Consider the following 72089-nt stretch of genomic DNA (forward strand, 5'->3'; position numbering starts at 1 on the left):
CCACTAACAAGGTTGATCAGGTCTTGTTAACAAACTCATTCCGAATAACATGAAACCGGAGAAATTTCGAATAACACTATGTTACCTCAACGGGGATATGCACATCCCCAATAATAAGAATATCATATTTCTTCTTGACAGTAGGAAGAGGAAATTCAAAACCTCCAAATATAATCGATGGAATTTTTCCAATATAGTTGATACTATGAACTTGAGGTTGTTTCCTCGGAAAGTGCATCGTATGCTCATTACCATTAACATGAAAAGTGACATTGCCTTTGTTGCAATCAATAACAGCACATGCAGTATTCCAAAAAGGTCTTCCAAGAATAATAGACATACTATCGTCCTCGGGAATATCAAGAATAACAAAGTCCGTTAAAATAGTAACGTTTGCAACCACAATAGGCACATCCTCACAAATACCAATAGGTATAGCAGTTGATTTATCAGCCATTTGCAAAGATATTTCAGTAGGTGTCAACTTATTCAAATCAAGTCTACGATATAAAGAGAGAGGCATAACACTAACACCGGCCCCAAGATCACATAAAGCAGTTTTAACATAATTTCTTTTAATGGAGCATGGTATAGTAGGTACTCCTGGATCTCCAAGTTTCTTTGGTATTCCGCCCTTAAAAGTATAATTAGCAAGCATGGTGGAAATTTCAGCTTCCGGTATCTTTCTCTTATTAGTAACAATTTCTTTCATATACTTAGCATAGGGATTCATTTTGAGCATATCAGTTAATCGCATACGCAGAAAGATAGGTCTAATCATTTCGGCAAAGCGCTCAAAATCCTCATCATCCTTTTTCTTGGATGGTTTGGGAGGAAAAGGCATGGGTTTCTGAACCCATGGTTCTCTTTCTTTACCATGTTTCCTAGCAAAAAAGTCTCTCTTATCATAACGTTGATTCTTTGATTGTGGGTTATCAAGATCAACAGCAGGTCCAATCTCTACATCATTATCATTACTAGGTTGAGCATCATCATGAACATCATCATTAACATTTTCACTAGGTTCATGTTCATTACCAGATTGTGTTTTAGCATCAGACATAGAGATATCATTAGGATTCTCAGGTGGTTCAGCAATAGGTTCACTAGAAGTTTGCAAAGTCCTGTCATTTTTCTTTTTGTTCCTTTTAGAAGAACTAGGTGCATCAATATTATTTCTCTGAGAATCTTGCTCAATTCTCTTAGGGTGGCCTTCATGATACAAAGGTTCCTGAGTCATTCTAACAGTTCTAATAGCCACTCTAACAACATAATCATTTTTCTTACTATTCATTTCATTGAGCAAATCATTTTGAGCTTTAAGTACTTGTTCTACTTGAGTGGTAACCATAGAAGCATGTTTGCTAACGAGTTTAAGTTCACCTCTAACATTAGCCATATAATTGTTGGGGAACGTAGTAATTTCAAAAAAATTCCTACGCACACGCAAGATCATGGTGATGCATAGCAACGAGAGGGGAGAGTGTGATCTACGTACCCTTGTAGACCGACAGCGGAAGCGTTAGCACAACGCGGTTGATGTAGTCGTACGTCTCCACGGCCCGACCGATCAAGCACCGAAACTACGACACCTCCGAGTTCTAGCACACGTTCAGCTCGATGACGATCCCCGGACTCCGATCCAACAAAGTGTCGGGGAAAAGTTCCGTCAACACGACGGCGTGGTGACGATCTTGATGTACTACCGTCGCAGGGCTTCGCCTAAGCACCGCTACAATATTATCGAGGATTATGGTGGAAGGGGACACCGCACACGGCTAAGAACATGATCACGTGGATCAACTTGTGTCTAGGGGTGCCCCCTGCCCCCGTATATAAAGGATCAAGGGGAGGAGGCCGGCCGGCCCCTATGGCGCGCCAAGGAGGAGTCCTCCTCCTAGTAGGAGTAGGACTCCTACTAGGAGGGGGAAAGAAGTGGGGAGGGAGAAGGAAAGGGGGGCGCCGCCCCCCCTCTCCTAGTCCAATTCGGACCAGGGGGGAGGAGGCGCGCGGCCCACCCTGGCTGCCCCTCTCTCTCTCCACTAAGGCCCATATGGCCCATTACTTCTCCCGGGGGGTTCCGGTAACCCTCCGGCTCTCCGGTTTTCTCCGAAATCACCTGGAACACTTCCGGTGTCCGAATATAGCCGTCCAATATATCAATCTTTATGTCTCGACCATTTCGAGACTCCTCATCATGTCCGTGATCACATCCGGGACTCCTAACTAACTTCGGTACATGAAAACTCATAAACTCATAATATAACTGTCATCGAAACCTTAAGCGTGCGGACCCTACGGGTTCGAGAACAATGTAGACATGACCGAGACACGTCTCCGGTCAATAACCAATAGCGGAACCTGGATGCTCATATTGGCTCCTACATATTCTACGAAGATCTTTATTGGTCAGACCGCATAACAACATACGTTGTTCCCTTTGTCATCGGTATGTTACTTGCCCGAGATTCAATCGTCGGTATCTTAATACCTAGTTCAATCTCGTTACCGGCAAGTCTCTTTACTCGTTTCATAATACATCATCTTGCAACTAACTCATTAGTTGTAATGCTTGCAAGGCTTATGTGATGTGCATTACCAAGAGGGCCCAGAGATACCTCTTCGACAATCGGAGTGACAAATCCTAATCTCGAAATACGCCAACCCAACATTCACCTTTGGAGACACCTGTAGAGCTCCTTTATAATCACCCAGTTACGTTGTGACGTTTGGTAGCACACAAAGTGTTCCTCCGGTAAACAGGAGTTGCATAATCTCATAGTCATAGGAACATGTATAAGTCATGAAGAAAGCAATAGCAACATACTAAACGATCGGGTGCTAAGCTAATGGAATGGGTCATGTCAATCACATCATTCTCCTAATGATGTGATCCCATTAATCAAATGACAACACATGTCTATGGTTAGGAAACATAACCATCTTCGATTAATGAGCTAGTCAAGTAGAGGCATACTAGTGACGTTTGGTTTGTCTATGTATTCACACAAGTATTATGTTTCCGGATAATACAATTCTAGCATGAATAATAAACATTTATCATGATATAAGGAAATAAAATAATAACATTATTATTGCCTCTAGGGCATATTTCCTTCAATAATCACCCAAGTGTTTAATCATATAAGCATTTTGTTTTAATTGTCTACCAAAATAAGCATTGAAATTTTCTTGTTTGACAATAAAATTATCAAACTCCTCTAAGCATTGTCTAGCAGACTTATAGTGAGGAATATCACCTTCATCAAATCTATAGAGAGAATTTACCTTTACTACCTATGTCGGGTTATCAGGACCTGGAGGTTCTTCAATAGGTAATGGATTAGGATCATGTGTTTCTTCAACAGACGGTAAATTAAGACCATGTATTTCTTCAATAGGAGGTAAATTCTTAACATCTTCAGCTTTAATACCTTTTTCTTTCATAGATTTCTTTGCCTCTTGCATATCTTCAGGACTGAGAAATAGAACACCTCTCTTCTTCGGAGTTGGTTTAGGAACAGGCTCATGAATTGGCTCAGGAGCTGGCTCAGGAAGTGTCCAATTATTTTCATTTGCCAACATATTATTCAATAGAATTTTAGCTTGATCCAGTGTTCTTTCCCTGAAAACAGAACCAGCACAACTATCCAGGTAATCTCTGGAAGCATCGGTTAGTCCATTATAAAAGATATCAAGTATTTCATTTTTCTTAAGAGGATGATCAGGCAAAGCATTAAGTAACTTGAGAAGCCTCCCCCAAGCTTGTGGGAGACTCTCTTCTTCAATTTGCACAAAGTTGTATATTTCCCTCAAAGCAGCTTGTTTCTTATGAGCAGGGAAATATTTAGCAGAGAAGTAATAAATCATATCCTGGGGACTACGCACACAACCAGGATCAAGAGAATTAAACCATATCTTAGCATCACCCTTTAATGAGAACGGAAATATTTTAAGGATATAAAAATAGCGAGATCTCTCATCATTAGTGAACAGGGTAGCTATATCATTTAATTTAGTAAGATGTTCCACAACAGTTTCAGATTCATAGCCATGAAAAGGATCAGATTCAACCAAAGTAATTATATCAGGATCAACAGAGAATTCATAATCCTTATCGGCAACACAAATAGGTGAAGTAGCAAAAGCAGGGTCACGTTTCATTCTATCTTTAAGGGATTGCTTATTCCATTTAACTAATAACCTCTTGAGCTCAGATCTATCTTTGCAAGCTAAAATAGCTGCAGAAGCTTCCATATCAAAAACATAACCCTCAGGAATAACAGGCATATCTTCATCATCACTTTCATCAATATAATCAGTTTCAATAATTTCTTTCTCTCTAGCCCTAGCAATTTGTTCATCAAGAAATTCACTAAGGGGCACAGTAGTATCAATCATAGAAGTAGTTTCATCATAAGTATCATGCATAGCAAAAGTGGCATCATCAATAACATGCGACATATCAGAACGAATAGTAGAAGCAGGTTTAGGTGTCGCAAGCTTACTCAAAACAGAAGGTGAATCAAGTGCAGAGCTAGATGACAGTTCCTTACCTCCCCTCGTAGTTGAGGGATAAATTGTTGTCTTAGCATCTTTCAAGTTCTTCATAGTGACCAGCAGATATAAATCCCAAGTGACTCAAAGAATAGAGCTATGCTCCCCGGCAATGGCGCCCGAAATTAGTCTTGATAACCCACAAGTGTAGGGGGTCGCAACAGCTTTCGAGGGTAGAGTATTCAACCCAAATTTATTGATTCGACACAAGGGGAGCCAAAGAATATTCTCAAGTATTAGCAGTTGAGTTGTCAATTCAACCACACCTGGATAACTTAATATCTGCAGCAAAGGATTTAGTAGCAAAGTCATATGATAGTAGTGGTAATGGTAACAAAAGTAACGAAAGCAAAAGTAATATTTTTGGTGTTTTGTAGTGATTGTAACAATAGCAACGGGAAAGTAAATAAGCGAGAACCAGTATATGGAAAACTCGTAGGCATTGGATCGGTGATGGAGAATTATGCCGGATGCGGTTCATCATGTAACAGTCATAACATAGGGTGACACAGAACTAGCTCCAATTCATCAATGTAATGTAGGCATGTATTCCGCATGACATCTTTTTTCCTACCCTCCGTGGCAGCGGGGTCCTAATGGAAACTAAGGGATATTAAGGCCTCCTTTTGATAGAGAACCGGGACAAAGCATTAGCACATAGTGAATACATGAACTCCTCAAACTATGGTCATCACCGGGAGTGGTCCCGATTATTGTCAATTCGGGGTTGCCAGATCATAACACATAGTAGGTGACTATAGACTTGCAAGATAGGATCAAGAACTCACATATATTCATGAAAACATAATAGGTTCAGATCTGAAATCATGGCACTCGGGCCCTAGTGACAAGCATTAAGCATAGCAAAGTCATAGCAACATCAATCTCAGAACATAGTGGATACTAGGGATCAAACCCTAACAAAATTAACTCGATTACATGATAGATCTCATCCAAACCATCACCGTCCAGCAAGCCTACAATGGAATTACTCACGCACGGCGGTGAGCATCATGAAATTGGTGATGGAGGATGGTTGATGATGACGACGGCGACGAATCCCCCTCTCCGGAGCCCTGAACGGACTCCAGATCAGCCCTCCCGAGAAGTTTTAGGGCTTGGCGGCGGCTCCGTATCGTAAAACGCGATGATTTCTTCTCCTTGATTTTTTTCTCTCCGAAAGCAAATATATAGAGTTGGAGTTGGCGTCGGAGGAGCTCCAGGGGTGCCCACGAGGTAGGGGGGCGCGCCCTAGGGGGGAGGACGCGCCCCCACCGTCGTGGACAGGGTGTGGGCCCCTGGTCTTCATATTTTGCAACGATTTTTTATTATTTTCAACTAGACGTTCCGTGCAGTTTCAGGTCATTCCGAGAACTTTTGTTTCTGCACATAAATAACACATGGCAATTCTGCTGAAAACAACGTCAGTCTGGGTTAGTTTCATTCAAATCATGCAAGTTAGAGTCCAAAACAAGGGCAAAAGTGTTTGGAAAAGTAGATACGACGGAGACGTATCAGCAACCAGGCAAGCCCCCCCTTTGATCATCACGATATCGCCCATTCCATTCTCTCATGCTTGCATTAGATTTTCCTACTGTTATTGTTTGCTCCTATTCTGATGCATAGTCTGCTTTTGTAACCTGCTTATTATTACCTACCTGCTTATCCTAAACTGCTTAGTATAGGTTGGTTAGTGAACCATCAGTGACCCCACCTTGTCCTTGTTGCCCCTGCTTCATCATTAAAGACCCGATCAACGAGATCGAAGACCAGGCCCCGGCATCGCACATCACTTTTCCCTTAGTTGCTCGACACTACTGGGTTACTATCGAGTGCCGAGGGTGAGACCTCTACAGCACGTCTGATGTTAATCCTATAGTGTAGCTATTTGGTCGTGGCCATCGAGGGTGATTCCGCCTTAACCACTTCCGATACGACTCTGCCGTGCAACCCCTCAAGTGTGAACTTCGAGGGTGATTCCTCTTACGTTCACCTTGATGATTACATCGAGTGGAATCCATCAAGGGTGATTCCTCAGGTTTTCCCCTTGGTGTTAGACACACAGTTACTATGGTTACTATGACTTTACACTGAACCATTACTAAAGACGGGTCGGCCCTGAGGGGTACCCGCGCGATCTTAATTGCGAGTGATGTGGAGACGGGTTGACCTGGAGGGTGCCTGCGAGATAATTATGAGGCATGGCCGGGCATTCCTAGCCCTTGCCGCAAGTCCTCGAGACGGGGCAACGGGGTCACATCTTTCGTGAGTCTCTACTTGTTACCGCGCGTTCCTAATCCACTACGATTTAGATATTTGATCCGAGGGGCCTCTGGCCTGATAGCACTAACCATCACGTGAGCATAGTATGGGCGTTCTGTGTCGTATACATCAGCCGAAGCTTAATAGACGTCAGCGACTGAGCGGCGCGCGCCGGGTTGGACTGGTAAGCACCTACCTTTTTTTAAGGAGGTAGCTAGGTCTGCTCATCGGCCGCCCTCGGAACGTGCAGGAGTTCCCGGGAAGATGGCCCATGACCCCTGGGGGCATAGGTTTAGTCCGGCGTGCTGACCTCTCTATTAAGCCTAGGTCGGGTTGCGGCGTATTGTTTGGCCGAGGCTGGGCATGACCCAGGAAAGTGTGTCCGTCCGGAGTTAATCGAGCGTGGTGGGTAAGTTGGTGCACCCCTGCAGGGAAGAAAACATCTATCGATAGCCTGTCCTACAGTAACTGACACTTGGAGTTGTATCCCGATCGATACAACTAGAACTGGATACTTGTGATGAGAACTGGATGGTGATGAGAATTGAATTGTGATGATAGCTGGATAGTATGGCTCTGGGATTGCTTTCTCGTAGGGAGTCGAGAAAGGATCTCTGGCCGAGGTTGATAACACTACTACTACTTTACTTTATGCTACTCTACTCCCTCATGTTGCTGCAAGATGGTGATTTTCCAGAAGATGCTAGTCTTCGATAGGACTAGGCCTTCTCTCTATTCTGGCATTTCTGCAGCCCAGTCCACACATACAACCTTCCTTTGATAATGTTGCATATGTAGTGTAGATCCTTGCTTGCGAGTAATTTGGATGAGTACTCACGGTTGCTTTGCTCCCCCTTTCCCCCTTTCTTCTTCTTCTTTCCGGTTGATGCAACCAGATGTCGGAGCCCAGGAGCCAGATGCCACCGTCGATGCATACTACTACGTGGAGACCGCTGGCGACCAGGAGTAGTTAGGAGGCTCCCAGGCAGGAGGCCTTGCCTTTTCGATCGATGTTGATTTTGTGCTAGCCTTCTTAAGGCAAACTTGTTTAACTCATGTCTGTACTCAGATAATGTTGCTTCCGCTGACTCTTGTGTATTCAAGCTTATGTATTCGAGCCCTCGAGGCCCCTGGCTTGTAATATAAAGCTTGTATTATTTTAATTTGTGTCTAGAGTTGTGTTGTGATATCTTCCTGTGAGTCGTTGATCTTGATCATACACACTTGCAATATTTGCAACACGACCTCCGTTGCAAAATGATTTTGCAACATTACCTATGTTACAATGATGGGCAACAGAGAAAATGAAAAAAAAGGTTCAAAAAAGATTTGCAAGAAGGCTCTTGTTGCAGAAGCCCGAGCCAACAAGGCTCTTGTTGTAGAGATTGAAAGGGAAAAAAGGTTTATTGCAACAAGTTTGTTGCCGGAGAGAGATATGCGCAAGAACTTGTTGAAATTCAGTTGGCTCACGTGGGGGACATCAAATGGCTCTCTTTGTCTCAATCTAAAGATAGGGGAGGCGGTCGATCTTTTCCTCTCCTTCAACCTGCCAGGGCCTAGCACTGCCCTAATATTAAAGGGAGGATTGTTTCTGCCCGTTCGTCATCATAATTGCTTCCAAGTTGTCAAAATGTACCCCCAATGCTACTCGTAAGTGGAAAAAATGGTTCATTTTTTTCTCAACGCCAAGCAAATCCCGTCAGATACGCCCTCTAATAACGTAGAGACGCGTCGTCCCTCTCCCCCATCGACTCCCTGGCGCCGGCAACATCTCCCATCCCCTTCTACCCTCTTTCCCTTCTCTACCCAGCATACGTCTAGAGGATGGGGAGTTAACGTCTCCCTCCTCCCTTTACACCAACGGCGAGCTCCTCTACATAGAAGACGACGCCGTATCGCTGTGCACGCCCCTGATCTGGACGACGGAGCAGCAACCCCCCCCCCCCCCCCCCCCCCCACACACACACATTATCCCTAGGCTATCGGATCTGACCGAGATCGTGTCAAACATTCTTCAACCGCCGTATGTATAAGTCCGCCTCCTGAAATAAGATGCAACACATGTTGCCCATCATTGTAACTTCTAGATTAGCCGTATGAACAACTTCTAGATCAGCATGCGCACGTGCAACTAATCGATGATTTGTGGAGCATATGTATATACATGTATTAATTTTATGTTTGAATCATGTACTTGTAACTTCGAACTATTTATTGGTGAATAGTTGTGTGCTACATCATTGTATGCTATTTGTATCGCCCGAATGATCTACTGTGCATGAAAATGCGTTTCTTTAGGTGTGTGCATGAAAATGCGTAGAAATGAGATTCCCGACTGGACGTGCCCACGAATATATGTTTTTTTAGAGCCCAATCTTCATTTTTTAGATGAAAAAAAAAACATTAGCCCAATCTTCATTAATCAGGCCCTTGAGCGCACATCCAAAATACCCAAAAGAAGCCCACCACCCCCCAGGCCCGGACCAGGTCACACATCCCACAAGCCTCGAACACGACTGCGCCCCCGTGCCACATCCTCCCTGAGCGCCGCCGCGCGTGCTCCTCCCTGCCCGGACCCCTCCTGCACCCCGCATCGCCTCCAGTGCCCGGCGCGACCTCTTCTTCGAACGCCACCGCTCGGCGTGCTTCTCCCGGATCTTCCTCCAACCCCGCCGCACCGCAGTGTCCGGCGGGACCTCCTCCTCGAACGCCGCCGCGCGACCTCAAACGACGCGCCTGCAACGCCCCAGCTGCTGACACCATCGCGGGTTCTCCCTCGCGCCCATACTTCCCCGCCCACTCGCCGCGGGCGCCGCGACCTTTCTCCCAGCTCGGTTTCCGAACTCCACTCCACCATGGCCCCAGAAAGGTGCGTCTATTCTACATTTGCTGTATGCCTGTATATCATTCAAAGAAAAAGGATACCATGGGTGCATTCTGCCATCAAATTGGATAGTTCTCTCGTGGCCATTGTCATACTGAAGGAGTAAAGTAGGGGCATCATTTTGTGCCAGTTATCCCCGATGAAGAAATATTGAGATTTATAGTGGCCGAAGCAATCTTGATGATAAGAGTAGATGACACATCATGGTAGTGCATCTTTTTCTGTCAAATATAGCATGTTCTTGATTTGATGTCTGAACCTTACCATGGATCAGATTATGCATTTTGAAAAAGTGATGTGTGAGTGAGATAAAAATAATAATGTACTAGATTGCCCTTCTAGAAATTTACTTAGTTTACAGTTTATTTAGTGAGTAGCACATTTGCGAAAAGAAACGAATATAGGCTTGAAAGGAGGTGTTCATTGGTGTGAAACTGGACTGGTCTTAGATATCCAGAGATCTTCATATGCTCCTGTAAAGTTCTGTTGTACATCTCGTCCAGGCTGTGTCATCCTCTCTGCACTAGCCGAGACCGAAGCAAAGTTCGAAGGGTTCGAAATCAAAATATGTTTTAAGTCGGTGGTTTTCAGTTGTTCATTTGGTTGATTGAATTCAACAGTATTTGCTTTTTTGGAGGTGCCGAAGTTGCTGACTAGCCCTAGTGATAGCTGGAATAAGGCCCAAGTCGGCTAAGCTCACAAGCTCATGGAGTTACAATGCCAATACGCCGCCATCCTGCCGCTGCAGCCTGCAGGCCTGCATCGCGGATAGTCCCCCAATTCGCCAACCAAACGAACTCATAGAACTGCTCTATGAAAGAAAAACAGAACCGACAGCAGCAGCCACGCCGCGGTTAACTCGCGTACACTAGCCGCCGCCCACACTACCGTGTGTGATTTCTGATAAACCACTGCTGTGCCATGCCCGATTCCACGACCGCCAGTTGGTGGCACCGCCACAACAACGGCGGCATCGACTAAGCAGTCCTGCAATGTATGTTCTGTTTTTTCTCTTTGCCATGTCGAAACTAAATAGATTGTCAGCATGCTTGCCTCTGTGCCTCGTTCCCTTCATGCTTGCTGCCAACTTTGCCTTAGTCTGGCCTTGCACGCTCACTGCCGCCACGCACTGCAACCCCGACGGCCACCTCCCCGCCAGCCCCTTGCATCATGATTTCTGGGTTTCTATTGCTTAATGCATTTTGGTGGCAAAGAACCATGTATTACAAGTAGTGTAGCTATAATAAAGATTAGAAGTGTATTTGGTGATAACTGGTGACTAGAAAGATGAAGATTAGTAGCAGGATTTGGGAGCTATGGTTGCTGATCCAGTAGCATTTGCTGTGATGCGCTCATATACTGTTATTCATCTGAACCCTTTCTTGGAGTGGAATAATTTTGTCTTAAATTCTTGCAATTGTGTTGTGGATTTGATTGCTGTGTTCTCCTGAAGGCTCCTTATCATTGAATTTTTTAATGTTTGCAGGAGTGGGTCTAAGAAGCAGGAGCTCAACTCTCAGAAAAAGCTAGAGAAGAAGCTCAGCTTCTATACAAGTAAGTGCAACCTTCCTTTTGAGGGCCACAATTTTTCTTCCATGTGTTCCTGCTCGGTAGGGTTTTGTTGTATTGTTCTTGTGAACATGTACTTATTCTATATTATACTTCCTCCGTCCGAAATTACTTGTCGAAGAAATGGATAAAACTGGATGTATCTAGAACTAAAATACGTCTAGATACATCCATTTCCCTGACAAGTATTTCTGGATGGAGGGAGTACATTGTTGTGTGTCGAGCCATGCAGTTTAAAAATACTCAAGGTGATGGCAATTGTCTGTAGCCATATGACTTCCATGCTATTCTTAAAGAGAACGTTCTCATCGTTACAAAATTATTTTGTTATGGCAGATAACTGGTTAATATAATGAGGAATTGTTGCAAGAAATATTGGTTCTTTTGTTAGCCATGCAACTACAGGAGGTTATAATTTTGGTATATTTCAAAAAGCTCACTTCGATCATTCATGTGTGCAAGGTTAGAATTGTGAATCGATTTTTCATGTCACCAGATAGACCCATAGAAGATATTTTAAGCAATTAATAATTTGCTATATATTTCTCTGTAAAAGAATCAAACACCTAGCAATGCTAACCCTGATTCCTTGATCTATTGCTCATCTGCTTATGTGGGCAAGGTGGTCAGTGGATCCAAACAAGGAAAAGTTACTTCTAGTTTCCTTGATATCTGTGAATCATGTTCATCCACAAAATTAAAAAGACCCTCCTCGTTTGGTTTATGTGCTTGTTGTCTTACCGTAAGCCTGGTAATGCAAAAGCATGCACATGTGTAGTGTTCGGTGATACTATACTTATAATCGGATTTTATTACAGCAGTTGCAGTTGGGACCATGTATGTCTAAATGCAGGATATCACGTTTTCGCACCAGTAGGGGCCACATAGCATTGCACTTTGCCCCAGGTTATGATGGTTCACGGAAAACTGAACCTGATTCATTTTTCGAAAAAACGCGACACGAAGACTTTGCGTTTCTTTTCATTGAAAAGGGAAGCTAAAAGTTACATGCCTCCTAGGAGGTGGTTTATGGTTTGCGTTACAGTGATATTAATGAACCTGGTTCATTGACATGGAAGTATGAAACAGATTACAATTCGGAACCTCATGAGTCAGGAGGCAAAATGGTCAAATGTAAAGGACCACTCATCGGTGTAGAGAATCCATGGCATGTTGACATGGTACCTGACAGATGAGCCCAAGTCAGGGAACCGGGCCATTTTTTGTGAAGTGTCAAAACCTGGTGCAAAGTGCAAACATTATGTGACCCAACTGGATGTGTATAGTGCTACATTTGGGCATACATTGTGCAAATTACAACTACTGTAATAAAAGCTGGTCCAAAATGCAAGTTACTTATAGTATAATCTGTTTTGTACATATTGTTGTGTTTTCTTGTGTATTCATTTTTCGAACTGTATAATAAAATGGAAAGGAGATTAGAGATTTCATTATGAATTTATGATTGATGATTATTTTTATGTCATGCATGTATTGCATTTTGCTTGTTCTATGCATCCACCTTGACTAATATTACAGCATAATATGGCTTGTTTTGCTTGCCTCAACTTGCATTGTAACTCATTGGACTCTTTGCTCATCATTCCAGAAGTGAAAGATGCGGTTACCTCCCTACAGGCCAAAAAGGCTATCAGTAAGGTACAAAGATGCTTCTAATTCTGCCCTCCATTAGTATATCGTTCCTTTTGGTCGGCTTTTGCATAAATGTGCAACATTATGAATTTGTTTATTCCTTTGATGGTTCACTTCAAACAAAAATAAAACAAACCTCTCATCCTTGTCTGGCTCATAAGAACGTGAAATAGGGACCGCTCATGGAGTTAATTAAGAGTATTGAATCATAAATCAGGGTACCAGGTGGACATCATGTCAGGCTCGCAAATTAAATTAAATCTAGAAGTTGATTAAACTCTGGACAGAAAACTCTTGCATGGGGGAAATAGGCTCCACCTATGTCTTGTTAAGATAGGATATAATAAAGGATAGTTGCTCATATATGTGGAAACTGATAATAAACTACAATAGGCTCACTGCCCAAGTATAAAACTAACAACCATGCATGTTTGACAAACAAAATAGTTTTGTGAATGCCGTGATTCAGCATGATCAAAGGTAACTTGTCTGAGCTATCACCCTGACCTTTTTAATTAGGAGTGGAAGTCCTCCAAACCAGGGTAATTGGATCCACTACCATGTGTACCCACAATTTCATCCCAAGAGACTTCTTGCATGCCCTCTTTGACAAGCTAATACTGAGTTACACGTGCCAGCCAGTATGTGGAATGACAATTGAGCACATTTGGTATTGAGGGTCATTCACACATGGAATGTTAATTAGGCTAGTTTTCTCCAGTTTAGTCACATCATCGAGGAAGAGGCCAGTAAGGTTGCTTAATTTCATGCTATTTTAGCATAAGCCACTAACAGCTACATGGAGAGTGTGTCAGCAAGACAAACACTATCATGTGTGCCAGTCATGAAAAGCCAAGCCACAAGGCAAGCTATAAACATAGCGAAGCCACACGTTATGCCAAGCTGGGCCATTGGCAAAACAAAGAAAAGTTATCTACATTGATCTAGCTTGTCTAGGTACTCAGTTGTAACAAATTGAGTAATCAAGGCTAGATGGATAAGGATTACTTCTTGGTCGCTTATTAAGGTCTTTTTTCCACAGTTTCTGCTGATGGTGTTCTGGTACAAAAAAAAGAAATGCACGGTCATTACCTTAAAAATGTTCGAGTCTCAACTACTGATCTGCCTCTGAAATTTTGTCATTGGTAAAAAAAAAATCTGATGCCCTTGTGTCCTTAGCGTCATGAATATTGTGGCACATTTGATGCATTTAGCTAGTTACAGGTTGCAAATTGCCTGTCTATCAAACAATTGTGTTCATATGTGTTAAAGGGATGTGTTTTGCCTTTCCGAATTAGCCTCACACTACTGGTTGTTTATTTGTTTGTCTTGTTTTTATTATTTGCAATATACCCAACACAGAAGTTTACATTCAGTTCTCATCAAATGTATTTATGGGTGTTGGAAAGAGGCCTTTTGCTTGTCCAAAGCAGCTTGCCTCTAGCTGTCTACTGTCTTGTTTTTGTTACTGCTGGGCGATGACCACGCTATATGCTGCAACTGATCAGATACAAAGATATTCATATGCAGTTATTATGCTAGATGGTTCATTTGAGTTTCTTGTCTGTAGAAAAAGAAACAGAGGAGCCGTCAGAAGAAACTGAAAGCATATGATCTGTCAGCACTTTCTGAGTTCCTTCCACAAACAGCCAGCTCCCAGCAGCAGACGGAAGTAAAGCTTAACCGCAAATCGAAGCAGGCTTTAGTGTAATCCTCACATGAAATCTCTGCCCTCCAATCTTTCTCTTTGTTTTTATTTTTCCATCACAGTTTCAGTACCTTCTTTATTTTTCAGGCAACGAGAGTCTGCTCAACTGAATGCTGTACTGAACAATGCTCAGTTCCAGCTAGACCCATTGGCTGCAATTCATCAGCATCTGGTATCAACACAACCGCCTTCTTCCGTGAAAGACGACGAATCTGCAAAGAGCGGGAAGAAATCTAGGAAGGACAAGAAAAGGAAGAAGAAGAAGAAGAAGAAGAACAATGCTTTGTCAACCCCTCAGTCCATGGATATCTGATAGTGCAGACTGACTATCTAAAGAAATGAATGCAGTTATTTTTATCTTGGTTTGAAGGTGACCCTTGCCATGTGTGAACTTGGAAGTTGTAAGATTTTGCTACCAGTGCGAGTTTTCTGTGTCTGAACTTCCAGCTTGCTTTTCTCTCGAAAGAAGTAACTTCCAGATTGCTTGCAAAATCACCCCGAAGGTTTGGATTTAGTTCATTGTGCAGGTGCTGCCCATGCGATTCCATGTGTTTTGGGAGAAAAAAGTTTGCCTTGCGATTTTTGTTAGAGATTTGAGGAGTAGATCTTTTTTGTCTCAGTGACTCGTCTGTAGTTCTATTCTGGCAATCTTCTACTAATACCCAACGAAGTCTGGTTAGACGCATGCTAGAGAAAGAAGGCAAGGACTTCTTGATGACGAGGCAAATGTTAGCATTTCTCACACCCCTGCCAAAGTGCTAGTCCACCAAGGCCAAGTACTTTTATGATATTTACAGGAAGAGATAATGCATGTGAAAAAGGAATAATGAAAAACACAAGAATTTTGTAGAACTAGATGTTGTAACAATCCTAACAAACCCGATCAAACCAACACCAAGGCAGGAAAAACTTATATGCTGTTACCTTTTTGCCTTGTATAAATCACAATAGGAAATCTATCAAAAAATTCTTGTAATACGGATCCAACAATATCGAATGTATAACATGATTTACACATCATGACAAAATTAAAATTAATTGAAATCTTGAAAAACACGTGAAGATGAAAGAAGCGGATGGGAATAGGTAATACGACTTCCTAATGCATGTATAATTTTGTAAACCATATTAGTAAGTGGGTGAGCTCAGTATATTATGTTTCAGACAGTAACATTTCTACCCCTAACTCGGACCCACTACTCACATATGCCCTTAGGGCATGTACAACGGGGGCGCTTACGACGGATGCCAGGGTTCGATTCCCTCCCAATTTGGTCACCCCCCCCCCCCCCGATCCCAGGATTTGGGCTGGCATCGATGCCCAGGCTGTCGACAGGCGCTGCCCCCCCTCCCCCCTTTTTTTCTGCGCGATCCTTTTTCTCCGTACCAATTTGGCATCGGGCGCTCCTTGGAGCACTACAAATCTGCAACGGCTCAACTACCTCAGCTGATCTTTGCTGAACGGAGCCAGCTGATTGTGCTCAGCTTTGTTCATGTTATGTCAAATGACCTTATGGAAATACCCCTTTGTGTCGTCTGTCCAATCAAAATGCTTTGGCCGTAGGCGAGCTGTTTTCTAGACATTTTTACCCCTCTTACAGGTGGAGCCTCATTGAAACGTTCTCTTCCCTCTTTTCTATTACTTCCACTGGAACCCAAACAAAAAAGGAAAAGTGGAAAAACCCTCTCCGCACTCTCTCGCATGTGTGGACCCACCTGAAAAAAGATCTCTCTCTCTCTCTCTCTCTCTCTCTCTCCCCACCAACCCCACTCCGGCGGCAGCCCCACACGATCAGTCCTCCCCTCCCCCTAATGGCATGGTCCTCAGAAGCAACTCCGCTACCATCGATGAAGTCGTCACTCCCATGCCACTCGGACCACAAATTCATAAACATGGTGATTCCTTGTTTCTTTTGTGCCGTCCATTGCTTGTTTTCTTTGTCTGTAGCCTTATGTTGCCGAGCGCCACCTGCTGCCGCCACGAGAACTTGTCGCCGACGAGTTTCTTGGCCATCTAGAGCACTCACAAGCTTCCCGACGTTTCTCACACTTTACCTAAACTGCCAGTGGCCACACCATAGCATCAGCCTCTACCCACAGGACACTTCCCCTCAGCTGCTACGCACCATGGCACCAACCTTTTGAAGGAAATATGCCCTAGAGGCAATAATAAAGTTGTTATTTATATTTCCTTATATCATGATAAATGTTTATTATTCATGCTAGAATTATATTAACCAGAAACTTGATACATGTGTGAATACATAGACAAAACAAAGTGTCCCTAGTATGCCTCTACTAGACTAGCTCGTTAGTCAAAGATGGTTAAGTTTCCTGACCATAGACATGTGTTGTCATTTGATGAACAGGATCACATCATTAGGAGAATGATGTGATGGACAAGACCCATCCGTTAGCTTAGCATAATGATCGTTTAGTTTTATTGCTATTGCTTTCATCATGACTTATACATGTTCCTTTGACTATGAGATTATGCAACTCCCGAATACCGGAGGAACACCTTGTGTGCTATCAAACGTCACAACGTAACTGGATGATTATAAAGATGCTCTACAGGTGTCTCTGAAGGTGTTTGTTGGGTTGGCATAGACCGAGAGTAGGATTTGTCACTCCGTGTATTGGAGAGGTATCCCTCTCGGTAATGCACATCATTATAAGCCTTGCAAGCAATGTAACTAATGAGTTAGTTACGGGATGATGCATTATGGAACGAGTAAAGAGACTTGCCGGTAAAGAGATTGAACTAGGTATGATGATACCGATGATCGGATCTTGGGCAAGTAACATACCGATGACAAAGGGAACAACGTATGTTGTTATGCGGTTTGATCGATAAAGATCTTCGTAGAATATGTAGGAGCCAATATGAGCATCCAGGTTCCGCTATTGGTTATTGACCGGAGATGTGTCTCGGTCATGTCTACATAGTTCTCGAACCCGTAGGGTCCGCACGCTTAACGTTCGATGACGGTTTGAATTATGAGTTATGTGATTTGATGAATGAAGTTTGTTTGGAGTCCCGGATGAAATCACGAACATGACGAGGAGTCTCGAAATGGTCGAGAGATAAAGATTAATATATAGGACGATGGTATTTGGACACCGGAAGTGTTCCGGGTGCTACCGGGTCACTGGAAGGGGTTTCGGGCAAACCCCGGCAAAGATATGGGCTTAATGGGCCAAGTAATGTAACACACCAGCCCACAAGGGGCTGGTGCGCCCCCTATAGGGCCAGCCACGTGGGGAGAAAGGGAAAGGAGAGGAGGAAAAGGAAAGTATGAAGTAGGACTCCTACTTCCTTCCCCTCCCCCTGTTGGGGAACGTTGCAGAAAACAAAATTTTTCCTACGGCTTCACCAAGATCCATCTATGAGTTCATCTAGCAACGAGTGATCGGATGCATCTACATACCTTTGTATATCGTGAGCGGAAGCGTTCAAAGAACGGGGATGAGGTAGTCGAACACGACGTGATCCAAATCACCGGAGATCCTAGCACCGAACGGACGGTACCTCCGCGTTCAACACACGTACGGTCAGCGTAACGTCTCCTTCTTCTTGATCCAGCAAGGGGAGAGGAGAAGTTGATGAAGACCCAGCAGCACGACGGCGTTGTGGTGGATGCAGGGCGTCACAGTAGCAGGGCTTCGCCTATACTACGAGAGAGAGATGTAACAGGGGAGAGGGAGGCGCCAAAGGCTGAGGTGTGATGTCCTCCATCTCCCCCACTATATATAGGGGTTTCTAGGGGGGGGGGGGGAAGCCGGCCCTAGGAGATCCAATCTCCTAGGGGGGCGGCGGCCAAGGGGTGGGGGGCTTGCCCCCCAAGCAAGGGGGCGCCCCCCTTTAGGGTTTCCCCAAAACCCTAGGCGCATGGGCCCTTTTGGGGCTGGTGCCCTTGGCCCATATAGGCCAAGGCGCACCCCCTATAGCCCATGTGGCCCCCGGGGCAGGTGGCCCCACCCGGTGGACCCCCGGGACCCTTCCGGTGGTCCCGGTACAATACCGGTGACCCCGAAACTTGTCCCGATGGCCGAAATAGCACTTCCTATATATAATTCTTTACCTCCGGACCATTCCGGAACTCCTCGTGACGTCCGGGATCTCATCCGGGACTCCGAAAAACATTCGGGTTACTGCATATACATATCTTCACAACCCTAGCGTCACCGAACCTTAAGTGTGTAGACCCTACGGGTTCAGGAGACAGGCAGACATGACCGAGACGACTCTCCGGTCAATAACCAACAGCGGGATCTGGATACCCATGTTGGCTCCCACATGCTCCACGATGATCTCATCGGATGAACCACGATGTCGAGGATTCAAGCAACCCCGTATGCAATTCCCTTTGTCAATCGATATGTTACTTGCCCGAGATTCGATCGTCGGTATCCCAATACCTCGTTCAATCTCGTTACCGGAAAGTCACTTTACTCGTACCGTAATGCATGATCCCGTGACCAGACACTTGGTTACTTTGAGCTCATTACGATGATGCATTACTGAGTGGGCCCAGTGATACCTCTCCGTCATACGGAGTGACAAATCCCAGTCTTGATCCGTGTCAACCCAACAGATACTTTCGGAGATACCCGTAGTCTACCTTTATAGTCACCCAGTTACGTTGTGACGTTTGGTATACCCAAAGCACTCCTACGGTATCCGGGAGTTACACGATCTCATGGTCTAAGGAAAAGATACTTGACATTGGAAAAACTCTAGCAAACGAACTATACGATCTTTATGCTATGTTTAGGATTGGGTCTTGTCCATCACATCATTCTCCTAATGATGTGATCTCGTTATCAATGACATCCAATGTCCATAGTCAGGAAACCATGACTATCTGTTGATCAACGAGCTAGTCAACTAGAGGCTTACTAGGGACATGTTGGTGTCTGTTATTCACACATGTATTACGATTTCCGGATAACACAATTATAGCATGAATAAAGACAATTATCATGAACAAGGAAATATAATAATAATGCTTTTATTATTGCCTCTAGGGCATATTTCCAACACCCCCCTCCTTCATTCCTCCTTGTCCAAATATGGCGGGGGGGGGGGGGGGGGCACATTGGACTAGGGGCCCAAGTAGGATTCCTCCTACTTGGGCGCGCCCTAGGCTGCCTCCCTCCCTCTCCCTCCTTTATATACGTGGGGAGGGCACCCCTAGAGCACACATCAATTGTTTCTAGCCGTGTGCGGCGCCCCCCTCTACAGTTAACACCTCGGTCATATCGTCGTAGTGCTTAGGCGAAGCCCTGCGTCAGTAACTTCATCATCACTGTCGCCACGCCGTCGTGCTGACGGAACTCTCCCTCATCCTCAACTGGATCAAGAGCTCGAGGGGCGTCATCGTGCTGAACGTGTGCTGAACACGGAGGTGCCGTACGTTCGGTACTTGGATCGATTGGATCGTGAAGATGTTCGACTACATCAACCGCGTTACTAAACGCTTCCGCTTTCGGTCTATGAGGGTACGTGGACACGCTCTCCTCGCTCATTGCTACGCTTCTCCTAGATAGATCTTGCGTGATCGTATGATTTTTTTTTGAAATACTACGTTCCCTAACACCTTTAACCACCCGACGCGCAACGTCTAGAAAGAGGGAGGGGGAGAGCTTTTTTTAGGTGGGTCCCATCTGTAAGCCGCATGTTGTTTTCTCTCTTTTTTTTTGTTTCTGTTGGGTCTCACATGTAAGGATGGTCAAAACTATCCTGGAAATATCACCATGATGGTCAAAGGACTTTGACTAGACGGAAGCACATTTGTACACCACCATCAAATGGAACAGAGGCAAACTGAGCACGACTAAAATTAGGAGCAAATTTAAGTAATTGATTTAAGTTAGGGGTAGAAATGTAAATATCCTTTATTTTTCTGACCATACTGTGGTTCCAAATAAAGAGGATAAACTAACACTACTAGCACTGGGAGCATCATTGGAAGACATTAGTACTACTAAGAGCATCTTCAACAGGCGCACAAAAGTTTCGCGCGGTAAAATACTTTTAGTGCGCCATTGTAGCACTTTTAGCGCGCCGAATCCAACATTGGTTTAGCAGATGCCCAAAAACGCGCGTCCAAAAAACATATAGTGTAAATTATGAAGTGCGCGCAATCCGACGCTCCAAATTTGCAGCTTCTGATAGCGCCTTTTAACGCGTGCCCAAACCTTTTTTGCGTGTGCACTATTTTATAGCTTCTATTGAAGCTGTTCCGCGTCCAAAAAACCTAAATTTTTGCGTCGCGGAGCAGTTTTTGTGACCCTGTTAGAGATGCTCTGACACAAATGAACATCTGACGGTGAAGCCAAATCCAACGAAGAATACCCAAACAATCCTTCCGCTTCCCAGCACCCAGCTCGGAAAGGCACCACCGAGTCACCGACCTACCGAAAGCCCAGAGTACAAATACGCCTTCCCCCCAGCAACAACGGTCAACAAATCCACAACCGTTGGCCTGATCTCACAATCACCCGTCCGCCATGGCGAATCAGCGGGAGCAGCAGCAGGCCTCGCCCTCGCTGCCTCGGCCGCCGATGCCGTCGAAGCCGCGGCACATGTCGGAGCTCTACGGAGGCATGCGCTTCGACCCCAACGGTCGCTGCCTCGTCCGGACCTACCTCGCCCCCAAGGCGATCCGCGGCCGCCTCCCAAACCTCGAGATCATGGACGTCATCCCCGACGACGTCGACGTGTACGGCACCCGCCCGGAGGCGCTCCCCTTCCACCGCTGCAACCGGGGCGCCAGCGGCAAGGTCTGGGGCCACTTCTTCACGACGCGGCCCGCGGCCGCGGCATCGGGCGGCCCGGGCAGCTACGTCCGGGTCGTGCCGGGAGGGCTGTGGGTGCGCTACGACGAGGAGAAGGCGTACGCCGACGCGGACGGGGACGTGCTCGGGTACCGGTGCCGCTTCGCGTTCCACGGCGAGGACGGCAAGCTGACGGCGTGGCGGATGAAGGAGTTCCGCCTCAACGAGGGCGCCGCGGCCTACCGCGGCGTCGCGTTCCACCCCGTCGCCAAGAACCTGGTGGCCTGGAAGGTGTACAACGACGTGGAGGAGCCGCTGAGCGACGACGAGGGCGACGACGAGGACGAGGACGAGGATGACGAAGCGGAGGAGATGGAGGTGGACGATCCGGTTGCCGCCGCTGCGTGCACGGAGGACGACCTGACACAGCGGCAGGACAAGAAGAAGAAACAGAAGCTGCGGTAGTAGCACCGTAGCACGGGAGGCGCTAGTAGATGCTGCGAATTTGGGTTCGCATGATCTGAAGCCTGAACATTATCTGAAGCCTGAATTTGGGTTAGCATGATCTGAAGCCTGAATTTGGGTCAACATGATGCTGCGAATTTGGATTAGCATTATCTGAAGCGTGAATTTGGGTTAACATGATGCTGCGAATTTGGGTTAGCATTATCTGAAACCTGAATTTGGGTTAACATGATGCCGCGGATTTGGGTTAGCATGATCTGAGGCCTGAACATTATCTGAAGCCTGAATTTGGGTTAACATGATGCTGCGAATTTGGGTTAGTACAAACAGAAGCTGCAGTAGTAACTCGTATGTCTGGATTTACGCATGATCTGAAGCCTGAACATTAGCGTCAGCCGTGCGTTCCATTGATAAATGGAAATTGGATTGGCGAGCCAAACTGGTGTTAATCTCTACAGCATTGTGCTCTGCTTCTACAACCTCTCCTGCCATGACGCGATCCCATGTCTATAAATACAGCCCCCGGATCCTGAATCTCCCGTCGCATCATTCCAACCGGTCGAAACCTTCTTCTCCCCCCAAATCCAACTAACCTCCCTCCCCCTCTACTTCTAAGCAGATTCCGTGGGCAGCCCGTCATGGCAATGGCGCCTCCGCCCGTGCCGAGCCTGCCGCTGGGCTACGTGTTCAGACCCAAGGCCCGGGAGCTCATTCAGCACTACCTCGCCCCCAAGGCACTGGGCGGCTACGTCACCCCGGGCTTGGTGGCGGAGGGCGTGGACGTCTTCTCCGCGGCCCCGGATGAGCTCCCCTTCAGCCGCAGCCACCGGCGGGAGAGCGGCGAGGTGTGGGGCTACTTCTTCGCGGCGCACCCCGCCGGGGAGAGGGCCCCGGCGCCGGGCGGGTGCTGGATCCCTTACGGTCCCGAGAAGGCGTACCGCGGCGGGACCGGTGGGGAGGCGGTCGCCTTCAGGCGCAGGCTCGCGTACTACGTCGCGTGGCGGGGCGGCGACGGGGTATGGGCGCGGACGCCGTGGCTGATGGCGGAGTACCGGCTCAACAAGGGCGGCGCCGCCTTCCGCTGCGCGCGGCCCGGCCCCGAGGCGAACATGGACTGCGTGGTCCGCAAGGTCTTCACGAAGCCGGCGGTCCCTCCGCCGTCTGCCCGCTCCAGCGATGACGGGAGCGCGGGCTCCAGCTCCAGGTACCGCAGCGCGGACGAGGAAGCCGGCTACCCCGGCGAGGAGCAGGCGAGGAAGCGCGCTCGATGGGTCTAGTTGAGACTTGGGACGGCCGTGAGACGCGGCCACGGGTTTTGTGACTGATTGATTGGGTTCCAGAATTGCAGAAACCAGTAGAATCATACGAATTGAGCCACAAGTAATATGAATCGAAAAGAGTAGTATAAGTAGTAATTAGGTTCCCATTGTAATTAGTTTTGCAGCCACGGTATTTTTCTTTGAACTAGATAAATGCCGCAATGGGGCATACATAATCTAGTGATTCAATACCAAATGTGTCCAACATAACTGTAAATATGCTCATGGACATTGGACGGTTTGTCAAATTCTTTGCGATTAAATCACTCTTCTTCGGTGGTTGTTGTTGTGATTGTGATGAGAAAGAAAGGTAGATGCATGACATCAGAAAAGGGGTTGGCAGTTGCATGTCCCTATCGCTTCCATGATTGCACTACATGTTTTTGTACTTCTATACTTATATGAACAAGCTATAAGGCATGAAGGCTAACAAGACAATATAAAAAAAACTAACAAGAAAATCCGAAGGATGCCTAATCATTATAATTCAGATTTGGTACAATTTGCCTTACTTTGCTTTGGCATGAGAAACCCGAATCATTTGCAAATAATAAGATAAAGAGCACAAGAAAAGGAGAGTTTATGTCATGATACCAAAAATAAATAGCAAGATTCTGAAAGAAAAGATGATCTCCCAGAAGTGTGAGAGGCATCCCTACCGGGCGGGCTTTGATTCACCCCTTACTATAACCATCCCACTCAATCTTTTACACCGATGTTTCGTACTCTCTCGACCAGGTCATCATAAGAAAATACTGATAAGACATTCCATTCATTTTTTTGTTGATATTTGGATTTCGTTTTCAAATAAAGTCATCTTGTAGTTAGAAATCACCTTTAGAATCATCAGCCACTGTCCCTACACCGACTCGCTTATCCGGAATTGATCCTCACTACGGTCCTTTATTTCGAAACGAGGGCTACATACCGAATACAAAATTCTTTATTCAACATTTTTAAGCCCAACCAATAATGTGTCTAAATACTTTTCTGAGATCATAAATGCTTTCAAGCTTTCAGCAGCTTCCCTTTTCAATTACTACTAACCATCTTTTAGCTCCTCACTTTTACCATCTTCTAGGTCTCTCTCCACTTGATCTTCTTGTTACATGCCACCGTCACACCAAACCTTACCTCCACAACCATGGTTACTCATGTGTAGCAGTTTCACACAAGCAAGCCATTGTTGAGAAGATGGAACATGATTTCATTCAATTGAGCAGATGCATATATGATCAAGTGGAAGAAGAATTAAGAACTCGTATTTATTTCATTGAGGTATAAGACAAATAATAATAAACTCACCGAGGAGGAGAAAAATAATATCATCCTAACGTTCACAAACAAAAATTACACACTACTAAAAAGTAAAAATAAACCAAGCATCACGGGCAACTAAAACTGACAGAAGACAAATATTGGAGATGTCATGAAGTGGGACTCGTAATTTAATATAAGTGGAGCTACACATACCCAACACAAGGGACTCATTTTAGTTCTTGCTCCGGCTACTTTCCCAAGAAGCATTTTGGTCCTCCATACTACATTCCTAGTTAAAGAAATAGGCATCAAAATAGGAAGAGTCGAGTAAATCACACATAAAAAAATTAGCAATATGGAAATCTTGCATTGTAAGAGGACACAACTTCCCATTAAGAGAAAAGAGAGGACACAACCTGAAATCTGTCCATACTTGCATGAAAATTTGAGGCATCACCAAGATGATATTTCATGTTGACAAACATCAACAATACCAGTTACGAGGAATTGAAATCACTAAAAAACAATCAGAAATGTTAACGCCCACACGTGTGGGCGTTGACCATCTCGACCACACGCATCCATCACCGTCCAGTATTATATGCACGAATCTTGGCACAATCTGGCCGATTTTCTGTGCCACGTAGGACAAGGCGCCTGTATGGTGTGTGACATAGTTCGCCCGCACGTTGGTTGCCCCCCCCCCCCCCGCGATCAGCGGTTGCCACTCGGGGCCGTGCGGTGGAACTGCTATGCGCCCGCACGCCACGTGCCGACCGTGGTTGACGTCAAACACGTCGCGCACTTCGCCCGCCTACCCCTCACGGTTCCATTTACTCATCCCCATAGTTACTCGCACAACCCACTTCGCATTTCAGATGATTGGAGGAGAAGACTAGGGGAGAAGGCGACGGCGGAGGCGGAAGAGTCGACGGAGTTCGCGGCCGTCGGTGGTGCTCGCCGGACCAGAGCGGTTTCGTCGGAGCGCCTACAGATTGACGGTAATGCTCGCTCCCACTCTCACAATCATTGCCTGCATTTTTCTCCCCTTCCCTCGGTGTTTGATGCTTCGCTCGAGATTCGTAGAGATTCAGGCGATTTGGCGATGCGCCGGCGTTCCCGCCGGCGGGGAGTCCTATGCTTGCCGTTTTCGGTGGCACTGGGCAGTTTCGTCGCCGCCGCGGTGGCGGTCTCGCCGGTGTGGTTCTGCCTGTCCGGAGACACACACTGGTTGTGCCTTGGGATTGGGCCGTTGTTTTCCGGTCTGATAGTTGCGCATTGCTTCAAATTGGTATTTGCGATCAGTTCGAGGAGAATTTTGGGGATGAATTTCAAGTCATTATAGTTGCCATTGAACCCTAGATCTAGTTAGTTGTTTTTCAAACTGCGGTATGAAGGCAAACGTGGTGGTTTGAGTAACTATCATGACTATATGGCAACTAATTTTCTGAATGACTGTGATAGTTGCCACAAACATGCTTTTCCATGCGGCAACTAATTTCTTGAATGACTGTGATAGTTGCCATAAACATTCTTTTCCATGCGGTAACTAATTTCCTGAATGACTGTCATAGTTGCCACAAACATGCTTTTTCCATGTGGCAACTAATTTTTCCTGAATGATTGTGATAGTTGCCACACTGTAGGAATGGTAAAGTGCAGTAAATCGGTAGTCACTGCAGTTTCACTAACCAATTGCACTGGATGGCAGCTAATCTGCACATCAACTATGCCTGTTGCCACTTGGATAGTATATTCTTGTGGCAATAGACTATGAACACACTGTGGCCGTTGCCATGTTGTAGACAGGATAATGTGGCAAATTGGCTACATAACATGGCAACTAATTTGCACATCAACTGTGTCAGATGCCATATATATGCTTTCCATGTGGCAAGTTTTTGTCTGAACACAGCATGTCTGTTGCCATGTTACAGTCAGTATAATGTGGCAAATTCATTGTACGGCAGACACAATTTTCGTGTTTTGCCATGATGACTTGTGATATCTGAACACACTGTGGCAATTTCAGGTTGTTCATTAGATGTTTTTCATCGCTTTTTTGAATTCTGTGTTGCATTTTAACATGGCAATTTCAACCTAGCACATTTTTTGCCATTGAAACACATGGCAAGTCATTGTTGTATGAGGACAGGGTGTGAGCTGCCACATCTTAGGTTTCTGCAGTGGAGGATTTTGTGACTTTCTTTTCGTACTATCTTGTGCTAACATGGCAACTTCAACATTTTGTTTTAAGTGCATTTACGATCTGTACATTTTTTTCAAATGTAACCAATGTGCTTAATTGCCACATTTATGTTTTCAACAATCATAGGGGGGGGGGTGCGTGCGTGTTCGTGTGATTTTTTTGCATTCACTAGTTGACATTTTTCACTCGAGCCCATGTGGCAAGGACATTCTGTTAGGTGGCAACTGCTTACTTCCTGCATTTTCATTTCCACCATGACAATTTGGTCTGTTCTTACCTCAGCAGAATGGCTCGTGGCGATCATCAAAACAATGATGATGATTTCATGGATCCACCACAACAAAATCGGGCAACTGGACGGAGAAAAGAGGGCGACGAGGTAACTGTCCACACACCCTCTTCCTCCTGCATATGTTATTGGTTGCCACCTCGAGCTTGCAGTCGTCTGTCATGAACTAAATGTTCATGACAGTGAAAACATGGCAACAACTGATCATTTTTCTGTTTTTTTGCAGAAGAAGAAACGTACTCGCAACAGAGCCTCCCAGGAACGACTGACTTCATTGACTGACAGATTTACCGACGATCAGAAGGGAGCTGCTGCTGAGATGGGTATGCAGGCTATGATGAATGTCCGGTGCACGAATCTAGCCAACCTTGTATGCGTATGGCTTGGTGAGATTTACGACCCTGCCTCCAGGGAATTTGTGATTCCGGGACGTGGAAGACTGCCGTTGAACGAGGAATCCGTATTCTGCACTTTGGGTGTGCCCCGTGGACAAATCAATGTCCCGTATGAGGTTAATAACAAGATCGAGGAAGCGTTGTTCCCCAGTTTGTTTCCTGGGTTGGAATCCATGCCGAACATGTCTGTACTGGCAGATTCGCTGCAGGCCATGACAACCCATGGCGAGGTTTTTAAGATGAAACTACTCATGTACCTCATCTCAGCTGTTTTCGCGCCGACCACTTCTCTTCGCCCAAGAAACAAATGCTTCCCCATCCTGGTGAATGATCTATCTTTACTACATTATTTTTCCTTCATTTTTTTGCTCCGATGTCATGTGCAAGCTAGTCACTGCCAGTGTTTTTTGATGTTTTTTCCATTTGATTTCTGATGCGGCAACTCGTTGTCCTGAATTTTGTGCGGTGCAGGCGAAACTGAAAGATGTGAAGAACATGAATTGGTGTAAGTTCATTGCCGACTTCCTGCATGATGCATTCTCAAGTAAGATGTACCAGAAGGGTTGTTGACTGCATTTAATGGTATTTTTTACTAGCCCTTTCTGTGAGCACTCTTTTTAACACCTTTTATTCAAGCATGGCAACCTGATCATGACAATATGGCAACTGCCATCATGACAATATGGCAACTGCCATCATACTATGATGGCAACTGCCATCATGACAACATGGCAACTGCCATCACACTATGATGGCAACTAGCACATATAGATGGCAACTTCTTCTTTTTCTTTTTTTCATGCACTTCAACTTGATGATCGTAGGAACATATATTATCCTGTTTTTTCGCAAAATACCATGATCGCAACTGATACTTCTTTCTTTTTAAAATTGTTGTACATCACCTCATGTACGTCGTCTGTCTTGATTTGTCCACCGTGGATTTCACTAGGACAGGAGGCCCGCCGCCTACGCACAAGTTTGCTGTTTCTGTGTGGACTATCGATGCTGTCAAGGCTGTGCTTGCTGCAGACAGGGTAACTGATACCAAATATGGAAAACTGCAGGTTAGTTCTGGTTTCTTTCTCTACACGACATTCTTACAAATTTTTGCGGCATAACATATCGTCGTGTGGCAACCGTGTGTGGTTAACAAGAGATGACTACCTTTGTTAGCCATGGCTGTCTGAGTATGGTATCCATGTCTCACTCCACATGGCAACTCTGTCATTCGTGCTAAAACTTATATTCGCGTCTTCTTTTTTTGTTGTATTTTGCAACACATGAACTGCTAGTCAGTGTTCATCATTCTCTCTCTTACATCCTAGCTATTTTTTTGGTTTTTCCAGCTGATGGCCAAGCATGCTATAGACTACAACGTGTTTGGGGGGCCTCAAAACTTTGGAAAGTGGATGGACATGCACTCAGCTTCGTCTTGCCGTACTGAGGTAATCAAAGATATATATCTATGGCTGCCTTGGATTATTTTTGATGTCGTGCAAGTGACTATAATATGGTTGGTTATTGCTGCTTCTTGTTTCGTGCATAGGTGAGTGCACCTGTTGAGCATCCAATTGGGCAGTTTGCATCCGGAATGACCGTCTTCCTCGGGAAGTTGGTTGAGGGGTGGACGTCCCTTAATGGCTCCGATAGCGATGCGGTTGCGAGGCAGTTCACTACATTTGTCCCAGAACGGACAAATCGGCCAACTGGTTGCCGTGGCCGGTATGACTACAACAGTTCCCAAGAGCTTGCTGACACACAAGATGAACTAGATGGAGACGCTGGTCTCAGCAAGGATGACGACGATGACATGGAGAACATGCAACAGGACACCAATGATGATGAACATGTTGAAGTTCGTGCAGGTGGTAAGAAGGGCAATGATGCACAAGATGTCCCCCCACCGGAGAAAGTTAAAGAACATACGACTGCGAGAGGCGGGGGGTGTTGCCATCAAAGAGGGGGAGGGCTCCAGAGGATGTTGGGCAGGGTTCTCCTGACAAGAGGTCTAGGACCGATCACGTAGCTGCCAGGAGGAGGTTCGACTTTAATTTTAGTTTTTTGTTTTGTCTATATTTTTGAACAGACTGATCCCTTTTTGCATTTGTTTTTGCTAAGCACAGCAACGAGTTTGCTGTGTGACAATTGCCACCTCTTGTTTTCCTCCATATTATACGTGCAGAGAGGCGACAGCTGGTGGACGAGCAGTTACGAAGAACACCAACGCCAACCCGCGTTTCTGCTCGGTTGAACAAAGGTGTCCCCATTGCTGGTGAAACCCCTTCCACCAGGTCATCTCCTCGTACGACGACGTCCAACACCGGGGATCCTGTTGTGCTGCTAGACCTGAGAAAGCCAGTCAAGAAGTAGGTTTTCCATGTGCTTTCATTGACGTAGTGCTATATTTTTGATTTTTCAATGCATCCGTTCAGCTTGCCACACGGGCTTCTGTCATCGTCCCCACATGGGCAACTGCTGTTTTTTCAAATGATTTCCTTCCTTTTTAACTGCATGGCAACTCCTGCTTGTTTTTACATGGCATCTGCTATCTAGGCCAGATGGCAACTCTTATTGTACCTACATGGCAACTGCCATCTTTCCATTGGCTAGTGTGCTCATCCCGTACCTAGTTTTGAAATTACATTCCTGGCAGATCAGACATTTTTATCATTCTTCAAGTTGGCTAGCATGGCAACTCTTGCTGGATTTGCATGGCAACTGCTAACTATGCCACATGGCAACTCATATTCCCCTTACATGGCAACTACCAACTTTTCCACCTTTTTTTTTTCATTTTTTTAGATTTTATACCATGGCAAATATTTTTTGTTCATTTTTAATACCTTTTTCACATGCTTTCTTTTTTGCAGGGTGAAGAAGACTACTTCATGCGGGGCCAAGCATATCATTAGGGACCCACTCGAACGCCTTCATTCAAAGTTGTCAACAGGGGGCAACTCAGATGTTCATGAGGCGCCAGTCGACAAAACTGCTGCTGCACCGTCAACTGTTCCCACTAACTCTGACGCAAGTGGCCGACCATCTCCGCCTGTTGCAGATGTGCAGGTTAGAACAATAGGCATCCGTACATCGGGGAGTGACGAGTCGGTATCTGCCAGGACAGCTGAAATATTGCCAACTCTTCTGGCAATGAAGGATGCTGCTGTGAGCCATGCCACCCCATCAGCAAGCGTTGAAGTGGACGCTCCTGAGACCAACCTAAGCAAGGAAGATTCCCGCTCATCTGACACTGATTCCAAGCGCGTGTGTGGTGGCACTCCTGTTTCCACGACAGAAGTGGCTGAGGCGGCAGTTCATAATGATGTGCCATCTGCAGGTGAGAGTCTTGGCACAACAACTCCAGCTCCTGTCGGTGCAGATACTGCTAAGGCGACTGTTTCGCGTGCTGGTCTTCCACCGAGGCGTCGTAGGCCCCGCAAGTAATCAACAGACATACCCAACGCACCAGCTGTAGCTACGAGCAGCAGAGATGAGTCTGGTTATGTTCCGGCGTCCACACTGTTCCTGCCACCTGCCAAAAGCAATGTGATGGAGAAACCGGAAGACCGAAGCACAACTGATGCAGGTGTCAAGCCGGGCACGAGTGATGCAGGTGAACATCCAGAGCAGACTACGCCTTTACCCACAGTGGAAATCCCCAGCTTAAATCTGCACACTTCCAGGCTCCCAGTCAATGTTGGTGTCCCCTACAGCCCAAACAAGAACATTGTCAAGGAAGTTGCGGCTGATACCGCTGACAACACGCCCCGCCCTACAAATAAGCCCGATCATTATGTAGCGACCGATTCATATATGTTTGTTGATCTTTCATCCTTGGATTCTGCCCCGCAAGTTGTTCGCGGTCCGGCCAGTAGGCATGAGAGGCACCCAATGGCCTTCACCCCACCGAGCTTCAGCCTTGGCATCAGTCAAGATCAACTAGTGGTGCCAGATCCTATGTCAGTTTCCTTTGCTTTCCCGGGAGGCATGCCCGCAATGATGGCGCAGCCAATGGTCGAGGGCAGGAAGGCTATCAAGTTCGTAGAGCCGATCGTCCAAGGTACATTTCTTATGTGCTTATCATTTTCCTGTATACATCTGTGTAGTCTGAATTTTCCCCAAGCATTTTTTGGGTTTCTCACTTGTGATGGCAACTATTATGTGAGGACATGGCAACTGGATTTGCTGCACCATGTCACCTACATTTTTTTGCTGCATGCTGCATTTTACATTCAGCAATCACATGGCAACTGTAGTTGTTGTCACATGGCAACTACAGTGCAATACACATGGCAACTGGATTTGCTGCACCATGTCACCTGTATTTTTGTTTCCATGCTACATTTTCCATTCGGCAAGCACATGGCAACTGGAGTTGACACAACATGGCAACTGTAGTTGCTGTCACATGGCAACTGGATTTGCCTCCACATGGCAACTCCCTACTTTTTGTACCTACATTTCACATCAAGCACCCTATCTTTTCACATTCCATTTGTTTTGTTTTCCAGGTATCCTAACCCACTTTTTTTGATCCTTGCAGGCACCCCTGAGGAGATTTCACCGTCACTTGATGAATGTTACCGTAGGATCGAGGAGGCAGCATTGCAGAGGAGGTCCTCACAAGGTCAGTGGTAATCAAGTTCCAATGTGCCTGCAGATACGGTATCTGAGGATACCATTAGGAGTGCCACCCCTGGTTCTGTGAGGCAGCAGAGGGTAGTTCACCCACCTCCCGCGGAAGACTACGAGCCCGAAGTCAGGGCCACAAAGGAACAGACCCATCTGTACGATATTGTCAAGCGATTTGGAAATGCGAGGGCCAGCAGCAAGCACATGAAGGAGCTGAAAGCGTAATGACCACATTTTGCTTTGCTCTTTCTACCATTCATATTTTTTTCGACTTTCTATATATGGTCCGCTTACATTTTAGTTCTTCCTTTTTTACTTAGTAGACATGATTCTTTCATGTTATATCATTTCATACAGCTCATGTTTGGACAGAACCAAGGTCATTCAATGCGAAGTGACGTACGTCGACCTGGGTGATCTTGCCGAGTCCGTGAGGCCAAACGGTAAAATGTCGACGAATGTAGTTGCATGCGGGATTGACTACATCAACAAGCATATGGATATGTGTCCCGACAAAACAATCATGCATTACAGTGTGACCTGCAAAATATGGGATGGTGACTTCCACCACAAAATCCAGAGGAAGAATTTTGCTCAACACGGTCAATTCAAGCTCACACTGAAGAAATATGTGAGTACTCCTTCCCTGTTTGCACTTTTTTTCACATGGTATGGTTTTTTGCCATTATCTGCACTCTGTTTATGTGGCAAATGTTTCATGCGGCATCAACTGCCGTGCAAACTGACTTTTTGATTTTTGCACCCCGTGTAAACTATGTGGCAACTTCAAAGTAAAATACACGACAAATTTTGTTCATACATGGACGGTGACTTTCTTTCAACTACCCACTATAACTAAACATTCTATGTGATTCTAATTTTTTTTTGTCCCTCTGCTGTTCTTCATGTGAACTCTGCTTCTCATTTCCTTCACTTTTAGATGCAGGTCATGTTCCCCATGTTCCAAGAGCTTGCACCACACGACCCACACGACAAGTGTGGTCACCACTACATGATCTTTCTTGACCTGAAGAACCAATGCTTTGAGGTGCTTGATTCAATGCATTTGGCAGCTGATGCAGACCTTACTTCGCATGCTGAATTCTTCATCAACAACGTCAAAGAGACATGGAACTGTCACTACGAAAACTCAAAGGTCCAGATCAGACATTTCCTGATTGAGTACGTGGCGACTACGAAACAAGGGAACACGTAATTTCCTACCCCCCTTCATGTGCCATTTACATCAATCCCACCCCTCTTTGTTGTTACATATGAATTTAATTTTATCATTGCTATGTCTATCCTTTTTGCGAGTTCACCTGACTCTTTTTCTTGTGCAGGACGGACTGTGGCTTTCACATGTTGGAATACCTTGCAAAGTGGGAAGGTAGACTTGTTCCCGATGTCAATGCTGCAACGGTCGTTGAGCTCCGGAAATTTTACACATGGAACTGGTTGACGAATGAAGATTTCAACAAGCGGTCCAAAGCACGTGAGTTCATGGAGGAAGCTGTCAAGAAAGTCATCAAGAAGTACAAGTGATCACGTGGCATTACACACCGGACGCATACCTTACATTCTGTTGCCGAGGAATGTAAGGTACTACCTTTTGTTCTTCTCAAAAACTATGTCCGTGTGCTATTCTATGACTGCAACCCCGAGTAGCCTAGTACGCAGTGGTGGTTCGTGAGTGGCATTTGAATATTTTTTGTAATATTTTGTGTGGATGTGAACCTATTTCAGGCGTGATAGTAGATACGTTTTATGTTTATCATTATTATTGTGGTTTCATCGTTTGCACCACCAGGTTGCTGCTTCGAATGCGTGCACTATGTTCTAAAACATGGCAACTGTAGTTCATCAGACATGGTTATTAAAAGTCATCATTATTTTTTCATTTGGATGTTTTGCTTCTTCTTTTTCATTGCTAACTGCACCGGCTTCCATGGTAGTTTTGATCATGTAGCCGTAACCTTTTCTGCGGTTGATGCACGTTACGCTTTTTCAACTTTGTTTCCCATATATTGCACACAACACAACTGTGTGACTAAAGCGTGTCGAATTATCATGAAAATATACGTGATGTAGAGTCATTACAAATAACATGGCATTTTTCAGTACAGCTAACAGGGCAGATTCAGTACAAAGAACACGGCAGATTCAGCATAAACAAGATGGCAGATCCAGTATACTTGACATGGTGGATTGAGTATAATTAACATGGCAGACCCAGTATATTTACCATGATAGATTCAGTATAAAATATCATGTCATATTTAGTAAAAAATAGCATGGCAGATTAAACACATATAACATGGCAGATCAAGCACACACAACCTGGCAACTGCAGTTACCTATTCAATGCATTTTCCTGCAACTTCTGATGCCCCTCAAGAGTCAGTCTCCCATTTCTAGAAAAAATTCACAACATCTAGGTTACAAAACAAAATGTCCCCAAGGACCATGTCACAGCGCCCCAATTTTTGCTTACGGATTGCCCGTCCCTTTCTTCGTTTTCTTGTGTTTTGCTTGAATCTCCAATCCCGATTTGTACCTTATCTCTTTTGGCCGCCCCTTTGTGATGGAATGGGGCGGGTTCCTGACCTGGGTTTGTGTGCTTGCTGTTCCAGATCCTATCTCCGAGTTTTCAGATGATGGCCCCGTGGACGAAGGCACACTTGATGTGCGGGGGAACCTGTGTAAGGCTTCCTCAACTTTCCTCTTCTTGATCTCATCAAGCTCTCTTTTCAGGGCCTTCCTGTGTTTTTCTGCGACTCTCGCTGTCTCATCACTCTTGCATGCTTCATCAATTAGCTCAGCATAGTTCTTTGTCAGCACAACGTGCCTCACGGCTTCCATGGTTGACTCAGGTCTCTCATCATGCACAGCCAGAACTGCGTTTGTTGTCTGCGGCGCCAACGCGTCGTCAGCGTCCCAAGTCCATCACCACCTTATGAAATGGCGGGGCATCCGTGTCACAGCGTTCATGTCCATTACTTTTAGTATGTGACAGTACACAATGCCGTCCCGTTCAAACTTACAGCATTGGCAGTAGTATTCGCCTTGGCCGATCAAGGCTTTCACGAAGTAGTTCCTTTCTTTGTCCGGGTCTTCAGGTTCTGAATCTGATATGCCCAAAATAGAACACACCTTGAACGTATGTTCGTCCACCTGGAAAGCCGTGAACATGCTGGCACGCTTTATTTCTTCTTGGAATCTACAAGTTTTGTGTGTTTTCTGTTAAACTATCATGCGCTCTTTTTTTGTAGCACATTATGTTGTCATGGAAATAGAAATACATTTTGTTTGAACATGGCAATTATAGTACATTGAACATGGCAAATATAGTACCTTGAACATGGCAAATATAGTACATAAGACATGGCAACTCTAGTACATTAGACATGGCAACTGCAGTACATTAAACATGGCAATTGCATAACATTTTTCAACTAGGCATCGTCATTTCCACAACAACATTCCCAATGGAAGCACATTGCATAAAACATGGCAACTGCATTTTATTAAACATGACAACTACAGTTGAGTAAACAATGGCAATTGCATTTCAGCAAACATGGCAGTTGCATTTTTAGTAAACATGGCAATTGCATTTCAGTAGATATGGCAACAACATAACATTTTTTAGTTGACATTGGCATTCGCATACCATCATGCGCAATGGAAGTACGGTGCATTAAAACATGGCAACTGCATTTCATTGAACATGGAAACTGCATCCGGGTAAGCATGGCAAACAGAATTTCCATTGAACATGGCAACTACAGCTGAGTAAGCATGGCAAACAGTATTTCATAAAACATGGCAACCACATATCATGGCAACTGCATTGCATTCTATATGGCACCTACTGCCTTCGTGCTTTGCGCAAATAAGACTTGTAACGCAACTGACTTACTTGTTAAAGATCTTGTTGGTTCATATCTTGCTCATTTGCCTCTCCATCGGTAAATACGTTAGAAATTTTGGCTGCTTTAGCGCCGTGTTCGCTTCTTGCTGTAGCTCAGATCCCAGTATTTTTTGTTGCAAAGCTGTGTACTGCTTGGCAAACTGTAGCAATGAGTTGCCAGAGCTCATGTACCGCTTCAAAACAGCATTGAACCCCTCGCTGTGCTGCGTAGTCTGCAGAAACGGGAAGAAGCACTGCATGAAGTAGGCCGGCACCCAGTACATTCGCTTCTCCCATAGGATAGCAAGAGTCTCATTGTCTGTGACTTGATATGTTTCAATCATGGCCATCCAGCTCCTTTCAAACTCCTCTACCGTCAAGCTGTGGTCCACGCACAGCTCGAATGCCTTGTGCAACTCTGGGAGGTCAGCAAAGAACGGTCCTAGCCTCTCCTCAGCCTTCTTTATAATGTGCCACCTGCAGTGCCTGTGCACTGCCAATGGAAAGACCTCCTCTATGCCTGCACGCATGCTAAAATCCTGGTATGTTATTATGTTCATCGGAGCAAGTCCATCCATGCACTCCAAGAAGGTCTTGAACAGCCAAACGTACCCATCCGTGTCTTCATTCCGAACGAGCACGCATCCGAACTGCAACGACTGATTGTGGTTATTTATTCCTATGAATGGAGCACATGGCATCTTGTACATATTAGTGAGATACGTCGCGTCGAATGAAATGCAATCTCGGAAATGTTTGTAGGCTCTCCTTGTAGCACCATCCACCCAATACATGTTCCTGACACGGTCCTCATCGTCCAACCTTATCCTGTAGAAGAAATCTGGATCTTCCTTCGCTTTCTCATCGAAGTAGGCCATTGTGGCCTCTATGTCAGCCAACTTGCTCTCTCTATGTTACTTTGCCTTTAGGTTTGTGACGTCAGCTAGTATGTAGGGCATGCTACTCAGAGTCCCTTTTTTGCTGTGGATGAGTGATAGTATCTGGACCATTCTCGATGGACCGACGTTACAATCATGTAGCAGCTTTATGAATTTCTTCTCGAGGGGGGTGAATCCTCTGTGGGCGGTTAGAAATTTTACCAGGTCGAACTTATTTATGAGTTTGTGGTTGTGCTTGTCAAAATATTCAGTGACCACCCACTGTGCTCCATCTACGTTTAGCTTACACCGGACAGGGCATTCGGTCTTGAGAATGATACCTCTCTTTCATTCCAGAACAATAGGTGCAACACCTTTTCCCTTCTTGTTCCTTCGTGCCTTGTGGCACCTCATCTCACCTCTGCTGTACTCGTTAGTTTTCTTAATTTTCCTATGGTATTCGGTGTTGACTGCAAACCCATGGAACTTTGCATATGTTTGGTAGAATTCCTTTGCTTCTGCGAACGATTCAAATCTCTGCCCAACGTACGGTGGCTGAGGTACCATGATCTCCGATTGCCCACCATCTTCATCCCCTTGTGCTTCGTCATCAGTTTCATCATTCACTTCAGTATCGGCGGCAGTTTCATCTACTTCAATGTTGCCATTACTTGTGTTCAAAGGGGTGCCTGTCGGCATTGCTAGAATGATTGCCATTTCCGACTCTGACTCAGCATTGTTTGCAGCATGCTTGTTGGCTGGCTGGTGGAACGTGTCTTCCGTGCGCTTAGAGCACCCCGCAGTAGATGTCCCCGCGCCGCTGTTCACTGTAGTTGTAGGCCCTGTAATAGAGAAAACAGGTAAGAGCGTAATATTTTGCTTGAATAACATGTATATTGTAACGGATCACATCAACTTCAAGTGATTTGGCATGACATCATTCAAACAGCAAGCCGTGAGTCTGCGTGTGGACATGCATGGCAACTGTAGTTGTCTAGTCATGGCAGCTACAGTCCAACAAACATGGCAAATATTGTTTGCCAATGCACGACAACCAGCTCCTTTTTAGTATGGAAACTTGGATTCTATATGCATGGCAACTGCAGTCCTGCATATATGGCAAATACTGCTACCAATAGATGGCAACCAGTGTGTTCTAGCATCAAAGCTTTGCATTCTAGGCTTGAGCTCACTAGGCAAATGCGATCAACCATTAGCACTGCACACATGCTTCTAGCAGTGGGCAAATTTCCAAAGATAATATACAACTCATTGCACACAACCACTTGTTAGCGTTTTATGCTTGATTGTGTCCACCATCATTGATACAAATCTTATTTTTCATCACGTGCTATTTTTGCCACAAAAACAAATGTAGTGCTCTTTTGTGGTTCAATTTTTTCCTTACCTTGTTGTGCTGCATGTGCCCATCTTGTGTGGTCTGTCACACCAAATTGACGTGCTCTATCTGCAATCTGTGAAGCTTGCCACGAGACGTTTGCCGGGGTACCACCACCGTAATAACCTGTAAGCATCGTAGTAGTTGGTCAATACATGGCAACTGCAGTTTGTGCTGGCATGGCAACTGCAGTTGTCCTGGCATGGCAACTGCAGTTGTTCCTCCATGGCAACTACAGTTGTCCAGGGAGGGCAACAACAGTTGTCCAGGGATGACAACTGCAGTTATTAATTCATGGCAATTGCAGTTGTCTAGTCATGGCAACTGCAATTGTCAACTATGCTCCTTCTGCTAATTCACCGTCCGCAACTTCACTTTTCACGGACTCACCTGTGTATGACGTCGATGGCAGGTACATGGGTGCTGCCTGCTGCCACGTGCTGCATGAAGGCTTTGCGTTTTCCCCCGACATAACTCGTGAGTCTTTTGCCAACCTTTGCAAGTTTATTTTTCATGTCCAGACCAGTATGTGTTCTTTTTCGTATGCGTTAACTTGATTAGCCATATTAGCTAGTTGAAGTTGGCTGCCCGTACATTTGTCAGTGTTAGCGCCCTGTGACTGAACTTGCCACGGAGCCCCCCTGAGTGTGTTTTGGTCATAAGAACCTGCGAAAAAATGACAGTGTAGGACATAAGTACAATGTCATCTTCATCATCGCGAACATGGCAAATGTTCTTTTCTTTTGTTATCACGCATCATACCAATGCCTGCATACTGTTCTAGTAGTGGCAGCAACGGCCCTGCAGAAATGAGTTGACTGTACTCTGCTGCATCCCAAGGGGGCGTTTCTGGTCTTTGAGAACCCCAAGCATCAGCGCCATCTTCGTGATTCATTCTTTTCCGCGTCTCGTTTCTACCAATGTGCTCTCAATCACTGCATGAACAAGAACACATCAACAATCTACAAAAAATGTATCCTTGTGCTGCTTGCATGCAGAAGTTAACGCGTCAGTGTTATCACATTTTCATGCGTAGGCAACCAACATATCATGGCTAGTAGGACATGCACATCCACTATCTTTTCTAAAATCTGGGTGCTACCTATCCATTTGATTCGATGGCATCAACCTCTATAATAGGATGGCAAGCAATAAGTTGACATGGTGGCAGTTGATGACAATGATAGGTGGCAACTGACCTTAGACACCAGTGGCAATTAATTTTCACACCCCCCATTTATTCCAAATTTCTGCTTGGCAACTGTGAAGACACACAACCTATGTAGTGTTTTACCCCTGTAGGATGGATCTGGTTGCCAACTTCGTCGATGAGAAGCAGTAGGGAGATCGGGAGATTCACCTGCTTTTAGTTGGTCGTCTTTGGAGGGCGTTGTTGGAGTGGGGGTGGGGGGGGGGTGGAGGGGGTGGGGTGGGGGAGATAAGAGGTGTGGTTTGCGGTGGGAAGGCCCTACAGATCTGCTCTGGTTGCCATGGCAACCAGAGAAGGCCGGTGATGGAGGTAGGGGTTCGGGAGGTGGGAGAAGAAGGCGGCAGTCGGGATTGGGGATCGATCAGAGGCCGGGACGGCTGGATCATGCGGGCTGCTGGGTCCTCTGGCCTGGACGTGCGGGCGGGGTTTCCACACACCAGACGTGTGGGCCGTGCCTTTGCGCGCCCGGACGCGATCGTTTGGGCTGGTTCCTGTCCATGCCACACGAGACGTGTGCCACAACTACCCGATACACCACACGTGTGGCAGTTGACCATCACCACAATGATCTTGTGTTGAAATAACACGTGTGGGCGTTGACCATCTCGACCACACGCATCCATCACCGTCCAGTACTATATGCATGAATCTTGGCACAATCTGGCCGATTTTCTGTGCCATGTAGGACAAGGCGCCTGTGTGGTGTGTGACATAGTTTGCCCGCACGTCGGTTGCCCCCCGCGGTCAGCGGTTGCCACTCGGGGGCGTGCGGTGGAACTGCTATGCGCCCGCACCCCACGCGCCGACCGTGGTTGACGTCAAACACGTCGCGCACTTCGCCCGCCTACCCCTCACGGTTCCATTTACTCATCCCCACAGTTACTCGCACAACCCACTTCGCATTTCGGACGATTGGGGGAGAAGACCAGGGGAGAAGGCGACGGCGGAGGCGAAGAGTCGGCGGAGTTCGCGGCCGTCGGTGGTGCTCGCTGGACCGGAGCGGCTTCGCCGGAGCGCCTACAGATTGAAGTAACGCTCGCTCCCACTCTCACAATCATTGCCTGCATTTTTCTCCCCTTACCTCGGTGTTCAATGCTTCGCTCGAGATTCGTAGAGATTTAGGCGATTTGGCGATGCGCCGATGTTCCCGCTGGCGGCGGAGTCCTATGCTTGCCGTTTTCGGAGGCACTGGACAGTTTCGTCGCCGCCGCGGTGGCGGTCTTGCCGGTGTGGTTCTGCCTGTCCGGAAACACACAATGGTTGTGCCTTGGGATTGGGCCGTTGTTTTCCAGTTTGATAGTTGCGCATTGCTTTGAATTGGTATTTGCGATCAGTTTGGGGAGAATTTTGGGGATGAATTTCAAGTCATTATAGTTGCCATTGAACCCTAGATCTAGTTAGTTGTTTTTCAAACTGCAGTATGAAGGAAAACGTGGTGGTTTGAGTAACTATCATGACTGTATGGCAACTAATTTTTTGAATGAATTTGATAGTTGCCACAAACATGCTTTTCCATGCAGCAACTAATTTCTTGAATGACTGTGATAGTTGCCATAAACATTCTTTTCCATGCGGCAACTAATTTCCTGAATGACTGTCATAGTTGCCACAAACATGCTTTTTCCATGTGGCAACTAATTTTTCCTGAATGATTGTGATAGTTGCCACACTGTAGGAATGGTAAAGTGCAGTAAATCGGTAGTCACTGCAGTTTCAGTAACCAATTGCACTGGATGGCAACTAATCTGCACATCAACTATGCCTGTTGGCACTTGGATAGTATGTTGTTGTGGCAATATACTATGAACACACTGTGGCCGTTGCCATGTTGTAGACAGGATAATGTGGCAAATTGGCTGCATAACATGGCAACTAATTTGCACATCAACTGTGTCAAATGCCATATATATGCTTTCCATGTGGCAAGTTTTTGTCTGAACACAACATGTTTGTTGCCATGTTACAGTCAGTATAATGTGGCAAATTCATTGTACGGCAGACACAATTTTCGTGTTTTGCCATGATGACTTGTGATATCTGAACACACTGTGGCAATTTCAGGTTGTTCATTAGATGTTTTTCATTGCTTTTTTGAATTCTGTGTTGCATTTTAACATGGCAATTTCAACCTAGCACATTTTTGCCATTGAAACACATGGCAAGTCATTGTTGTATGAGGACAGGGTGTGAGCTGCCACATCTTAGGTTTCTGCAGTGGAGGATTTTTTGACTTGCTTTTCGTACTATCTTGTGCTAACATGGCAACTTCGACATTTTGTTTTTAAGTGCATTTACGATCTGTACATTTTTTTCAAATGTAACCAATGTGCTTAATTGCCACATTTATGTTTTCGAGAATCATAGGGGGGGTGCGTGCGTGTTCATGTGATTTTTTTTGCATTCACTAGTTGACATTTTTCACGCGAGCCCATGCGGCAAGGACATTCTGCTAGGTGGCAACTGCTTACTACCTGCATTTTCATTTCCACCGTGACAATTTGGTATGTTCTTACCTCAGCAGAATGGCTCGCGGCGATCATCAAAACGATGATGATGATTTCATGGATCCACCACAGCAGAATCGGGCAACTGGACGGAGAAAAGAGGGCGACGAGGTAACTGTCCACACACTCTCTTCCTTCTGCATATGTTATTGGTTGTCACCTCGAGCTTGGAGTCGTCTGTCATGAACTAAATTTTCATGACAGTGAAAACATGGCAACAACTGATCATTTGTCTGTTTTTTGCCGAAGAAGAAACGTACTTGCAACAGGGCCTCCCAGGAACGACTGACTTCATTGACTGACAGATTTACCGACAATCAGAAGGGAGCTGCTGCTGAGATGGGTATGCAGGCTATGATGAATGTCCGGTGCACGAATCTAGTCAACCCTGTATGCGACTGGCTTGGTGAGATTTACGACCCCGCCTCCAGGGAATTTGTGATTCTGGGACGTGGAAGACTGCCGCTGAACAAGGAATCCGTGTTCTGCACTTTGGGTGTGCCCCGTGGACAAATCAAAGTCCCATATGAGGTCAATAACAAGATCGAGGAAGCGTTGTTCCCCCGTTTGTTTCCTGGGTTGGAATCCATGCCGAACACGTCTGTATTGGGAGATTCGCTGCAGGCCATGACAACCCATGGCGAGGTTTTTAAGATTAAACTACTCATGTAACTCATCTCAGCTGTTTTCGCGCCGACCACTTCTCTTCGCCCAAGCAACAAATGCTTCCCCATCCTGGTGAATGATCTATCTTTACTACATTATTTATCCTTCAATTTTTTTGCTCCGATGTCATGTGCAAGCTAGTCACTGGCAGTGTTTTTTTTGATGTTTTTTCCATTTGATTTCTGATGTGGCAACTCGTTGTCCTGAATTTTGTGCGGTGCAGGCGAAACTGAAAGATGTGAAGAACATGAATTGGTGTAAGTTCATTGCCGACTTCCTGCATGATGCATTCTCAAGCAAGATGTACCAGAAGGGTTGTCACTGCATTTAATGGAATTTTTTACCAGTCCTTTCTGTGAACACTCTTTTTAACACCTTTTAGTCATGCATGGCAACCTGATCATAACAAGATGGCAACTGCCATAATGACAATATGGCAACTGCCATCATGACAATATGGCAACTGCCATCATGACAATATGGCAACTGCCATCACACTATGATGGCAACTAGCACATATAGATGGCAACTTCTTCTTTTTCTTTTTTTCGTGCACTTCAACTTGATGATCGTAGGAACATATATTATCCTGTTTTTTTCGCAAAATACCATGATCGCAACTGATATTTCTTTCTTTTTAAAATTGCTGTACATCAGCTCATGTACGTCGACTGTCTTGATCTGTCCACCGTGGATTTCACTGGGATAGGAGGCCTGTCGCCTACGCACAAGTTTGCTGTTTCTACGTGGACTATCGATGCTGTCAAGGCTGTGCTTGCTGCAGACAGGGTAACTAATACCAAATATGGAAAACTGTAGGTTAGTTCTGGTTTCTTTCTCTACACGGCATTCTTACAAATTTTTGCGGCATAATATATCGTCGTGTGGCAACCGTCTGTGGTTAACAAGAGATGACTACCTTTGTTAGCCATGGCTGTCTGAGTATGGTATCCATGTCTCACTCCACATGGCAACTTTGTCATTCGTGCTGAAACTTATATTCACGTCTTCTTTTTTTGTTGTATTTTGCAACACATGAACTGCTAGTCAGTGTTCATCATTCTCTCTCTTACATCCTAGCTATTTTTTTGGTTTTTTCCAGCTGATGGCCAAGCATGCTATAGACTACAGCGTGTTTGGGGGGCCTCAAAACTTTGGAAAGTGGATGGACGTGCACTCAGCTCTGTCTTTCCCTACTGAGGTAATCAAAGATATATATATATATCTATGGTTGCCTTGGATTATTTTTGATGTCGTGCAAGTGACTGTAATATGGTTGGTTATTGCTGCTTCTTGTTTCGTGCACAGGAGATGGCACCCGTTGAGCATCTAATTGGGCAGTTTGCATCCGGAATGACCAGCTTGCTCGGGAAGTTGGTTGAGGGGTGGACGTCCCTTAATGGCTCCGACAGCGACACGGTTGCGAGGCAGTTCACTACATTTGTCCCAGAACGGACAGATCGGCCAACTGGTTGCCGTGGCTGGTATGACTACAACAGTTCCCAAGAGCTTGCTGACACACAAGATGAACTAGATGGAGACGCTGGTCTCAACAAGGATGACGACGATGACATGGAGAACGTGCAACAGGACACCGATGTTGATGAACATGTGGAAGTTCGTGCAGGTGGTAAGAAGGGCAAGGATGCACGAGATGTCCCCCCACCGGAGAAAGTCAAAGAACATACGGCTGCGAGAGGCGAGGGGGTGTTGCCATCAAAGAGGGGGAGGGCTCCAGAGGATGTTGGGCAGGGTTCTCCTGGCAAGAGGTCTAGGACCGATCCCGTAGCTACTAGGAGGAGGTTCGACTTTAATTTTAGTTTTTTGTTTTGTCTATATTTTTGGAACAGACTGATCCGTTTTTGCATTTGTTTTTGCTAAGCGCGGCAACGAGTTTGCTGTCTGACAATTGCCACCTCTTGTTTTCCTCCATCTTATACGTGCAGTGAGGCGACAACTAGTGGACGAGCAGTTACGAAGAAACAGGCACCAACGCCAACCCGTGTTTCTGCTCGGTTGAACAAAGGTGCCCTCATTGCTGGTGACGCCCCTTCCACCAGGTCATCTCCTCGTACGACGACGTCCAACATCGGGGATCCTGTCGTGCTGCCAGACCTGAGAAAGCCAGTCAAGAAGTAGGTTTTCCATGTGCTTTCATTGACGTAGTGCTATATTTTTGATTTTTCAATGCATCCGTTCAGCTTGCCACATGGGCTTCTGTCATCGTCCCCACATGGGCAAATGCTGTTTTTTCAAATGATTTCCTTCCTTTTTAACTACATGGCAACTCCTGCTTGCTTTTACATGGCAACTGCTATCTAGGCCACATGGAAACTCTTATTGTACCTACATGGCAACTGTTGGGTTTCGTAGTAATTTCAAAAATTTCCTACGCTCACGCAAGATCATGGTGATGCATAGCAACGAGAGGGGAGAGTATGATCTACGTACCTTTGTAGATCGACAACGGAAGCGTTTGGTTGATGTAGTCGTACGTCTCCACGACCTGACCAATCAAGCACCGAAACTACGGCACCTCCGAGTTCTAGCACACGTTCAGCTCGATGACGATCCCCGGACTCCGATCCAGCAAAGTGTCGGGGAAGAGTTCCGTCAGCACGATGGCGTGGTGACGATCTTGATGTACTACCGCAGCAGGGCTTCGCCTAAGCACCGCTACAATATTATCGAGGACTATGATGGAAGGGGGCGCCGCACACGGCTAAGAATATGATCACGTGGATCAACTTGTATTCCTCTGGGGTGCCCCTGCCTCCGTATATAAAGGCTCAAGAGGGGGAGGCCGGCCGGCCATCATAGGGCGCGCCAGGAGGAGTCCTACTCCCTCCGGGAGTAGGACTTCTCCCCCAATCCTAGTTGGAATAGGATTCGCGAGGTGGGAAAAGAGAGAGAGAGAAGGAGGGGGGCGCCGGCCCCCTCTCTCCTTGTCCTATTCAGACTAGGGGGGAGGGGCGCGCGGCCCAGCCCTGGCTGCCTTTCCTCTTCTTCCACTAAGGCCCATTAAGGCCCATATAGCTCCCGGGGGGTTCCGGTAACCTCCCGGTACTCCGGTAAAATCCCGATTTCACCCGGAACACTTCCGATATCCAAACATAGGCTTCCAATATATCAATCTTTATGTCTCGACCATTTCGAGACTCATCGTCATGTCCGTGATCACATCCGGGACTCCGAACAACCTTCGGTACATCAAAATGCATAAACTCATAATATAACTGTCATCGTAACCTTAAGCGTGCGGACCCTACGGGTTCGAGAACAATGTAGACATGATCGAGACACGTCTCCGGTCAATAACCAATAGCGGGACCTGGATGCCCATATTGGCTCCTACATATTCTACGAAGATCTTTATCGGTCAGACCGCATAACAACATACGTTGTTCCCTTTGTCATCGGTATGTTACTTGCCCGAGATTCGATCGTCGGTATACTATACCTAGTTCAATCTCGTTACCGGCAAGTCTCTTTACTCATTCTGTAATACATCATCCCGCAACTAACTCATTAGTTGCAATGCTTGCAAGGCTTAAGTGATGTGCATTACCGAGAGGGCCCAGAGATACCTCTCCGACAATCGGAGTGACAAATCCTAATCTCGAAATACGCCAACCCAACATGTACCTTTGGAGACACCTGTAGAGCTCCTTTATAATCACCCAGTTACGTTGTGACGTTTGGTAGCACACAAAGTGTTCCTCTGGCAAACGGGAGTTGCATAATCTCATAGTCATAGGAACATGTATAAGTCATGAAGAAAGCAATAGCAACATACTAAACGATCGGGTGCTAAGCTAATGGAATGGGTCATGTCAATCAGATCATTCAACTAATGATGTGATCCTGTTAATCAAATGACAACTCTTTGTCCATGGTTAGGAAACATAACCATCTTTGATCAACAAGCTAGTCTAGTAGAGGCATACTAGTAGAGGCAGGGTGAAGAAGACTACTTCACGCGGGGCCAAGCATATCATTAGGGACCCACTCGAACGCCTTCATTCAAAGTTGTCAACAGGGGGCAACTCAGATGTTCATGAGGCGCCAGTCGACAAAACTGCTGCTGCACCGTCAATTGTTCCCACTAACTCTAACGCAAGTGGCCGACCATCTCCGTCGGTTGCAGATGTGTAGGTTAGGACAACAGGCATCCGTACATCGGGGAGTGATGAGTCGGTATCTGCCAGGACAGCTGAAATATTGCCAACTCTTCTGGCAATGAAGGATGCTGCTGTGAGCCATGCCACCCCATCAGCAAGCGTTGAAGTGGACGCTCCCGAGACCAACCTAAGCAAGGAAGATTCCCGGTCATCTGACACTGATTCCAAGCGCGTGCGTGGTGGCACTCCTGTGTCCACGATAGAAGTGGCTGAGGCAGCAGTTCATAATGATGTGCCATTTGCAGGTGAGAGTCTTGGCACAACAGCTCCAGCTCCTGTCGGTGCAGATACTGCTAAGGCGACTATTTTGCGTGCTGGTCTTCCACCGAGGCGTCGTAGCCCCCGCAAGCAATCAACAGATATACCCAATGCACCAGCTGTAGCTAGGAGCAGCAGAGATGAGTCTGGTTATGTTCCTGCGTCCACACTGTTCCTACTACCTGCCAAAAGCAATGTGATGGAGAAACTGGAAGATCGGAGCACAACTGATGCAGGTGTCAAGCCAGGCACGAGTGACGCAGGTGAACGTCCAGAGCAGACTGCGCCTTTACCCGGAGTGGAAATCCCCAGCTTAAATCTGCGCACTTCCAGGCTCCCAGTCAATGTTGGTGTCCCCTACAGCCCAAACAAGAAGATTGTCAAGGAAGTTGCGGCTGATACCGCTGACAACACGCCCCGCCCTACAAATAAGCCCGATCATTCTATAGCGGCCGATTCAGGTATGCTTGTTGATCTTTCACCCTTGGATTCTGCCCCGCAAGTTGTTTGCGGTCCGGCCAGTAGGCATGAGAGGCACCCAATGGCCTTCACCCCACCGAGCTTCAGCCTTGGCATCAGTTAAGATCAACCAGTGGTGCTAGATCCTATGCCAGTTGCCTTTGCTTTCCCGGGAGGCATGCCCGCAATGATGGCGCAGCCAATGGTCGAGGGCAGGAAGGCTATCAAGTTCGCAGAGTTGATCGTCCAAGGTACATTTCTTATGTGCTTATCATTTTCTTGTATACATCTGTGTAGTCTGACTTTTGCCCCAAGCATTTTTTTTGGGTTTCTAACTTGTGATGGCAACTGTTATGTGATGACATGGCAACTGGATTTGCTGCACCATGTCACCTACATTTTTTTGTTGCCATGCTACATTTTACATTCGGAAATCACATGGCAACTGAAGTTGATTCAACATGGCAACTGTAGTTGTTGTCACATGGCAACTATAGTGCAATACACATGGCAACTGGATTTGCTGCACCATGTCACCTATATTTTTGTTTCCATGCTGCATTTTTCATTCGGCAAGCACATGGCAACTGGAGTTGACACAACATGGCAACTGTAGTTGCTGTCACATGGCAACTACAATGCACTACACATGGCAACTGGATTTGCCTCCACATGGCAACTCCCTACTTTTTGTACCTACATTTCACATCAAGCACCCTATCTTTTCACATTCCATTTGTTTTGTTTTCCAGGTATCCTAACCCACTTTTTTTGATCCTTGGAGGCACCCCTGAGGAGATTTCATCGTCACATGATGAATGTTACCGTAGGATCGAGGAGGCATCATTGCAGAGGAGGTCCTCACGAGGTCAGGGGCAATCAAGTTCCAATGTGCCTGCAGATACGGTATCTGAGGATACCATTAGGAGTGCCACCCCTGGTTCTGTGAGGCAGCAAAGGGTAGTTCACCCACCTCCCGCGGAAGACTACGAGCCTGAAGTCAGGGCCACAAAGGAACAGACCCAGCTGTACGATATTGTCAAGCGATTTGGAAATGCGAGGGCCAGCAGCAAGCACATGAAGGAGCTAAAAGCGTAATAACCACATTTTGCTTTGCTCTTTCTACCATTCATATTTTTTTCTACTTTCTATATATGATCTGCTTACGTTTTGGTTCTTCCTTTTTTACTTAGTAGACATGATTCTTTCATGTTATATCATTTTCATATAGCTCATGTTTGGACAGAACCAAGGTCATTCAATGCGAAGCGACATACACCGACCCGGGTGATCTTGCCGAGTCCGTGAGGCGAAACGATAAAATGTCGACGAATGTAGTTGCATGCGGGATTGACTACATCAACAAGCATATGGATATGTGTCCCGACAAAACAATCATGCATTATAGTGTGACCTGCAAAATATGGGATGGTGACTTCCACCACAAAATCCTAAGGAAGAATTTTGCTCAACACGGTCAATTCAAGCTCACACTGAAGAAATATGTGAGTACTCCTTCCCTGTTTGCACTTTTTTTTCACATTGTATGGTTTTTTGCCATTATCTGCACTCTGTTTATGTGGCAGATGTTTCATGCGGCATCAGCTGCCGTGCAAACTGACTTTTTGATTTTTGCATCCCGTGCAAACTATGTGGCAACTTCAAAGTAAAATACACGACAAATTTTGTTCATACATGGACGGCAACTTTCTTTCAACTACCCACTATAACTAAACATTCTACGTGATTCTACTTTTTTGTCCCTCTGCTGTTCTTCATGTGAACTCTGCTTCTCATTTCCTTCACTTTTACGTGCAGGTCATGTTCCCCATGTTCCAGGAGCTTGCACCACACGACCCACACGACAAGTGTGGTCACCACTACGCGATCTGTCTTGACCTGAAGAACCAACGCTTTGAGGTGCTTGATTCAATGCATTCGGCAGGCGATGCAGACCTTACTTCGCATGCTGAATTCTTCATCAACAACGTCAAAGAGACATGGAACCGTCACTACGAAAACTGAAAGGTCCAGATCAGACATTTCCCGATTGAGTACGTGGAGACTACTAATGACCCACAATTATAAGGGATCTATCGCAGTCCTTTCGATAAGTAAGAGTGTCGAACCCAACGAGGAGCAGAAAGAAATGATAAGTGGTTTTCAGCAAGGTATTCTTTGCAAGTACAGAAATAAGTGGTAACAGATAGTTTTGTGATAGGATAAATTGTAACGAGCAACAAGTAACAAAAGTAAATAAAGTGCAGCAAGGTGGCCCAATCATTTTGTAGCAAAGGACAAGCCGGAACAAACTCTTATAATAGGAAAAGCGCTCCCGAGGACACATGGGAATATTGTCAAGCTAGTTTTCATCAGGCTCATATGATGCGCGTTTGATACTTTGATAATTTGATATGTGGGTGGACCGGTGCTTGGGTGCCGTTCTTACTTGAACAAGCATCCCACTTATGATTAACCTCTATTGCAAGCATCCGCAACTACAACAAAAGTATTAAGGTAAACCTAACCATAGCATGAAACATGTGGATCCAAATCAGCCCCTTACGAAGCAACGCATAAACTAGGGTTTAAGCTTTTGTCACTCTAGCAACCCATCATCTACTTATTACTTCCCAATGCCTTCCTCTAGGCCCAAATAATGGTGAAGTGGTATGTAGTCGACGTTCACATAACACCACTAGAGGCTAGACAATATACATCTTATCAAAATATCAAACGAATACCAAATTCACATGACTACTAATAGCAAGACTTCTCCCTTGTCCTCAGGAACAAACGTAATTACTCACAAAGCATATTCATGTTCATAATCAAAGGGGTAATAATATGCATATAGGATCTGAACATATGATATTCCACCAAATAAACCAACTAGCATCAACTACAAGGAGTAATCAACACTACTAGCAACCTACTAGCACCAATCCCGGACTTTGAGACAAGAATTGGATACAAGAGATGAACTAGGGTTTGGAGATGAGATGGTGCTGGTGAAGATGTTGATGGAGATTGCCCTGTCCCGATGAGAGGAGCGTTGGTGATGATTTCCCCCTCCCGGAGGGAAGTATCCCCGGCAGAACAGCTCTGTCGGAGCTCTAGATTGGATCCGCCAAGGTTCCGCCTCGTGGCGGCGGAGTCTCGTCCCGAAAAGTTCCTTCCTATTTTTTTCTCATCGACTTCATATAGGAGAAGATGGACGCCGGAGAGCCACCAGGGGGCCCACGAGGTAGGGGGGCGCGCCCTAGGGGGGGGGGCGCCCCCACCCTCGTGAGCAGGGTGTGGGCCCCCTGGCCTTCATCTTTGGCGAGGATTTTTCTTTATTTGTTTTAAGATGTTCCGTGGAGTTTCAGGACTTTTGGAGTTGCGCAGAATAGGTCTCTAATATTTGCTCCTTTTCCAGCCCAGAATTCCAGCTGCCGGCATTCTCCCTCCTTATGTAAACCTTGTAAAATAAGAGAGAATAGCCATAAGTATTGCGACATAAAGTGAAATAGCAGTCCATAATGTGATAAATATCGATATAAAAGCATGATGCAAAATGTACGTATCAACTCCCCCAAGCTTAGACCTCGCTTGTCCTCTAGCGAAAAGCTGATAACAATAAATATGTCCTCATGTTTAGAGGTAGAGGCGTCGGTAAAAATAAAATACGGACATGAAGGCATCATGATTATTCTCATAGCAACAACATATATAGATTTTGTCATATGATTACTTATGTTCAAGTGATGATCTATTCACAATGGAAAAGTATAAATCATAAACCTTATTGGGCTCCGACAAACTATAATCTCAGTCATCGAAACAATTGCAATTTATCATAACATCGGAAAGAGTCTATGTCAGAGCTAAAAGGCAAGTCCACATACTCAACTATCATTTAGTCCTCCATAATTGCTAACACTCACGCGATACCTGTGGTTACGGAGTTTTAATCGGACGCAGAGAAAGACAGGGGCTTATAGTTTTGCCCCACAACCTTTTACCTCAAGGGTAATGTCAACAATAATGGTTCATGCTCCCCTACATCCAATTATATATATATATCATGTTCTTTCCAACATGCTGAGCTTGCCAAAGGATAAAATGAAAAAGAAAAGGTGAAGATCACCATGACTCTTGCATAAGGTAGAAGATAATAATAAAGGATAGGCCCTTCGTAGAGGGAAGCAGAGGTTGCCATGCGCTTTTATGGTTGGATGTATAAAATCTCAATGCGAAAGAATGTCACTTTATATTGCCCCTTGTGATATGAACCTTTATTATGCAGTCCGTCGCTTTTATTACTTCCACATCACAAGATCGTATAAAGCTTATTTCTCCCACACCAATCAATCATACATATTTAGATCAATTTTTTTATTGCTTTGCACCGATGACAACTTACTTGAAGGATCTTACTCAATCCATAGGTAGATATGGTGGACTCTCATGGCAAAACTGGTTTAAGGGTATTTGGAAGCACAAGTAGTATTTCTACTTGGTGCTGAGAATTTGGCTAGCATGAGGGGGAAAGGCAAGCTCAACAAGTTAGAGGATCCATGACAACATACTTTATCTCAGATATAAGAAAGACATAACTCATTACGTTGTCTTCCTTGTCCAACATCAACTCTTTAGCATGTGATATTTTAATGAGTGCTCCCAATCATAAAAGATCTCAATGATAATATATCTATATGTGAAAACCTCTCTTTCCTTATTACTTCCTATTAATTGCAACAATGACCAAAGCTATGCTTGCCAACTCGCAACAACTTTTAATCATCATACTCTTTCTATGTGAAGTCATTACTCTCAATAAGATCAATATGAACTTTTTTGTTTCTTTTTATTCTTTTTCTCTTTTCTTTTATTCACCCAAGATCATGGCAAAATAATCAAGCCCTTGACTCAACACTAATCTTTATTATATATAGCTCACGGACTTGATTACAAATAGAGATCATAAAGCAAAACTCAAAACTAGATCATGCCATAAACTTTATTCTACTAAATCAAGATACTACTAATAGGATAGAACTTAGAAAAACGGTAAAGGTAGGAGTTGTGATGGTGATACGATACCGGGGCACCTCCCCCAAGCTTGGCAGTTGCCAAGGGGAGTGCCCATACCCATGTGATTATATCTCCTTCTTTGTTGTCGGTGTAATATTCTTGGCGATGATTCCCCTCAGGATGCGGTTCTCCTCCTCGAGCTTATTGACTTGCTGTTTGAGGTCCATTATTTCCTTACGAAGCTTTCCTATGACAGCTAAAGCTCCTTGCACCCAAGGGTGTTGCATAGCTGCGGGAGAACAAGTGACACTCCTCTTCATATTTTCATAAGAAAGAAATCTAACATTAGAAGGGATAACCGAATTTGGAATAGCTGAGCTTTGTAGTTCCCCCATCGTGAACCCAGCTCGGAGGCGAGAGGTGACTTCTTCATCCTCCATGGCATCTACTCTCATCAAGTCAGCCTCCATCTCTTCCTCCATTGCTGGCCCAAAGTGGTCAGCGTCGCTGTTTACCCTTGGTTCCGGTGCCGGATTAGATACCCGGCTCTCCCCGATTGACTCTTGAGAAGACATCTTGCTCTAATCTGCAGCAGCAACAGCTCGAAAACAAAAACAGAGGGGGTTTGCGTGATACGGGAGTCAAAACCTTCGGGAGGTTATATAATGAATTTTTACCGACCAAAATACGTATCATGCAAGAAAACGGAGTCCGGAAGGCACACGAGGTGCTCACGAGGTAGGGGGGCGCGCCTAGGGGGGTAGGGCGCGCCCACCACCCTCGTGGGGCCCTCGTGTCCTTCCTGGACTGCTACTTATTTTTCTATTTTTCTAAATATTCCAAAACGGAGAAATATTACCTTAAAAATTGTTTTGGAGTCGGTTTACTTACCGTACCACATACCTATTCCTTTTCAGAGTCTGAAACGTTCCGGAAAGTGTCTCTTATGTATTCCTCCGGGGTTACGGTTTCAATAATATTAGTTTCAACATTTATGAGATTACCTGAGATATAATGTTTGATTCTTTGACCGTTTACCACCTTCGGATTTGTGCCCTCGAAGTTGTTGATTTTTATGGCACAGAACGATAGACCTCTTCGATAACATAGGGGCCTTCCCATTTAGAGAGAAGTTTTCCTACAAAAAATCTTAAACGAGAGTTGTATAGCAATACATAATCACATACATTAAGCTCACGCTTTTGTATCCTTTTGTCATGCCATCTTTTAACTTTTTCTTTAAACAACTTGGCATTTTCATAAGCTTGGGTTCTCCATTCATCAAGTGAGCTAATATCAAATAACCTCTTCTCACCGGCAAGTTTAAAATCATAGTTAAGCTCTTTAATAGCCCAATATGCCTTATGTTCTAGTTCGAGAGGTAAGTGACATGCTTTTCCATAAACCATTTTATACGGAGACATACCCATAGGATTTTTATATGCAGTTCTATAAGCCCATAATGCATCATCAAGTTTCTTAGACCAATTCTTTCTAGACCTATTAACAGTCTTTTGCAAAATTAATTTGAGCTCTCTATTGCTCAACTCTACTTGACCACTAGACTAGGGGTGATAAGGAGATGCAATTCTATGATTAACATCATATTTAGCAAGCATTTTACGGAAAGCACCATGAATAAAGTGTGAACCACCATCAGTCATTAAATATCTAGGGACTCCAAACCTCGGGAAAATAACTTCTTTAAGCATTTTAATAGAAGTGTTATGATCAACACTACTAGTTGGAATAGCTTCTACCCACTTAGTAACGTAATCAACAACAACTAAAATATGTGTGTATCCATTATAGGCAGGAAAAGGTCCCATATAATCAAAGCCCCAAACATCAAACGGTTCGATAACAATAGAATAATTCATAGGCATTTCTTGACGTCTACTAATATTACCAATTCTTTGACATTCATCACAAGACAAGACAAACTTACGTGCATCCTTGAAGAGAGTAGGCCAATAAAAACCAGATTGCAATACCTTATGTGCAGTTCTATCTCCAGCGTGGCGTCCTCCATAAGCCTCGGAGTGACACTTGCGTAGGATCTGTTCCTGTTCATGCTCAGGTACACAACGTCTAATAACACCATCTACTCCTTCTTTATAAAGATGTGGGTCATCCTAAAAGTAATGTCTTAAATCATAGAAAACCTTTTTCTTTTGCTAGTATGTGAAGCTAGGTGGTATAAACTTAGCAACAATATAATTAGCATAATCAGCATACCATGGAGTACTACGAGAAGTACTTATAACATTTAATTGTTCATCAGGAAAGCTATCATTAATAGGTAGTGGGTCATCAAGAATATTTTCTAACCTAGACAAGTTGTCTGCAACGGGGTTCTCAGCTCCCTTTCTATCAACCATATGCAAATCAAATTCTTGTAGCAAGAGAACCCATCTAATAAGTCTAGGTTTAGCATCTTTCTTTTCCATAAGGTATTTAATAGCAGCATGATCAGTTTGAATAGTTACTTTAGAATCAACAATATAAGATCTGAACTTATCACAAGCAAATACAACTGCTAAAAGCTCTTTTTCAGTAGTAGCATAATTTCTTTGAGCATTGTCTAGAGTCTTACTAGCATAATGAATAACATTTAATTTCTTATCAACTCTTTGCCCTAGAACAACACCTACAACATAATCACTAGCATCACACAGAATTTCAAAGGGTAAGTTCCAATCAGGTGGCTGAACAACATGTGCAGAGACTAATGTTTTCTTAAGTATTTCAAATGCTTCTACACAATCATCATCAAAGACAAATGGTATATCTTTTTGCAATAAATTAGTCAGAGGCCGAGAAATTTTTGAGAAGTCCTTAATGAACCTCCTGTAAAATCCGGCATGACCAAGGAAACTTCTTATACCTTTGATGTCCTTGGGACATGGCATCTTTTCAATAGCATCAACCTTGGCTTTATGAACTTCAATACCTCTTTCAGAAACTTTGTGCCCCAAGACAATACCTTCATTAACCATAAAGTGGCACTTTTCCCAATTCAAGACAAGATTAGTTTCTTCACATCTCTGCAAAACTCGATCAAGATTGCTCAAGCAATCATCAAAAGAGGAACCATATACGGAAAAGTCGTCCATGAAAACCTCACAAATCTTTTCACAAAAGTCATAGAATATAGCCATCATGCATCTTTGAAAGGTAGCAGGTGCATTACATAAACCAAAAGGCATATGTCTATAAGAAAAAGTACCAAAAGGGCATGTAAAAGTAGTCTTTGATTGATCTCTAGCCGACACAGGTATTTGAGAGAAACCAGAATAACCATCTAGAAAGCAATAGTGTGTATGTTTGCATAATCTTTCTAGCATTTGATCAATAAAAGGTAAGGGGTAATGATCTTTCTTAGTAGCTTTATTTAATTTGTGGAAATCAATTACCATCCTATAACCTGTGATAATTCTTTGTGGAATCAATTCATCTTTATCATTAGGAACAACAGTAATACCTCCCTTCTTAGGGACACAATGGACATGACTTACCCACTCACTATCAGCAACAGGATAGATTATACCTGCCTCCAAAATCTTTAGTATTTCTTTTCTTACCACTTCTTTTATTTTAGGATCCAGACGTCGTTGAGGATCACGAACTGGTTTGGCATCTGCTTCCAAATTTATTTTATGTTGACATAGAGTGGGACTAATTCCCTTAAGATCATCAAGAGTATATCCAATAGCAGCACGATGCTTCTTCAGAGTTTTCAATAATCTTTCTTATTCATGCTCTGAAAGGTTAGCACTAATAATAACAGGATATATCTTCTTTTCATCAAGATAAGCATATTTGAGATTATCAGGCAAAGGTTTAAGCTCAAACACGGGATCACCCTTGGGTGTAGGAGGATCCCCTAAGATTTCAACAGGCAAATTGTGATGCAAAATAGGTTCCTGTTTAAAGAATACTTCATCTATTTCCCTTCTTTCATTCATGAACATATCATTTTCATGGTCTTGCAAATAGTGTTCTAAAGGATCACTAGGAGGTACGGCAATAGAAGCAAGACCAATAATTTCATCCTTACTAGGTAATTCTTCCTCACGATGTTGTTTACTAAATTTAGAGAAATTAAACTCATGAACCATATCATCCAAGCCAACAGTAACAACATTCTTTTTGCAATCTATGGTAGCATTGACATTATTTAAGAAGGGTCTACCAAATATAATGGGGCAAAAGCTATCTTGCGGAGAAGTAAGAACAAGAAAATCAGCATGATATTTAGTTTTCCCACACAAGACTTCAACATCTCTAACAATTCCAATTGGTGAAATAGTATCTCTATTGGCAAGTTTAATTGTGACATCAATACCTTCTAACTCAGCAGGTGAAATTTCATTCTTAATTTCTTCATATAAAGTATGCGGTATAACACTAGCACTCGCACCCATATCACATAAGCCATGATAACAATGATCTCCTATTTTAACAGAAATAACAGGCACGCCTACCACATGTCTATGTTTATCTTTATCACAAGGTTTAGCAATTATAGCAGTTTCACCTTCGAACTGAATAACATGCCCATCTATATTATCAGACAAGAGATCTTTAACAATAGCAATATTAGGTTCTACTTTAACTTGCTCAGGAGGTGTATAAGTTCTAATATTGCTTTTACGAACAACAGTTGAAGCTTTAGCATGATCCTTTATTCTAACAGGGAAAGGTGGTTTCTCAATATAAGAAGTAGGAACAATAGGATCATTATAAGTGACAGTCTTTTCTTCAAATTTAATAGGTGCAGTTACTTTTACTTCTATGGGATGATGATATTTAAACCACTTCTCCTTAGGGAGATCAACATAAGTAGCAAAGGATTCACAGAAAGAGGCTACTATCTCAGAGTCAAGTCCATATTTAGTGCTAAACTTACGGAAAATATCAGTGTCCATAAAAGATTTAACACAATCAAACTTAGGTTTCATACTTGACTCCTTACCTTCGTCGAGGTCCCAATCTTCAGAGTTGCGTTTAATTCTATCCAATAAATTCCATCTGAATTCAATAGTCTTCATCATAAAAGAGCCAACACAAGAAGTATCGAGCATGGTGTGATTGTTATCACAAAGCCGAGCATATAAATTTTGAATAATCATTTCTCTTGAGAGCTCATGATTGGGGCATGAATATAACATTGATTTAAGCCTCCCCCAAGCTTGAGCGATGCTTTCTCCTTCGCGAGGCCAGAAATTATATATATAATTGTGATCATGATGAACAAGATGCATAGGGTAATACTTTTGATGAAATTCCAACTTCAATCTTTTATAGTCCCATGATCTCATATCATCACATAGCCTATACCATATCAATGCGTCTCCCTTCAAAGATAAAGGGAAGACCTTCTTCTTAGCAACATCATCGGGTATACCTGCAAGCTTAAATAATCCACAAACTTCATCCACATATATTAAGTGCTCACCAGGATGCTTTGTTCCATCTCCTGTAAAAGGGTTAGCTAGCAGTTTTTCCATCATACCCGAAGGAAATTCAAAAGGAGTTTCATTTTCAATATGTTCAGTAGGTTGAGGAGCAACATTTTGCTCTACTGGACGGGGTGAAGATACCCCGAACAAGCCCCTCAGAGAATTACTTTCCATAGTAGCATGTGACAGTAAATTTCAGCACACTATATAAATTTCTCCTTACCAAATTCCACCTACCAAAAGGGCTACACTCCCCGACAACGGCGCTAGAAAAGAGTCTTGATGACCCACAATTATAGGGGATCTATCGTAGTCCTTTCGATAAGTAAGAGTGTCAAACCCAACGAGGAGCAGAAGGAAATGATAAGCGGTTTTCAGCAAGGTATTCTTTGCAAGTACTGAAATAAGTGGTAACATATAGTTTTGTGATAGGATAAATTGTAACGAGCAACAAGTAACAAAAGTAAATAAAGTGCAGCAAGGTGGCCCAATACTTTTGTAGCAAAGGACAAGCCGGAACAAACTCTTATAATAGGAAAGCGCTCCCGAGGACACATGGGAATATCGTCAAGCTAGTTTTCATCACGCTCATATGATGCGCGTTCGATACTTTGATAATTTGATATGTGGGTGGACCGGTGCTTGGGTGTTGTTCTTACTTGAACAAGCATCCCACTTATTATTAACCTCTATTGCAAGCATGTGGATCCAAATCAGCCCCTTACGAAGCAACGCATAAACTAGGGTTTAAGCTTCTGTCACTCTAGCAACCCATCGTCTACTTATTACTTCCCAATGCCTTCCTCTAGGCCCAAATAATGGTGAAGTGTTATGTAGTCGACGTTCACATAACACCACTAGAGGCTAGACAACATACATCTTATCAAAATATCAAACGTATACCAAATTCACATGACTACTATTAGCAACACTTCTCCCTTGTCCTTCGGAACGAACGTAATTACTCAAAAAGCATATTCATGTTCATAATCAGAGGGGTAATAATATGCATATAGGATCTGAACATATGATCTTCCACCAAATAAACCAACTAGCATCAACTACAAGGAGTAATCAACACTACTAGCAACCTACTAGCACCAATCCCGGACTTTGAGACAAGAATTAGATACAAGAGATGAACTAGGGTTTGGAGATGAGATGGTGCTGGTGAAGATGTTGACGGAGATTTCCCTCTCCCGATGAGAGGAGCGTTGGTGATGATGATGGTGATGATTTCCCCCTCCCGGAGGGAAGTATCCCCGGCAGAACAGCTCTGCCGGAGCTCTAGATTGGATCCGCCAAGGTTCCGCCTCGTGGCGGCGGAGTCTCATCTCGAAAAGTTCCTTCCTATTTTTTTCTCATCCAAAGACTTCATATAGGAGAAGATGGACGTCGGAGAGCCACCAGGGGGCCCACGAGGTAGGGGGGCGCGCCCTAGGGGGGGGGCACCCTCGTGAGCAGGGTGTGGCCCCCCTGGCCTTCATCTTTGGCGAGGATTTTTCTTTATTTGTTTTAAGATGTTCCGTGGAGTTTCAGGACTTTTGGAGTTGCGCAGAATAGGTCTCTAATATTTGCTCCTTTTCCAGCCCAGAATTCCAGCTGCCGGCATTCTCCCTCCTTATGTAAACCTTGTAAAATACGAGAGAATAGCCATAAGTATTGTGACATAAAGTGAAATAACAGTCCATACTGCGATAAATATCTATATAAAAGCATGACGCAAAATGGACGTATCAACTACTAAACAAGGGAACACGTAATTTCCTACCCCCCTTCATGTGCCATTTACATCAATCCCACCCCTCTTTGTTGTTACATATGAATTTAATTTTATCATTGCTATGTCTATCCTTTTTGCGAGTTCACCTGACTCTTTTTCTTGTGCAGGACAGACTGTGGCTTTCACATGTTGAATACCTTGCAAAGTGGGAAGGTAGACTTGTTCCCGCTATCAATGCTGCAATGGTTGTTGAGCTCCGGAAATTTTACACATGGAACTGGTTGACGAATGAAGATTTCAACAAGCGGTCCGGAGCACGCGAGTTCGTGGAGGAAGCTGTCAAGAAAGTCATCAAGAAGTACAAGTGATCACATGGCATTACACACCGGAAGCATACCTTACATTCTGTTGCCGAGGAATGTAAGGTACTACCTTTTGTTCTTCTCAAAAACTATGTCCGTGTGCTATTTTATGACTGCAACCCCGAGTAGCCTAGTACATAGTGGTGGTTCATGAGTGACATTTGAATATTTTTTGTAATATTTTGTGTGGATGTGAACCTATTTCAGGCGTGATAGTAGAGTACGTTTTATGTTTATCATTATTATTGTGGTTTCATCGTTTGCACCACCAGGTTGCTGCTTCGAATACATGCACTATGTTCTAAAACATGGCAACTGTAGTTCACCAGACATGGTTATTAAAAGTCATCATCGTTTTTTCATTTGGCCATTTTGCTTCTTCTTTTTCATTGCTAACTGCACCGGCTACCATGGTAGTTTTGATCATGTAGCCGTAACCTTTTCTGCGGTTGATCCCCGTTACGCTTTTTCAACTTTGTTTCCCATATATTGCACACAACACAACATGTGTGACTAAAGCGTGTCGAATTATCATGAAAATATACACAATGTAGAGTCATTACAAATAACATGGCATTTTTCAGTACAGCTAACAGGGCAGATTCAGTACAAAGAACACGACAGATTCAGCATAAACAAGATGGCAGATCCAGTATACTTGACATGGCGAATTGAGTATAATTAACATGGCAGACCCAGTATATTTACCATGATAGATTCAGTATAAAATATCATGGCATATTTAGTACAAAATAGCATGGCAGATTAAACACATATAACATGGCAGACCAAGCACACACAACATGGCAACCGCAGTTACCCATTCAATGCATTTTCCTGCAACTTCTGATGCCCCTCAAGAGTCAGTCTCCCATTTCTAGAAAAAATTCACAACATCTGGGTTGCAAAACAAAATGTCCCCAAGGACCATGTCACAGCGCCCCAATTTTTGCTTACGGATTGCCCGTCCCTTTCTTCGTTTTCTTGTGTTTTGCTTGAATCTCCAATCCCGATTTGTACCTTATCTCTTTTGGATGCCCCTTTGTGATGGAACGGGGTGGGTTCCTGACCTGGGTTTGTGTGCTTGATATTCCAGATCCTATCTCCGAGTTTTCAGATGATGGCCCCGTGGACGAAGGCACACTTGATGTGTGGGGGAACCTGTGTAAGGCTTCCTCAGCTTTCCTCTTCTTGATCTCATCAAGCCCTCTTTTCAGGGCCTTCCTGTGTTTTTCTTGACTCCCGCTGTCTCATCACTCTTGCACGCTTCATCAATTAGCTCATCATTGTTCTTTGTCAGCACAACGTGCCTCACGACTTCCATGGTTGACTCAGGTCTCTCATCATGCACAGCCAGAACTGCGTTTGTTGTCTGTGGCGCCAACGCGTCGTCAGCGTCCCAAGTCCATCGCCACCTTATGAAATGGCAGGGCATCCGTGTCACAGCGTTCATGTCCATTACTTTTAGTATGTGATAGTAGACAATGCTGTCCCGTTCAAACTTGCAGCATTGGCAGTAGTATTCGCCTTGGCCGATCAAGGCTTTCACGAAGTAGTTCCTTTCTTTGTCCAGGTCTTCAGGTTCTGAATCTGATATGCCCAAAATAGAACACACCTTGAACGTATGTTCGCCCACCTGGAAAGCCGTGAACATGCTGGCACGCTTTATTTCTTCCTGGAATCTGCAAGTTTTGTGTGTTTTCTGTTAAACTATCGTGCACTCTTTTTTTGTAGCACCTTATGTTGTCATGGAAATAGAAATACATTTTGTTTGAACATGGCAATTATAGTACATTGAACATGGCAAATATAGTACCTTGAACATGGCAAATATAGTACATAAGACATGGCAACTGTAGTACATTAGACATGGCAACTCTAGTACATTAGACATGGCAACTGCATAACATTTTTCAACTGGCCATCGTCATTTCCACAGCAACATTCCTAATGGAATCACATTGCATAAAACATGGCAACTGCATTTTATTAAACATGGCAACTACAGTTGAGTAAACAATGGCAATTGCATTTCAGCAAACATGACAGTTGCATTTTTAGTAAACATGGCAATTGCATTTCAGTAGATATGGCAACACCATAACATTTTTCAGTTGACATTGGCATTCGCACACCATCATGCGCAATGGAAGTACAGTGCATTAAAACATGGCAACTGCATTTCATTGAACATGGAAACTGCATCAGGGTAAGCATGGCAAACAGAATTTCCATTGAACATGGCAACTGCAGCTGAGTAAGCATGGCAAACAGTATTTCATAAACATGGCAACCACATATCATGGCAACTGCATTGCATTCTATATGGCACCTACTGCCCTCGTGCTTTGCGCAAATAAGACTTGTAACGCAACTGACTTACTTGTTAAAGATCTTGTTGGTGCATATCTTGCTCATTTGCCTCTCCATCGGTAAATACGTTAGCAATTTTGGCTGCTTTAGCGTGGTGTTCGCTTCTTGCTGTAGCTCAGATCCCAGTATTTTTTGTTGCAAAGCTGTGTACTTCTTGGCAAACTGTAGCAATGAGTTGCCAGGGCTCACGTACCGCCTCAAAACAGCATTGAACCCCTCGCTGCGCTGCGTAGTCTACAGAAACGGGAAGAAGCACTGCATGAAGTAGGCCGGCACCCAGTACATTCGTTTCTCCCACAGGCTAGCAAGAGTCTCGTTGTCTGTGACTTGATATGTTTCAATCATGGCCATCCAGCTCCTTTCAAACTCCTCCACCGTCATGCTGTGGTCCACGCACAGCTCGAATGCCTTGTGCAACTCTGGGAGGTCAGCAAAGAATGGTCCTAGCCTCTCCTCAGCCTTCTTTATAATGTGCCACCTGCAGTGCCTGTGCACTGCCAACGGAAAGACCTCCTCTACGCCTGCACGCATGCTAAAATCCTGGTTTGTTATTATGTTCATCGGAGCAAGTCCATCCATGCACTCCAAGAAGGTCTTGAACAGCCAAACGTACCCATCCGTGTCTTCATTCCAAACGAGCCCGCATCCGAACTGCAACGACTGATTGTGGTTATTTATTCCTATGAATGGAGCACATGGCATCTTGTACATATTAGTGAGATACGTCGCGTCGAATGAAATGCAATCTCGGAAATGTTTCTAGGCTCTCCTTGCAGCACCATCCACCCAATACATGTTCCTGACATGGTCCTCATCGTCCAACCTTATCCTGTAGAAGAAATCTGGATCGTCCTTCGCTTTCTCATCGAAGTTGGCCATTGTGGCCTCTATGTCAGCCAACTTGCTCTCTCTATGGTTCTTTGCCTTTAGGTTTGTGGCGTCAGCTGGTATGTAGGGCATGCTACTCAGAGTCCCTTTTTTGCTGTGGATGAGTGATAGTATCTGGACCATTCTTGATGGACCAATGTTACAATCATGTGGCAGCTTTATGAATTTCTTCTCGAGGGGGGTGAATCCTCTGTTGGCGGTCAGAAATTTTACTAGGTCGAACTTCTTTATGAGTTTGTGGTTGTGCTCGTCAAAATATTCAGTGACCACCCACTGTGCTCCATCTACGTTTAGCTTACACCGGACATGGCATTCGGTCTTGAGAATGATACCTCTCTTTCGTTTCGGAACGACGGGCGCAACAACTTTTCCCTTCTTGTTCCTTCGTGCCTTGTGGCACCTCATCTCACCTCTGCTGTACTCGTTAGTTTTCTTAATTTTCCTATGGTATTCGGTGTTGACCGCAAACCCATGGAACTTTGCATATGTCTGGTAGAATTCCTTTGCTTCTGCGAACGATTCAAATCTCTGCCCAACGTACGGTGGCTGAGGTACCATGATCTCCGATTGCCCACCATCTTCATCCCCTTGTGCTTCGTCATCAGTTTCATCATTCACTTCAGTATCGGCGGCAGTTTCATCTACTTGAGTGTTGCCAGTGCTTGTGTTCAAAGGGGTTCCTGTTGGCATTGCTGGAATGATTGCCATTTCCGACTCTGACTCAGCATTGTTTGCGCCATGATTGTTGGCTGGCTGGTGGAACGCCTCTTTCGTGCGCTCAGAGCTCCCCGCAGTAGATGTCCGCGCACCGCTGTTCACTGTAGTTGTAGGACCTGTAATAGAAAAAACAGGTACCCGCGTAAGATTTTGCTTGAATAACATGTATATTGTAATGGATCACATCAACTTCAAGTGATTTGGCCTGCCATCATTCAAACAGCAAGCCGTGAGTCTGCGTGTGGACATGCATGGCAACTGTAGTTGTCTAGTCATGGCAGCTACAGTCCAACAAACATGGCAAATATTGTTTGCCAATGCACGACAACCAGCTCCTTTTTAGTACGGAAACTTGGATTCTATATGCATGGCAGCTGCAGTCCTGCATATATGGCAAATACTGCTACCAATACATGGCAACCAGTGTGTTCTAGCATCAAAACTTTGCATTCTAGGATTGAGCTCACTGGGCAAATGCGATCAACCATTAGCACTACACACATGCTTCTAGCAGTTGGAAAATTTCCGAAGACAATATACGACTCATTGCACACAACCACTTGTTAGCGTTTTATGCTTGATTGTGTCCACCATCATTGATACAAATCTTGTTTTTCGTCATGTGCTATTTTTGCCACAAAAACAAATGTAGTGCTCTCTTGTGGTTCAATTTTTTCCTTACCTTGTTGTGCTGCATGTGCCCATCTTGTGTGGTCTGTCACACCAAATTGACGTGCTCTATCTGCAATTTGTGAAGCTTGCCACGAGATGTTTGCCGGGGTACCACCACCGTAATAACCTGTAAGCATCATAGTAGTTGGTCAATACATGGCAACTGCAGTTTGTGCTGGCATGGCAACTGCAGTTGTCCTGGCATGGCAACTGCAGTTGTTCCTCCATGGCAACTACAGTTGTCCAGGGAGGGCAACAATAGTTGTCCAGGGATGACACCCCCGAAAGGCCAGCCAATCACACTAAGAGGGATTGTTGGGTGTTCAAGTAGGCAGGCAAGTTAAGGGCCGAAAACAGAGACAAGGGGCTGCACAGCGACGACGAGGAGCCCAAGCCGCCGAACAACAATGGACAGAAGGGCTTTCCCCCACAAGTGCGGATGGTGAACATGATATACGCAACCCACATTCGCAAGCGGGAGCGGAAGCGTGCGCTACGGGACGTATACGCGATAGAGCCAGTCGCCCGAAAGTTCAACCCATGGTCCTCCTGCCCGATCACTTTTGATCGAAGGGACCATCCCACTAGCATCCGTCATGGCGGCTTCACCGCATTGGTTCTCGACCCAATCATCGACGGATTTCATCTCACAAGAGACCTCATGGACGGCGGCAGTAGCCTGAACCTGCTTTATCAGGATACAGTGCGGAAAATGGGCATAGATCCCTCAAGGATTAAGCCCACAAGAACGACCTTTAAAGGCGTTATACCAGGTGTAGAAGCCAACTGTACATGCTCAGTAACACTTGACGTGGTCTTTGGATCCCCGGACAATTTCCGAAGCGAAGAGTTAATCTTCGATATAGTCCAGTTTCGCAGTGGCTATCACGCCCTGCTCGGACGAACCGCATTCGCAAAGTTTAATGCGGTGCCGCACTACGCATATCTCAAGCTCAAGATGCCAGGCCCTCGAGGAGTAATTACGGTCAACGGAAACACCGAACGCTCCCTCCGTATGGAGGAGCATACGGCGGCTCTCGCAGCGGAGGTACATAGTAGCTTTCTCAGGCAATTCTCCAGTCCGGCCATTAAAAAGTCAGACACTGCCAAGCGCGCCCGGAGTAACCCACAGCAGAACAGCCTGGCACACCCAGAGCAAGTGTAGCAATGCGGCCCCAACCCCAGCTTTCGCGACATAGCAAAACCAGTACCTCGCATACATAACTACGCCCTTGAAATACCATGGGCACAGGGGAAGGGGCACAATAACGGCACGCCCAAAATACAGCTTAAAACGTACTAGGGGCTGCCGGATTCTTTTTTTCATTTTTTCTTACTTTCAGGACTCCATACTTCGGACGACCTGTTCGGCAATTCGACTGCCGTACAAACGATGCAAGATCCAGGGAGGCAGACAAGCCATGCCGCATTATGGAACTCCCAGGTGGTCTCTGTTACGAGCGGTATACCTGTTTTAAATACAATTCCGCGGCCTGCCCCTGGTCAGGACATACTGAATAGTCCAAATATCTTTTTGCTTATCGCACTCCTTGTATCGTTCGGCTTTGATAAATAGCCTCTCTATAAACAATGCATAGCTTTTGTCTATTTTCTGCATTACTCTCTTTTATATATGTTCATTAATGACATGTTGCACCCGTACACTGTGGTATGGCAAGTACGCCAGGGGCTTCAGTACCCTTTAATATGGTGTGAGAAGCCCGTACACTTTCACAAGTGTGGCACCCCAAACTTATAGCACTATATGCATCGGCTCCGAATCATGATTTGGGTCAATAGTTGGGTTTTCCCGGCTCCTATGTTTTGGTGCCTTACGTTCCGCTCTATCCTCTAAGGTAGCACTAGGAGAACCACTGCGATTGTGCCCCGGTTGAGCTGGGTTAAGCACCTCAATGGAGAAAGCTAAAACTAACTGTCATGATGAGGCGAGAGACCGATCGCTGTTCGAGAGGTTTTTCGAGTCCCTAAAGACTTATGCCGCTTTGAGCGAGGAGCCGGATTTGTCCGGCCAAGGCGTGGATAGCACCCCGAACTCGGTCTTCCGAACTAGGGGCTTCGCCGAAATTTAAAATTATAAAGTTCTATGGCTAAGTGAGAGTGTTCAAGCATTATAGTCCGATTGCCCGGTTTGTCGTGCTGAGCGCCTCCCTCGAAGGACCCAACCATGGGAAAAAGAGCGCTCAGGTTTATCACCGAACACCCCAGCACTAGTGGCATGGGGGAAGAAGCCGACGACTGGCCATCTCTCAATTTTTGATAAACGGCCGCATAGAAAATAATATTTTAAATTCAATAAGCATTGCTTAGCGCATATGAACAAGTTTTCAGCGCACAGGATAAAAACGAGCGAGTTTATTCAAAAATTACATCCTTGGTACATTCATCCGCCACAAGGCGGGCACCTGCAAGAACATCCTTGTAATAGTTCTCAGGCCTGCGATGCTCCTTCCCCGGCGGCGGCCCGTCCCTCACAAGCTTTTCACCATGTAGCTTACCCCAGTGCACCTTTGTACGGGCAAGGGCCCTACGGGCACCTTTGATGTAGACGGAGCGCTTGATGACCTCGAGCCTTGGACAGGCGTCCACCAGCCACCGCACCAGCCCGAAGTAGCTCCCAGGCAGGGCCTCTCCGGGCCACAACCGAACTATGAAGCCTTTCATGGCCTATTTGGCCACCTTGTGGAGCTTGACCAGCTGTTTCAGCTGGTCGCTCAAGGGCACAGGGTGTCCGGCCTCAGCATACTGAGACCAGAACACCTTCTCTGTCGAGCTGCCCTCTTCAGCTCGGTAGAATGCGGCAGCGGCGGATACGCTGCGGGGAAGATCTGTGAATGCCCCTGGAGAGCTCCGGATTCGGGTAAGTAACAAGTAGTTTACTTTTATATTTCTGCTTTGCATAAAGAATGCCTTACCCGCTGCTATCTTCTTCATCTCCTCCAACTCTTGGAGGGCCTTTTGGTCTTCGGCCTTGGCAGACTTGACAGTCTCAAGGGCCGCCGCGAGCTCAGACGCTTGGGTCTTTGACTCAAGCTCCAAACTCTCATGTTTTTCATGAGAGCCTGAAGCTCTTGCTGCACCTCGCCGACCTGAGCCCCAAGTTTCTCTCGCTCGGTGCGCTCCGCGGCTGTTTTCTTTTCGGCCTCGGACAGCGCCTTCTTGAGGGTCGCCACCTCAGTCGTGGCCCCTATAATAAGTAGTGCAATCCTATTATTTTCTGCAATCACGCCTCTCTATAGGCACTTTTTCTGTAAGGTATTTCCTACCTTCTTTTTCCTCGAGCTGCCGCTTGGCAAGGCCGAGCTCTTGCTCGGTTCGCTCGAGTCCCTGTTTCAGGGCACCCACCTCCGCAGTCAGTGCGGCGGTGGCTAGCAGCGAAGCTTGCATATGCATATTGACTCTTTTTGTTAGACTCCTGCGAAATTTACTAGATCCTCTATTCGGCTTTTCTTTACGAACGCCAAACAGAGCATCAGGGGCTACTGTCTATGCGGTAATATTTTTACATATCTTTTACTTACCTCGAAGCCTGTTCGGAGGCTAGCGCAAGCTTCACTCAGTCCGCTCTTGGCGGACTGAACCTTCTGGATCACCGTACTCATAATAGTACGGTGCTCCTCGTCGATGGAGGCGCCGTCAAGCACCTCGAGCAGATTGTCCGGCACCTCCGGTTGGACGGAGGCCGCCAGCTCAGAAGGCTTGCTCCTCTTGGAAGGAGTTCGCCTACCGCGGTCCGGAACTGTTAAAGATTCCGGCGCGGTGTCCGGCACAAAGCCGGACTTGGAGCCCTGGGGGGTCTTGTCCCCTTTACTCCTGGAGCCCGGGAGGTCGCCTTGCGGCTCCTCCAGGACCACCTCCTCCTGCCCCGGAGCTCGTTGCGACGCCACTTCGGCGTCATCCGCAGTGCGGGGGGAGACAGCGGGCGGAACTGAGTTCACGTCCGATGAATCCAGGGAGCCGCTCGACGACTCGTTGAGTTCGGCCCGGGGCGGGCTGCATGATTATATTCGGCATTAGGGAAAGCTGTGCAACAAAAGGAATATCATGAGTTACTCTGGTATCCGAATACTTACGATTTCGCCGGACGCTTGGCCCTGTTTGGCCACTCCTCTTTGCCCTCTTCGGCGTTGGGGTGTAGTCCGGTGGAGGGGTCTTCCTTTTCCTAGACCCCTCGGCCTCCCCCGTTGGGGCGGCCTTCTTCTTCTCTCCTCCCCCCGCTGGGGGGGGGAGAGGTTTCTTCTTCCTCCTCCTCGTCTTCACGGGGGGAGTGCGTCTCGGACTCGTCGGACGACGAGTCCGACACCACCATATGCCGGGAACTCTTTCGAGTCCCCGTGGCCTTCTTCTTCTCCGGCACCACATAAGGTGCCGGAACCAGCAGCTTCGCTAGTAGAGCGGGGGCTGGGTCTTCGGGCAAGGGAGCCGAACAGTTAATCGATCCGGACTTCGCCCGCCAAGCCTGTCAAAGGTAAGGGAGCTTAGATCCCGCATAGAGTCAAACTATGAAAAAACTTAACATCCTGTAAAAGGTGAAAATGGCTTACCTCGCTAGCGTGACGCTGCGAGCTGTATCCGCGGTCCTCGGAAGCGGATGTGGGAGCCTCGGCGCCTTTGGTTAGCACCCTCCAGACGTCTTCATACGTCGTGTCGAAGAGCCTGTTAAGGGTTCGGTGCTGCGCCGGGTCGAACTCCCACAGATTAAAGTCCCGTTGTTGACACGGGAGGATCTGGCAGACGAGCATAACCTGGACTACATCGACGAGCTTGATCGGCTTGCTCACCAGGGACTGGATGCATGTCTACAGTCCGGCCAGCTCTTTTTCGTCACCCCACGGCAGGCCCGTCTCTTTCCAGGACATAAGCCGCGTGGGGGGTCCAGATCGGAACTCGGGGGCTGCGATCCATTTTGGATCGCACGGCTCGGTGATGTAAAACCACCACGATTGCCACCCCTTCAGGGTCTCCACGAAGGAGCCCTCGAGCCATAGGACGTTGGCCATCTTGCCTGCCATGGCGCCTCCACACTTCGCCTGGCTGCCGTGCACCACCTTGGGCTTGACGTTGAAGGTCTTGAGCCAGAGGCCGAAATGGGGGCGGATGTGGAGGAAAGCCTCGCACACGAGATAAACGCCAAGATGTTGAGGACGAAGTTCGGGGCCAGATCGTGGAAATCCAGGCCATAGTAAAACATGAGCCCCTGGACAAATGGGTGGAGTGGAAAACCCAGTCCGCGGAGAAAGTGGGGAAGGAATACCACCCTCTCATGGGGCCTTGGGGTGGGGAGAAGCTGCCCCTCCTCGGGAAGCTGGTGCGCGATGCCTTTGGACAAGTATCCGGCCTTCCTTAGCCTTTTGACATGGCCCTCCGTGACGGAGGAGACCATCCACTTGCCTCCCGCTCCGGACATTGCTAGAGAAGGTTGAGGTGGGAAGTGCGGGCTTGGGCGCTGGAGCTCGAGTGCGCAGGAGATGGATAGGCAAAAGAGGAAGAAGGCATAGGTAAAAGGGTGGATCCTTATCCCCTTATATGGGCGGATGCGGTTGTGCGTCCCCACCAGCCTAGTAAAACTCGCTTGCCTCCCTAGCACCGTGATAAATGGCGCGGGTGGGTTATCCACGTCCGTATTGATGAGAATCCCGTAAAGGGGGTACACAATCTCTGCTTTGACAAGACGTGCCAAGGAAACCGCCTCGCAAAACATGCTGAGGTGGAAAAGTAAAAACGATTCAATTAAAGGCCTTGGCCGTAGTGTGATGACGCACTGCGGAATACGTCGGCAGATTTGATTTGTGTCAATGTTATTCTCTCTATGGCAATATGTGGAAACTTATTTTGCTGAGCCAGACACTACTCTTGGTGTTTACAATCTTCTACGAAGGACTTGGAGGAGGAACCCGCCTTGCAATGCCGAAGACAATTTGCGTGCCGGACTCGTCGTCATTGAAGCCTGGTTCAGGGGCTACTGAGGGAGTCCGGGATTAGGGGGTGTTCGGATAGCCGGACTATACCTTCAGCCGGACTCCTGGACTATGAAGATACAAGATTGAAGACTTCGTCCCGTGTCCGGATGGGACTTTCCTTGGCGTGGAAGGCAAGCTTGGCGATGCGGATATTCAAGATCTCCTACCATTGTAACCGACTTTATGTAACCCTAACCCTATCCGGTGTCTATATAAACCGGAGGGTTGTAGTCCGTAGGCAATCAACTCCATACACAACAATCATACCATAGGCTAGCTTCTAGGGTTTAGCCTCCTTGATCTCGTGGTAGATCTACTCTTGTACTACCCATATCATCAATATTAATCAAGCAGGAGTAGGGTATTACCTCCATCGAGAGGGCCCGAACCTGGGTAAAACAAAGTGTTCCCTGCCTCCTGTTACCATCCGGCCTAGATGCACAGTTCGGGACCCCCTACCCGAGATCCGCCGGTTTTGACACCGACAACAACCATCACATAAGCATGGCATGATGCATAACCAAGTATGATGCATGTCTGGTTTAATGAGGCATGGCGTGGCAAAATGCACAAACAACACTACAAGTTAAGTGGAGCTCAATATGCAACGAGTTGCATATTGACGGAACACCACATTCAAGTTATTTAGTTCGATCTCGTTTATGTACCCAACAATATTAAATGTTGAATAACATGGCAAGAGGTGAAGCAAAAATAAAACTACCTATCTAGGCAAGTTTAAATGAGGCCAGAACAACAAAACAACAAGTCCGGTAAATCCCCATATGCAATTTATGGATTTGGTACTGTTCTGCCCTAAACATAATTTCAGAGTTGTTAAACATGCAAAGCAAAGTCACCATGTTAAACTAGGCAATTTTCTACCCCATTTACATATAAAGTTTATTAGGTTTGGAGCTACGGTTATTAAGTTATGGAATAAATCATTTTAGCATGACAATAGGCAAAATTTAAACAAACAACGTTTTAAACATTTTAAACATAGATGAAAGTGGCAAATTATGAAACTGGATGAAATTTTAGTCATGTTTCATATATAAATCATTTTAATCCGGTGCATGGATGATGAGTTATTAAATGCATGAAGCTAGGGGGATTTTCTGTAAATCTGCCGTTCTCTGGATAAAAAGCAAAATCACAGAGCCTAAAGAAAGACTTTGGGCCGAATCTGGCCGGCCTAGAGTGCACAGGGGGGGTTCTCACCCAGTGGACCTGGCCCAGATCGGTGGTGAGGGAGGTTTGTCTGGAAGGGGGGTGGTGCTGGGCCTGTCAAGGCCGGATCGGGTCAACGCAGCGAGCAGAGGCGCGGGACGAACGGGCGCCTCGTCCTCTTGTTCCCGAAGCAGGGAACGAACCGGAACTTGATGCAGACGGCGGCAGCGAAGGACTCGCCGGATCTACCTGATCCGGGCGAG

General features: G+C 45.4%; 6 protein-coding genes and 1 pseudogene across 6 annotated transcripts; 3 read left to right on the forward strand and 4 right to left on the reverse strand.

Annotated features, from left to right (window-relative positions):
• The first annotated feature begins 9293 nt into the window (after positions 1–9293).
• On the forward strand, positions 9294–15079 carry LOC125538708 (ribosome biogenesis protein). Its single transcript, XM_048701982.2, has 5 exons — positions 9294–9688; positions 11190–11257; positions 12882–12931; positions 14496–14632; positions 14721–15079. Exons 1-5 carry the CDS (start codon positions 9675–9677, stop codon positions 14944–14946), a joined length of 495 nt encoding a protein of 164 aa, XP_048557939.1. The 5' UTR covers positions 9294–9674; the 3' UTR covers positions 14947–15079.
• A 5997-nt stretch (positions 15080–21076) lies between these two features.
• Positions 21077–21883, forward strand: LOC147985865 (uncharacterized). Its single transcript, XM_087539952.1, has one exon. It carries the CDS (start codon positions 21150–21152, stop codon positions 21879–21881), a length of 732 nt encoding a protein of 243 aa, XP_087396078.1. The 5' UTR covers positions 21077–21149; the 3' UTR covers positions 21882–21883.
• A 636-nt stretch (positions 21884–22519) lies between these two features.
• LOC125533629 (NAC domain-containing protein 67-like) lies at positions 22520–23448 on the forward strand. Its single transcript, XM_048697008.2, has one exon. It carries the CDS (start codon positions 22520–22522, stop codon positions 23156–23158), a length of 639 nt encoding a protein of 212 aa, XP_048552965.2. The 3' UTR covers positions 23159–23448.
• A 12482-nt stretch (positions 23449–35930) lies between these two features.
• On the reverse strand, positions 35931–36779 carry LOC147985866 (protein FAR1-RELATED SEQUENCE 5 pseudogene; annotated as a pseudogene).
• Positions 36780–37127: 348 nt separating this feature from the next.
• On the reverse strand, positions 37128–38596 carry LOC147985867 (uncharacterized). The gene is made up of 3 exons (XM_087541769.1): positions 38569–38596; positions 38188–38304; positions 37128–37621 (listed from the first exon to the last, which is right to left on the reverse strand). Exons 1-3 carry the CDS (start codon positions 38594–38596, stop codon positions 37128–37130), a joined length of 639 nt encoding a protein of 212 aa, XP_087397895.1.
• Positions 38597–62632: 24036 nt separating this feature from the next.
• On the reverse strand, positions 62633–62977 carry LOC147985868 (protein FAR1-RELATED SEQUENCE 5-like). The gene has a single exon (XM_087541770.1). It carries the CDS (start codon positions 62975–62977, stop codon positions 62633–62635), a length of 345 nt encoding a protein of 114 aa, XP_087397896.1.
• Positions 62978–63157: 180 nt separating this feature from the next.
• LOC147985869 (protein FAR1-RELATED SEQUENCE 5-like) lies at positions 63158–63994 on the reverse strand. Its single transcript, XM_087541771.1, has one exon. The coding sequence runs from the start codon at positions 63992–63994 to the stop codon at positions 63158–63160; it is 837 nt and encodes a 278-aa protein (XP_087397897.1).
• Positions 63995–72089: the final 8095 nt, after the last annotated feature.

The sequence above is a fragment of the Triticum urartu genome, chromosome 2A, assembly GCF_056163025.1.
Source record: "Triticum urartu cultivar PI428250 chromosome 2A, HENAU_Tu73, whole genome shotgun sequence".
NCBI classification, from domain to species: Eukaryota; Viridiplantae; Streptophyta; class Magnoliopsida; order Poales; family Poaceae; genus Triticum; species Triticum urartu.

Coding starts and splice junctions, on each gene's coding strand:
- LOC125533629 (XM_048697008.2), top strand. CDS start 22,520: ATGGCAATGGCGCCTCCGCCCGTGCCGAGCCTGCCGCTGGGCTACGTG.
- LOC125538708 (XM_048701982.2), top strand. Junction 12,932..14,495: donor CCAAAAAGGCTATCAGTAAG/GTACAAAGATGC, acceptor TCTTGTCTGTAG/AAAAAGAAACAGAGGAGCCG. Junction 14,633..14,720: donor AAATCGAAGCAGGCTTTAGT/GTAATCCTCACA, acceptor TTTATTTTTCAG/GCAACGAGAGTCTGCTCAAC.
- LOC147985865 (XM_087539952.1), top strand. CDS start 21,150: ATGGCGAATCAGCGGGAGCAGCAGCAGGCCTCGCCCTCGCTGCCTCGG.
- LOC147985867 (XM_087541769.1), bottom strand. CDS start 38,596: ATGTACCTGCCATCGACGTCATACACAG. Junction 38,305..38,568: donor GCCATCGACGTCATACACAG/GTGAGTCCGTGA, acceptor CGATGCTTACAG/GTTATTACGGTGGTGGTACC. Junction 37,622..38,187: donor GGCACATGCAGCACAACAAG/GTAAGGAAAAAA, acceptor TCTCTATTACAG/GGCCTACAACTACAGTGAAC.
- LOC147985868 (XM_087541770.1), bottom strand. CDS start 62,977: ATGGATGGACTTGCTCCGATGAACATAATAACAAACCAGGATTTTAGC.
- LOC147985869 (XM_087541771.1), bottom strand. CDS start 63,994: ATGGCAATCATTCCAGCAATGCCAACAGGAACCCCTTTGAACACAAGC.